General features: G+C 41.0%; 2 protein-coding genes across 4 annotated transcripts; one reads left to right on the top strand and one right to left on the bottom strand.

The window, feature by feature from the left end:
* The first annotated feature begins 21,882 nt into the window (after nucleotides 1–21,882).
* CEP162 (centrosomal protein 162) lies at nucleotides 21,883–62,519 on the top strand. 3 transcript variants are annotated; one of them, XM_083608224.1, is made up of 28 exons: nucleotides 21,883–22,082; nucleotides 23,192–23,280; nucleotides 24,551–24,641; nucleotides 27,568–27,703; nucleotides 30,649–30,798; nucleotides 31,386–31,572; nucleotides 32,366–32,433; nucleotides 33,076–33,158; nucleotides 33,886–33,913; nucleotides 35,788–35,910; nucleotides 36,603–36,788; nucleotides 38,113–38,182; nucleotides 38,929–39,217; nucleotides 40,792–41,050; nucleotides 42,427–42,572; nucleotides 49,961–50,191; nucleotides 50,584–50,721; nucleotides 51,793–51,905; nucleotides 53,278–53,383; nucleotides 53,922–54,048; nucleotides 54,951–55,114; nucleotides 55,844–55,948; nucleotides 57,372–57,605; nucleotides 58,422–59,080; nucleotides 60,465–60,606; nucleotides 60,947–61,045; nucleotides 61,701–61,835; nucleotides 62,136–62,519. In XM_083608224.1, exons 3-28 carry the CDS (start codon nucleotides 24,582–24,584, stop codon nucleotides 62,379–62,381), a joined length of 4,284 nt encoding a protein of 1,427 aa, XP_083464350.1. In that variant the 5' UTR covers nucleotides 21,883–22,082; nucleotides 23,192–23,280; nucleotides 24,551–24,581; the 3' UTR covers nucleotides 62,382–62,519. The 3 variants fall into 3 exon arrangements, with proteins under 3 accessions (XP_083464350.1, XP_083464352.1, XP_083464351.1); XM_083608226.1 differs by having other exon boundaries at nucleotides 21,935–22,082; nucleotides 49,964–50,191; XM_083608225.1 differs by having other exon boundaries at nucleotides 22,067–22,668.
* Nucleotides 62,520–65,476: 2,957 nt separating this feature from the next.
* MRAP2 (melanocortin 2 receptor accessory protein 2) lies at nucleotides 65,477–70,130 on the bottom strand. The gene is given in 5 exon segments (XM_083608259.1): nucleotides 65,477–66,490; nucleotides 66,493–66,848; nucleotides 68,033–68,132; nucleotides 69,766–69,902; nucleotides 70,036–70,130. Coding segments are annotated over 5 exon segments (687 nt in total). The 5' UTR covers nucleotides 70,095–70,130; the 3' UTR covers nucleotides 65,477–66,455.
* Nucleotides 70,131–72,089: the final 1,959 nt, after the last annotated feature.

The following is a 72,089-nucleotide window of genomic DNA, read 5'->3' as shown; positions in this document are numbered from 1 at the left end:
AGATTTGGAGATACTGCAAATATTCAGAAACTAAATATTCATGATACACATGCGCACGCACAACTATGTATCACATGTGGAAATGTGGAAGAATTCAACTTCAGGCTGGAAGGAATGAGAAACTGAAAATGCCAGATTCATCCATCCTTAGCCACCACTCACTAGCCACATACAATATCAGGTGAGCACGCACACATCCTCTGCAGAGAAATCAGGGGAACAGAAGTAAAGCATGGTACAAAATACTTCAGTTTGATGCTGTGTGTGTGTGTGTGTGTGTGTGTGTGTGTGTGTGTGTTCTTCCGATAGCACCATAGCTTTGGTGGAAGATATATCACACCTGTGCGCAAACAGGAAAAAATATTCACCTACTGACTAAAAGGTGGATCACAGCAAAAGTCTTAAAAAACCCATGTAAAGCAAATCTGAAGATGTCACTGCCTTATATTTTCCAGCAGTTACTCTAAAGAGACTCTTGAGCCCTGGTCTTAAGGAAATGATCTGGACAGCTGTGCTTTAAATATGTGTCATTTCATAAGCTGCTATTTGCAACAGGACTGTACCATCACTAAGAAAATTACCTTTTAGTGAGGTTCACCTCTAAATAGATGTAGCTGGATGTTCTTCTCTGCATTTGCTAATAGTATTAAGGTGCTGTGTCCATGCTGCCTTAGCCACTCTAGGAAGCAATAATAATAATAATAATAATAATAATAATTTATTATTTATACCCCGCCCATCTGGCTGGGCCTCCCCAGCCACTCTGGGCGGCTTCCATAAAAACCAAAAATACAATAAAATATCACACGTTAAAAACTTCCCTGAACAGGGCTGCCTTAAGATGTCTTCTGAATGTCACGTAGTTGTTTATCGCTTTGACATCTGCTGGAAGGGCATTCCACAGGGCGGGCGCCACTACCGAGAAGGCCCTCTGCCTGGTTCCCTGTAGCTTTGCTTCTCGCAATGAGGGAACCGCAACTCAGCACGCACCAATTTCTGCCCAGCACTGGATAATAGGTTTGCCGTAGTAGATGGTTCTGAGAAGTATGACTTACACTCTTCTTTAAAAATCTCACATGCCTCTTGTTGGAATCTGAAGGACACACTCAGTCAAATGTGGCCCATGAACCTTTAAAATCTTTGAAAGGGACAGCATGGAAAGTATCAGGCCCTTGGTTCTAAATATTTGAAAGTGTTATGCACCCGTTTCCACAAAACACACCCTTCACATCTACTGAAAGGCTCATATAAAACTAAAGATGCGTGCAACTTTGAAGGTAACAAGGTCTGTAGCCAACATAAGAGACCCAATAAATTGGCAGCATCAGTGTTAGCAAGTATTTTAAAAACACTGAGGACACTTGGGGTGCATTGGTACTAAAACAACCACTATTGCAAAAGATGGCATTGCCTCTGGACTCAGTGACTCTAAGATTTGTTATGCCCTGCCCATTAACATACTGGGGAAGAGGAAGAACCTATGGTACTCTGGGTTTCTTTGAGCTGAAATTTCAGGACTTTCGTTCACAATGCAGCCATGAATTGTTGTTGATGTTTGTTTGTTTGTTTTGCAATTGAGAGAAAATGGTGGTCTCGTCTTTCAGCATAGGTGTAATATGTAGCAGGACAGATTTAAGGCAAATTGGTAGGCCTTATTATGCCAAGGACACAAACTGATAAGTGGCAAAGAAGAATTCTCAATAGAAATGGCATGAGGTAATAGTATGTATGATAACGGGCACCAGTCCCCAGTTGGTGTGAAGGGTGTGGCTGCTTATGCAGTGGTGGGAAAGGGCATGGTTGCTTCCAAAGGAACTTGCTGTATTTGCATTCACAGCATGTGGTGGCAAGGAGCCCTGTGTGCTAGCTTCTGCAAGCTATGGGTGGCTGGATTCCCAATTTTTGAAACTCTGTGATATATGTGTATGTGTTCAGGATTGGAGTGAATTCAGGCATCTCCCCACTCGCGTATATTCACATATATTACCATCCCTGAACAAAAGCATTTTCTTGATACTTTTGAGCTATTTTCACATATCCCATTGTGAGCAGAAGTGAAGAAGGTTGAACTTTCTACAATGAAGTGTCTAAGTATTTGTACTTCCTGATTTGTATCCATAGAGAATAAGGTTTATGCTTAAACCCTTTAACTACTTACAGCAGCCAGCAAGAGGATAGATTTTCAAGTCCTTTCATGTGAGAGAAGGGGAGGGGGAGCTTAGAAGTGCCAATATTTTTCTTCGGCATCAAAACCTCTGTGCATTTTTTACCCCTTTAGATCATGAAGTATGTGGTAAAGGAACTACATCCTGAACTTGCCCAGGCACTGGAAATCAAAACAGATATTTTATATTCCATAAATGCATCATTTCTGAAAAGTAATCTCTTTGTGCCTGTCTTGATTTGGAGAATGAACTTGAATGACCTAAAATTGGTCTGTGATTTCCACCACCCGCCTTCCACATCTTCCTCCCCACAAGAAGACACAGTTTTCTCTGTGAAATACATTATAAATCAGCTAGAAGAAAACATTCTGTGTGTCTTCTCCTTCCTCCTCCTCCATCACTACCACAGCCAGACTATCCTCTATTTTCAAAGTTCAGATGATGATTGGTTATAACAGAGAGACAATGGAGTCATAAAGGCACAATGAATAATGGTTTTCAGAATGAAGTGTATGCCCAGACGTAAGCTCCCATTTCCAGATGGCTGACAAAAAAAGTGGGGTGCAGACTTGATTTCAAATAAACGTGAGCATGTTTTTTGTGCAGCTTAGAAAATGAAGGATAGGACTACTTTAGAGCCATTATTTTAAGCAGAGTAACTTGTGCTGAGCTTACAGATCTGGTATGAATAAGATTTTTGTCTTACTCAAATAAAAATCATATGTGATTCCAGGCAATGGCCTGGACCATTTGCTAATACTAATTGTTGTTGGTTAAAAGTAGAGTAGAAGATTGTTAAAGCCTTCCCCGGCAGTAACTTGATCTGTGGAAATGTACTTTGCAGGAACTGTGATGCTTTTTGCAGCTGTCAGGCATTTAAGACAGCCATGCTCACGTGACTCTACATCTCCTGTTTAGTAGTTCAGTAATAGCTTATAAGAATGGCACCCTTTTGCTAGTTAAATGATTGCACATTCAACCTCTTTCATTCTTATCTTCCCACCCCTGCTCTGCCCTGTGCAGTGAAATCAACAGAAATCTCACATCTGCCAACATTTTACTTCAGAAAAATAGATAACTAGATGATGTGGCTCTTTGAAAATAAGGATATGAGATTAACAAAGTATTTTATAATGCAGCTAGCATATTAGGAAACTTCTGAATCAGAAGTCGGAAAAAGTTTGTTATTGCGTTATAACCAAGCTTACCAGCAGCACATTGAAAACATGGCCCTAGCTCAATGAGAAAACCAAATCATATCAGACTCTTCCAGCTGACCTACTAGTGATGAAACTAGCATATTGAAATATGCCAGCAATTCCTTTGTTCATTGATAGTTTGAATGCCATTCAGGCTCAATCTATCCTATACCTGGCAATACAGAGTTGTATGCAAGCATGCCATCGTCTGTCCAAACCTTTACCTTTACCTAAGTCTAGAGTCTCTTCATAATCTTTCAGTACAATAACAATATAGCCAGTTTAGTCCTTTTGAGTCCCACTGAAATCCGTCTGAGAGTTAGACTATGTGAGTCTGTTTGCTCAGTAGCAGTACGTGTGGCGAGGCAGAGCTTCTCTCCCAAAATCAGTGTCACTGCTGTTTACATGGAAGGGGCATGGTAGGGCAAGGTACAGTAAGGTCAAGACTGCATGAATGCACTGGAAGAAACACCATTTTGAATATGGTGCTTCTGTTGGTGTACCAGACGTACAAAGGCATTGATTTCTGTTCTGACCTGTGTTTGTCACATGCAGCACTGTTTCCATTCCACTGCAGATTGGCCTCCAACCAAAAGTATGTTGTTTGTCTCAAAACCCACAGTAGCAGAATTTTAATTAATTAGTCATGCTATCAGTAATATTTCAGGTAAATCTCTCTAACCAGTCTGTGATTAAATTGGAGATGGAGCTAACTAAATGGGTAGTTGATTAGTGGTGTTTATATAGGGATAGGAAGTAAAACAAGTACATATATAAACCTCTTTAAATGCAACACCATTAAAGGAAATGGAGCATCTTTCAAACAATCATAATATGTCTAAGCAATTATCAAACTAAGTATTATTGCATAGTCAACATATTCTTTATTATAGTATGCTTTCAAAAATTATTACTTTTGGCTTTCAGTCCCTTATCTCCTGGTCTATTTGTCCCACGCCTATACCCAGCTACTGCATGTAAAAGAAGGGAAAAAAGCATACAAAAAGTATTATTATTATTTTGAATCCAGAAGAACAACAAAAGCAGGCACTACTACATTAATATGGTGTACGTGGCATGGATTGTGCATACAATAATTCACTGCTGGAAACAGTGAACCATAACAGAACCTTTGTGCCAATATTGGTGGCAGCTGGTTGGATATGAAAACACTGGGGCTGCACCCTCCACATCTTGAGGGGGTGGAGGGTGCCCTGCGTGAATACTATTGAAGGGATTGATTGTACCACCTAGCTTTATACTAGTACAGATCTACTAATTTATATAGTTATTGATAGGAGCTAGCAAAGCAAAGTTGAAGAAGAAGAAGAAATAAGCTTCTAGCTTCCATTTGGTAGATCAAATATTGTTTGAATTGCATATTCAAACCATTTTATCCATAATTTACATGCTGTTTGATGGTGGCGGGGGGGGGTTATTTTCCTGTTATTTGCATCAACTCACATCTGCTTTTAACCATTCCCATACAATTGTCTTACAGCATGCCTCTTCCTTACATGATCTGACTGTTGTGGAAAACAGTTTATTTACAGATGAGGACACTGCTCAGTAAATCCTGACTCAAATAAATTACATTAAGCAATACTTTCTATAGCTAGCAGCACGTTGAGCTAAACTACTTTGGGTAAGTGCCTAATGCAAATTTGAAATGGCCTTCTATTACCTGAAGCATACCTCAAGATGGAAATATTTAAACAAGGAAAGGTCTTGCCATATACCTTCAAGAAAGTAACAAAGGCTACTAGCCAGTGGGGATAGTGGAGGGAAGCCCTCTCCACCCATCCAGGTGCCCCACCCTACAACTCTGCTATCAGCTGTTTCAGTCATATTAACCTACTCCTGAAATTGGGTGCCCAGTGATGCCTTTTTGTAAAACTTTTTGTTGGATGAAGTATCTCTTAATTCACCCATGGAACAGAGCACACACACTTATTCAAAAAAAAAGTGTGATGTGTGCCTACGAAGAAAATGAAGTCTATGGGAGGCTCTACGAAAATGAAGTCTATGGGTGTTTCTTACATTCCTTCACATTGCAGAGGCAATGCCGCATTGCAGTGGTCTGGTAGGTGTTTTGCTTTTGCATTCTTGTATTCTCTCTCTCTCATTCTCTCTCTGTGTTGCTATGCCACTTGGCCCAGTTCAGATGTAAAAATCATAGTCCAAGGAATCGTGATTTGGGAAACCAAGAAGAATTATGTCCCAAGACTATCATGCCCATGGTCCTGGGGTCCCACCATGCTCAGAAGAAGATTTGGATGAGGTTGAAGTTCAGGCCACTTCCCTGAGGGGAGAATCTTCTCCTGTGCCTTCTTGGCCAAAGTATGGGGCCCTACCACCATCTGTGGACTCAAAGGAGCTCCTTCATCTCCTAGACCTCACAGAAGCTGAAAGATACAGAATCAGGCAAGGGCCCTTTAAGAACACAGCTGCCACCTTGAAGGAAGTGGGGTCTAATATAAAACAGGCCTTGTCTGCCTTTATAAGACTGCAGATGCTTCAGCTCTCTGTTGATGGAGCATTGTTGCATGAAGGGCCACTGGGAACTGTCCAGGGTCCTGATTACTGACTTGACTAGAATATTCGTTCTACATCTGACTTGGCATTGCCTTACTGAATTGATTGGACTTGGCCCTGTCCAGCTTGTTTTGCCAGAAGGAACTCAGTCTGTTTGTGCCCACTTCTCCTGCTACATTTTAAGTAGCCTACCTTGGGCATTACCTTCCGGAAATTTGTGTCTTAAGCCCCGATCTATGAGGGTCATTTACACACACACACACGGGCACACACACATGTGCAGGGAGCTATTTTAATATCCTCAGTGAGCAGCCATTTTTCCATGCTATGTCAAAAGCTGTCTTTGCAACCTGTGTTGTTGCTCAAAATGAGTTTTCCGTGTGTCTGTGGCTCTTCTTCCCCCATATTTCCCTGGATTGTGGCCATCTAGAATACACTTGCTAGGGAGACTTAAAAGAGGCAAATTCACACTCATTTGTCCTTTTATGCAGAATGGAAAAGGTTTTCCTCAGTGACACCCTGTGCCCTATAAGAACCAAAACAGTACGGTGGTACCTCAGGTTAAGTACTTAATTTGTTCTGGAGGCCCGTTCTTAACCTGAAACTGTTCTTAACCTGAAGCACCACTTTAACTAATGGGGCCTCCTGCTGCCGCCACACCGCCGGAGCCCAATTTCTGTTCTTATCCTGAAGCAAAGTTCTTAACCTGAAGCACTATTTCTGGGTTAGCGGAGTGTGTAACTTGAAGTATATGTAACCTGAAGCGTATGTAACCCGAGGTACCACTGTACTGAGATTCTTTCAGGTGCCATATTTATAATGTGAGGAAAGCAGGACTCCTATATAACATTTCCACAATTGGCTAACACTTACCATGTGGGTATTCACCCACAACAGGGTTGCCACACATCCTGGTCTTACAACCAAAGCAGGCATACATATATCAAAAACACTTTTCACCACACATCCTCTTCCTGCACCTCAAAGCAGTCAAACACAAAGAGAAGAGACCTGCCAAGTTTCTGCAGTCTCTTCTTTATAACCCTAAAGAAATGTGACGTGCATTCTGAAAGATTATCTAGGAGTCCATGCATGACCCTTGTGTGTGAGATTACCATTCTGCTGGAACTTGAGAGGGCTCTGGTTATGAGGTAAATTTGACAGCAGAAATTTCCCTTCATAGTGAGAGAATGCTAAAGATGAGCTGATTAGTCTAGAATGCAGGTGCGAGGTCCTGAGATTAAGAAGGAAAGAGGATTATGCTCCCCTTCATATCTAGAATCATATTTCTCAAAATGAATTACTTTCAAAAGCTCATTAAGCACCAACCCTGGGCCAAAGCAAATTATGTGGAATGATCACCCCCGAGAAATGCTCCTGGCACCATTATTAACAGCTTTTAGGTGCCAAGCTAAGACCTTTTAACTCACTTAGGCCTTTGGTAACTAAGCTGGTCTCTGTGGTGGTTACTCTTAGTGGACTGGGTAGGACTTGTCCTTGTTGTTATGCTATTGTATGAGTATTTTAGATGTTTTTATTATACATTGTATTAAAATTTTATGGGTTTCATTGTTTTTATCTGTTGCACATTATCTTGTTAAGTCACCTTTAGATTTTGTTTTTGTAAAAATCAACACATGGGAGAGGAAGAAGAAGAAGACGAAGAAGAATAATTGAAATGACTGGATGAGCTGTGCTTTTACTAAGGGCATGCTAAAAGACAGCTAATGGAATTCTTCCATCATCCTTTTAGGATGTGTGTGTTTAAGGATATGCTGTAACCATATGAGCCAGTGCCACATTCCCTTCCGGGACATACGAACAGCATTAACTTGGTTCTATCTTCAAAATTCCAACACCCCATAGAAGTTAGTTGCTGACACCCCTAAGTAAATCAATAAGGCTGAGACTTGAAGTTTTATCCGTGAAATGTGTTGGCTCTGTGAACTTCTTCCCTCCAGGATTATGTCAAACTCCCAATTACTTATCTTAGTACTCCTGCAGGCCCCCATCTTTGCAGCACACGCTACGGAAAACTCATGTTTCAGAGGGCATTGCATTCCCTATAAAAGCCATTCTAATCTGGCATTTCCACACATTACTACTCAGTCACAGCTCATACTGATTTCAGCCAACAGGCTCATAATCTTCACGGTATGTTACCGTCCCATTCTCCCACCCATCCATTTCCATTCTATCTTATCCTCAGCATGTGCAGATATTACCTCATCCACCCTAGTGCTGGCTCAAGAGATTAACCCCAAAGTGATATGATAAATGCCTCATTCAACAACAACAACAACACAATCCCCTGACACTGATTTCTGAGGGGTTTTTTAAGCCTCACTGAAGAGTGTGACATTGCTACCAGATCCTGGTTTACTTCCCCCCACCCCCATTCCCAGAGGCTAGAGCCAAATAAGATTTCGTAAATCATACAGACTCATCTCTTGCCTAGGATTTGGATGTGGAGATTTATCCTACACTTTGATAACAATGCTGCAAGGACACAAAGGTAAGTATGTCTTCCCAGAAATCCACTGGATATGTGATGCTGTTGTTTTCAGAAAAGCTTTCCTGTGTGGAATTCCATATGGCTAACTTTTAAATCAGACCAGTATCCTCTACATCAGCCTTTCTCAACCTGTGGGTCCCCAGATGTTGTTGAACTACAACTCCCATCACCCCTAGCTAGCAAGGCCAGAGCTCAGGGATGATGGGAGTTGTAGTCCAACAACATCTGGGGACCCACAGGTTGGGAACCGCTGCTCTACATGAACAGCATTAGCATACCGGCGATCTGGATGCTGGGTTGGTATGCCAGTACTGCATTTAAAAGGAGCAGCCCCTCAATTTTAAGAAGACTGCAAATACCCTCAAAGTATGGATATATTACCTACAGAAGAAGGTCTTCCAACAAAGGCCAGGTAGTTGAGGATACTCCAGTTCTGGATGGTCACATGATCTGCTCCAACTCTATAGCCAGTGTGGTGTAGTGGTTAAGAGCGGAAGTCTCGTAATCTGGGGAACCAGGTTCGCGTCTCTGCTCCTCCACATGCAGCTGCTGGGTGACCTTGGGCCAGTCACACTTCTTTGAAGTCTCTCAGCCCCACTCACCTCACAGAGTGTTTGTTGTGGGGAAGGGAAAGGAGAATGTTAGCCGCTTTAAGACTCCTGAAGGGGAGTGAAAGGCGGGATATCAAATCCAAACTCCTCCTCTTCTTCTTATAAATGTTACTGCCATCTGTCTGTCTTGAGAGACAATGAAGGAGTGCACCTTTGTGGGTGAAGTCAAACTGTTGGAAGGTTGCATTGCCTGCTGTGGCTGCAGAGACCCATACAGGAGAGACATGTTTTGTTGCAGTTGGGCAAATGAAGGCATCCAGTTGTGCTGTGGCAGATGTACCAAAGTGTTTCTTCTCTCTGTGCCCCTCCCGCTCTGTGAAGATTATGTACATATTCCCAGTGTCACATTTAAGAAGAGGAAACAAAATCTTCAGAAACTTACTGATATCCATACTGGTTCCCATGTATTAAGAATGTAAGAAGAGGCTGCTGGGTCAGGCCACTGACCCATCTAGTCCAACATCCTGTTCTCACAGTGGCCAAGCAGATGCCTGAAGGAAACCCACAAGCAGGACCCAAGCACAAGAGCCCTCTCCTCTCACATAGCTTCAAGCAACTGGCATTATTGCCTCCATCTATACAGGCAGAAAGGGACGCGGGTGGCGCTGTGGGTTAAACCACAGAGCCTAGGACTTGTCAATCAGAAGGTCAGCGGTTCGAATACCTACGACGGGGTGAGCTCCCGTTGCTCGGTCCCTGCTCCTGCCAACCTAGCAGTTCGAAAGCACGTCAAACTGCAAGTAGATAAATAGGTACTGCTCCGGCGGGAAGGTAAACGGCATTTCCGTGCACTGCTCTGGTTCGCCAGAAGCGGCTTAGTCATGCTGGCCACATGACCCGGAAGCTGTACGCCAGCCCCCTCGGTCAATAAAGCAAGATGAGCGCCACAACCCCAGAGTCGGCCACAACTGGACCTAATGGTCAGGGGTCCCTTTACCTTTATACAGGCAGAACACAGGCATGGAGTAGCCATTGGTAGCCTTATTATGTATGAATTTGTCTAATCCTCTTTCAAAGCCATCCAAGCTGGTGGATATCACTGCCTCCTGTGAGAACAAGTTCTATAGTGCAACTACACTCTGCGTGTATTAAAAATTCTTATTTTTCTTCAGGTTGACACAAATCCAGTTTTGTCCAGTAACCTGGACCAAAAAAAAAAAACCCTAGTCAATAGCCTTGTTCGTTCCCATTTGTAGCAAATAATAAGTATAAGTTGTGTCTTCACTACTTCAGCACCTTCAAAAATAAATAAATAATGTCATTGCTGCTGCCTTTTATTTTAATGTCAGTTTCAAGTAGTTACGCCCCACTAGCAATCACAGGTAGGGAGAGTGCTATTGCGCTTCTTGCAGACTTCCCATCAGCATCTGATCAGTGTGAGAACAGGATGGGTCTTTGGTCTGATCCAGCAGGGGAAAGGTCTCAGCACTGTGGCAGAGCACCATTTTTGCATGGAGGAAGACTCTCAGTTCCAATCTCTGGCATCTGCAGATAAGAAAGGGAATGTTCCTTGACCGAAATCCTAGAAAGCTGCTGGTCATCAGTGTAGACGATACTGAGCTTGGTGGACTCAGCGTAAGGGCAGCTTCCTGTGTTATTTTTTTCTACTTGACTAGCTGTTTCCTGAGAGACCCAGTAAAAACAGTGACTTGAAAAGGATTATTTCTGTATCAAAGTAGATACTTGTCTGCTCCATAACTGCATGGATGAGATACAAAACGCCACACCCTCCATGCCATTTTTTGGGAAGCCTTTGCATGAACACATAAGCTGAAAGCTTGCCTGTTTATTTCAGCCCTTTAAAGTGGGTTTCTCTAACTTGCATTTTTCACTTTATGCATGTTTGTGTGTAGAGATGGACTGATCTGTTAATTTTGGTTTCTCTGTTTGTTGCATGAGTGTACAGTTTTTATTGAAATGTATGTGTTTTTCTTGTTTTGTGCCATAGTTTTTTTGTTTTGGGGTGGGGTTTTTCCCTTCTTTGCTTTTATGTAATGCTTTTTATGTTTTAAAGCTTCCTCAGTTGCTTAGAATCTGTTTATGAAATAATTATATATATAATGTATAATAATTATATATATATAATGGATCATGATCTGTCCTCTGTAATGAAATAGGAGCTGCTCCCCCCCCCCATATTCCAGTTGTCTTGCTGCACGCGTACTTTTAAATCACAGGTTGTACAAATGTTTAATTTAAAAAAGAAAAGCGGAAAAATACCCAACCATTAATTCATCAGATGAGTAAGCATGAAAGAACCAGCAACAGTCAGCATCTGTGGAGGCCAAAGTCCCCAAAAGAAGGCAACAAAAACTACCACAGGACATTTGTCACCAGGAAAGGGTTCTTCGTCACTGGTCAAAAGGAGCAAAAGGCAAACAGGTTCTGGTTTATATGCAGCCGTCCTTTGTTTGTTTTCATTAAACACCCTTACTGATCTTAACCATCTGTATTTGTTAAACTTGTTTCGTTCCTCCGTACTTTGGAGTACAAACAATACCATATGTGTGCTCCTTCACTGCTGGCATTTTGGCTCATCACACTGACATGTGTCTGAAAGGCTACATTTGCAGTTGTTGTCCCAGAAGTGGATGTGATCCACTGTGAAATTTGAAATATTCAAGGTATCTCTTTATTTACTTTTTTGCATGAGAAAACATAAAAGGTGCCTAAATGGGTAATATTAATCTCTACTAAAACTTGAGTAGTGACACGCATTTGAATATCCCACAACTGGAGATCTTCAGGAAGAATATGTATTTGTGTGGCTCACCAATGGGATAAATGGATTCTGTTTTTTGTCCATTTTAGAAATACTGTCCTTTTTAGAAATACTGTGCAGAAACAATGTGGTGAACACTGAGGAGAGAACATGTATGTGCTGCGAAATATGTACATGCAAAATATGAAAAGGGACATTCAATGTTATTTTAATACTGAGTTATTGCCAGACATCAACACACGTTTTTTTCTCAGCGCAGGCTAGGTGGGAGCTCATAAGGGGTCTCTGGTCAATCAGAAACTCACAGCTAAAAACTTTATATGAAACTCACAGCCAAGAAGCTGAGATGTCCCTTGTATGGAAGAAGGGTGTGTTTGCATTAAAAATGGCTAAGGTTCTGGGGACTCAATCCATGCACAGATGCTACTGCACAAAAATGTCTTGCTTTCTCTATGCTTTTGCCAAAAGCCAAACCAAACCCATATTCAAAGACATGTGCAGAGTTCCACCTGAACCGAATTTCTCAGTAACAGAGGGACTGGCCAATATGCCCAGTGGTCCACTAAAAGTTCCTCACCGTGGAAAGGGTGAACTGACCTCAGCAGTGCCACCTACAATGATGATGTACTACTGCCATTTTCTTCTGCTGTAGTCACTGTTCTTGTGTGGCATGACCAAGGGCGGCTGTATGCAATTTGGCTTCTTTGCATCCAATTCAATAGGGTTGGATTGTGGCCTTAAACAGATTTTAATCTGATTTAATTGACATTCCTCCTTTCACTCAGGAAAATGTAGTTTGGGAGAGAGCTAACACTATGCCTAGTGATCCCTTTCACAGGAATACAGGAAATTGTGCCAGTTAAAACTGTTTTACAGTCAAAGAATGAAAAGTATTTGAGAGTCTATTGGAATTCTAAACTCAGTATTATAATGGACAACCCTTTTCCCCTTTTGTTATGTTTTCCCCCATTTTCTTTTTATTCCCCAGCTAACTTTGTAGGGCATAGTAGAATATTATACCTTTGTTAACTATTGACTGTTCAGATGTTTGTGTGCTTTATTTTTTGATTTGTACATTTAAGATTTAAAAAACTGTTTTATATTTATACTGCAAGCATGCCCTAAATGTACCAAAAGAAAAATACCTGGTTCTAAGCTAGAGTAGCAGACTAGGTCTGGGTCACTTCCTTTTAGCCTAACCTACAGGGTTGTTCTGAGGATAAATATGAGGGAGAACACGCACGCCATCTTGATTTCCTTGGCGGGGAAGGGACATATAAAAGTAATTTTAAAAAATAAAATGAATGAATGTTGCTAACCCTCACATCTGAGGGCCTTTCTTAGCAGCGCAAAGAAAACTTTGTGTAAATAAGAATCAGGCCTGTAAGTGTTTTAAAACCACATCACACGTTGGGGGCAGAAGCAGCGTTGGCTTTTCATTGTAAATTATGCCTGCTATTGTAATCTATCTATCTGGATCAAACATTCTTTGGCATTGCTTTCCAAAGATCCGGTTTCAGCGACTTTGTCGGCATTAAGTGAAATCAAACATGGCTTGTGAACAGAGGTTTAGTGATGAATAAATCATCCCAGAGAGCTGGAGAGAGAAACAAATCCTCAAACATGCCAGTGTTACGGTCCTTGCCTTTATTTCTCCTGCAGCTTTCCCCGTTAAATTTCATTTGCAGTGTTGGGGTGACATGTGTTTTGCCTTATTCAGCCATTTGGAATACAGGTGTACTGCTGTGTTTTTTGATGGAGTGTTGCTATTCTGGAGTGCTCTGTCCAAAACACAATCCCACACATGCAATCCAAACCACCAAGGATGAGTCAGACATCATGTCATTGCCACGATAATTATTGTACACGTTTTCATGCAAAGCTGCAGAGCATTTTTCATTAGTCAACAGTCTCAGCGCCAAAAGCTACACCCCTAAAGCTTCGAGGCTATGTTTTCCTTAAGCTTGAGGAATTTGCGATTTACAAAGGCATATATTGTGCAACCTATACCTCAGCCAAATCAAATAGCAAAGTGCAGAAAAACCCCTACAAACCATTTTTTAAAAAAAACCATCCTGAATTATAATGCATGTTTTTTAAAAAAGTACAAAAATGTGTATGTTTTTGTATATATCTCAAGGAAATGCATTTGCTCAACAAGTTTTAGAAGCCTGATCAATTGATCATTTGTTCCGGGAGGGGAATTAGGGATTTATTCACTGTGTTTACAATAACAATTTTCCATTTTAATTGTTTGTTTGGACTTGCTCCTAAAAATTAGGACTTGCTCCTTGTAAAAATGCAAAACAAGCACCCCTGCCCCTGTTTAAGAGGCAAAATGGATACTGAGCATAATAGTTCGAGAGAGAATTCTGGTTTTAAAAAAAAATTTGGATAAAAAAGAGAATTGGAATGAACTCTGTGTTCAGCATATTTCCATAACATTTGCTGTGTTGTGACTGTTTTGTTTAAAAAATCTTTTTTTGAAATGCCAGGGAACTAGAAAAACCATTTGGTATCATTTACAACAGACATGAAATCAGGAAAACTAGAATCCCAACAACGTACTTTCCTGGGAAATAAATGACTGTGTGCTTTCCATTATCTGGAGGGGACAGAGAGTGTTGGTGAGAATCAAGCATAGGAGTGGTGCAGATCCTGGCCTACCTGTCAGTCAGCTGACATTACTCATGAATCCAACAGTGTCACCTAAGTTGACTACATTGTTGCAAAATATCTTCTACCAGCTTCCACTGGTAGCTTGGCTGCAACCCAAACTGAACAGGGATAGGGTGGCTTTGGTTGTCTATATTCTGGTTAGACTACTGCAATGTGCTGTACATGTGGCTACCTTTCAGGGGCGCTGACTTGCCCTCCCCATTAAGGGGGTGCAACCATGTGATGCATCACGTGTCACGTGACAGCCGCCCAGTGTGTGCTGGGAAGAGGCAGAATGCACGGAAGGGACATTCCTCGTGCTTGCTCACTGCAGCCCCTGCCTGCTCCAAGGCTCCCGGACTGCCAGGCAGAGGCTGGGATGAGTGAAGGTGAAGATCACCCTCGCTCTTTGCAGCTCCCGCCAAGCTCTTGGGCTCCCAGGGCTGCCTGGTGTAGGCTGTGGCTGCAGTGCGTGAAGGGTGCCTGGCTTCAGTGGGGGGTGGCAGCCCCCTCAATATGGGGTTGGTGCAGCCTCTTGTGCCCCATCAGGGCCGTCTTTACCCGGGGGAGCAAGGGGTGCAGGGCACCCGGGCGCTGAATTTGGGGGGGGGGGTGCCAGGTGCCTGCCACAGAAGCCGCCTAAGCATATTGGATTGAGCTGCTATGCGGCAGCGGGTCAGCGACACCTTTGACACGACTGATCTTGCACCGCCTGCCTGCTGCCGCTGCTCACCAAAGCCGGGAGGAGGGGGAGTGACAGGAAAGAGGGAGAGACAGACAGAAAGAAAGAGAATGCGCCTATCTAGCGACAGGAGTGTGCACAGGCTCTGGAAGAAGAACTCATATATGCGCACTCGCAAGGCCCTCCCAGCTCCTTTAGAAATGAGGTTGCTCCCACAATGAAAGGCTGCCTGAGATGGCTCTCCCACGCATGCGCACAATGCCCGCCGGTCTCATCTTTCAGACACCTCTCTACAACCGTAAGCGCATGCATGGAGTCTTTACACCGACGCCCAATGTGTTCTTTGTCTTCTTTAGAAAAGCTGGTTTAAAACAAAACACATAAAAAACCCCTCCTTTTAGAGCCACGCAGGCATGAGCGCTATTTATCAAATGATAATAGTGACATAAGGCATAATAAAAGTTAATTTGGGGGCTAAACTAAGTTTGGGGGTGCTGGGCGGATCTTTGCACCCCGGCGCCGCATATGCTAAAGATGGCCCTGTGCCCCATATATGCGGTATGCCTGCTACCTTTGAAGACAGTTCAGAAACTATGGCTAGTGAACACCATAGCAGCTAGACTCGCACAAGAAAGTGTTGTCCTGGCTGTCAGTTTGTTACAGAACCCGATTCAAAGTGCCATTTTTAACCTTTAAAACCTTTTATGGCTGAGGACCTGTACACTATAAGAGACTGCCTTTTGCCATATGAATCTGTCCAGACCCTAAGATCATCATCTGAGGCTCTTCTCTGTGTGCCACCTCCAAAGAAGGTCTCGAATGCGATGATGAGAGAACAAGCCTTTTCTGTAGCATCTCCCTTCTATGGTATTCTATCCCCTGGGATGCCCACCTGGTGCCAACTTTGTCAGGCAAAGATATTTTTGTTTCCCCAGGGGATTTGGGCAGAATGTTTGCATTGTGACTATGTATTTAACATGCTTATTTATTTTTAATTGTTTTGTCTACAATGACCAGCAGAAGTTTCCAGGGGTTCTCTCCCAGTTTCACACACAATTCTCTCCCAGCCCTCTCTGGAAATGCCAGGGTTTCAACCTGTGACTTTCTGCATTCAGATCAAATGTTCTGCCACTGAGCAACAACCCTATGGATATTCTGAGGTAAGAAATATCCAATATGTTCTATATAGAACAATGATATTCTTTAGTAATGAAAATTCTCTTAAACTAAAGGTTAACTCTCAAACATGAGAAGGCAATAATACTGATCCAGCATAGATTTAATCTAAAATGAATAAATTTACAGTTTGCAATCTGAGGTGATTTACACATAATCTTGAGTCTTAAGTTCTGATCCCAAAACAAATGCAATTGCTATGGGATTCTTTTGTTTTGAAGACTTCTTGCTGAAGCACTCTTTTTTTTTGGGGGGGGGAGACTGATGAAGATCCCCTCCCTAGGATTCTCAGAAGAAACACCCATTCATGTACTGTTTATTATACTTTAAAAGTTAAAAAAAAAAAGTGAATGTGAAGAATTCTTTTTTTTTTATTCAGGCTGAAGAGTGACCTCAAGATGTGGGAAAGTTGTCTATTGCTTATGTTATTTTTACACCCACTTTTGAGTGCTTTGAGGCTACATTTCCCCTGAGTTATGACAGATATTGCCACCCACCTCAGTTCTTCCTGCCTCTGCCCTAACAGAACCTCTTTGTTGTTTTATCTAATCAAATTCAGAGCTTCTACTATAGTTGGCTCTCTAGGCTGTTCAAAGTGGTTATATTTCTGATTTCCCAGGCTTCAGAAGGACTAAAAATAACCAAAGAAGAATCCGAAATGGAAGGCTGAAATCTCTGCCAGCATTTTGAAGTGACCTACTTAGAATTCAGAAACAATTGCCTACAACAGACAAGGCCCAAAGCTTAGTTTCTGTATTGACATATTGGATAAGACCATGGTAGGGAGTTGCACTGGACCATAGGAAACGATCTTGTACTGAATCAGATCATTGGCCAATCCAGCTCAGTCTACCCTAACTGGCAGAGCTATCCAGCATTTCAAACAGGATACACTTCCAGCTTTACCTGGAGACAGGGAGAGGAGGGAATCTACTCACTTTGCATTTAAAGGCGAAACTAGTTAATTCACAGTTTCTGAAACAATATGAGAACTGAAACAAACTTCTCTGAATTTTGTATACAGTTCTTCAACCAGCCAATTTTTACCAAAATACATATATTAGGGAGAGATGTGCGTAAAATTAATATATTAGTGAAAATAACATTTAAGAAATGCATTATATTAGGGATGGTGGTTGGAAAAATATATACTTCAGTCACAGCTGCATACAATTCACAAATTGCTGCAGAAATATGGAGAACTCAAGATTATAAAAATTAGAAACTGAGATCAGAAATTGACATATCTGTCTGTGCCTACTTGGAGATGTAAAAAACAAAACAAAAACCCAAGCCTTTGATGTTCTGCAGTGTGTGTGTGTGAGAGAGAGAGAGAGAGAAAGAGAGAGAAGAGAGAGAGAGAGAGAGAGAGAGAGAGAGAGAGAGAGAGAATGAAGCTATACCATGCTTCTGTAGAGCAGTGCAATCAGCTGGAAACTGTCCTGAAACAGATGGATTGGGTTTTATGGGCTGGGATCTGAAGTGTTCTGCACATGCCATAGGGCTTCAGCTCCCTTTGCATTCCTTAAGTTTCACAAGGTAGGGGTGCCCCATGAGGTATGGGGCAGCTACTGTCAGAAGGAAATCTCACCAGTTACATTCTTTGGGCTTTAACATTTCAGTGGCACCCCCTTGCCTTCTGCTGTTTGTCATTGTTGTGGCGGCCCCTGCAATGCCCTCTCAGCTTGGTGCCCAGGGAAGGCGAACTGGTCATGCTCCCCTAACTCCACCTCTGATCTCACCCGTTCCTATCACATGCCTATGGAAGCATTTTCCACTTGCACATGAGGGTGTCTGGATTCCAGCACAAGAGACTATTGTATAATTTACTGCGCATAGACTGAAACCCTTTTTGAAGCATATTTGGAAGCAATCATTAATAATAATAATAAATATTGTTTAGCAGCTACAACTAAGCTTTGCTCAAAAATAAATATAAACAGATGGTCTCGCTCATAGCCTTACAATCTGAATATCAGATCGATTTATTTTTGGTCCCGTATTTTTTTTAATGCAGTCACAGTTTTCCAGAAATCATAAATGGTCAAAGCCACACATCATTTGTAATTTTGGAATGATGAGCAAATGGTGTTGAAATCTTTTTTCCGAACTCAAGAACCTTACTCCACTCCAGACATCTCAGTCACATACTATTGTATGCGAGTGCTTATGGCTATTCTCTGGCTGCTTTCCTTATACTGTAGTTTCAAAACACAAGCTTGGAAATATAACCAGAAGCAGCCATTACACCAGGCAGACACTGGCCCTGATAGGACTTATTCTGGGTGAAGCAGTCTACTACTTTTATTGCTTGCTTCATATATTGAGGAGGGGAGAATCAATTCACACAAACATATCCCGGGGAGTGCCATGAGAGCCAGTGTTATGATGTGTGAATAACATCTATTGAATTTACAGGTTATTTTTCATTTTTCTAAAAATGAACGCCTCCCAGGAAGCTAATGGTAATTCTGAGTGCTATGTGGCTTGTACATGTGCGGTAAGCCCTTTTGTTATTTTTGGTTGCAGATGCTGTGTGTTATTTTTATTGCATAGTCATGTAAGGAAGTAGCAGCAGTGGCCACAAACAGAGAGCACAGTTTAAGGAAAATTCTCCATTCACTGCTGTTTGTTTGCTTTTCATCTCGTATGAAACTTCTAACCTTTTATTTTTTAAATAAAAAACAACACATGGCTTTGAAAATGGCCTAAGATTTATTATCATAATATCTGATTTCACATATTTTCAAGTTCAGTCCTGAAATACTATCTAATCAGATGCCTCAGGCAAGCTCAGCAGCTTCCCCCAATTTCTCTTTTTTAAAGCTTCATCACCACTTGGGCATATTTCTGTTTTGGAAATAAAACATACAACGTGCGTGTTTACACACACAAGGACACACACTACATTACTGCTGCAGTGTTCTATCATAAAACATATTGTTTAACAAATTCTGAAGAAAATACCCAAGAGTGATCTCACTTTGGGGTACTTTCCCTCTCTTTTTCTAAAAAAAAAATATTATTATTATTATGGTCATTTCTCATACAGAATGGTCGTTAATTGACATAAGCACATAGAAAATGCAGTAAGAATAATGAATGCAAAAAGTAGAAAAATAAAATTAGAATACAGAGGAGAGGTGGAAACTGGGAGACAACTGAGACTTCAATGCCGCATGCAATTATCACATATAAGAAGAAAAGGGTGAGTCAAATTAGTTCTCAATAAAGCCTCTCCACATATTTATCTGGTTTTTTTGCAACATTAGCTACAGATACCTGAATCTATGGCATGTATAGCAAGGTTTGGAATAATTCTTTATTGGGATGAGCAAATAGAAAGACCTCTGTTTTCTATACTTGGAAGTGCAGCCTGCTGTGAACTGAACAACAAAGCCCAAGTCTTGAATTTTCACTCCTGCTGCCTTAGGCAATTGTAGCCTTAGACTTCAAGTAACCTAGCCACAAATTTGTCAGAGGACCACCAGCCCAGTCTCTACTGAACAAAGCAGAGACAGATGCGGCCATGTTGAGCAGTGACACTGAAAATCCATTCCAAAACAACACATTGTTTTACAGTTCTGAAATGTTGCCAACTCTACTTTTTTCATGATGTTGCCAATGTAACACACTTATTTAAGATTACTTCAGTTTTGGTAAACCACTCTAGCATCTTGGCTTCACCATAGAGTGTCTTAGATTGTAAAGCAGAGAAGAGGCCATGCTGCTGTTGTTGGACTCCAACTCCCATCAGCTCCGGTCAGTGCAGCCATTGATTAGGGAGGATGGGAGTTGGAGTTCAATAATATCTGGAGGGCCACAGGTTCCCCACTTGTTGTAAAGTGTGTGCAGCTGTACACAAGAGGCCTGGGCTGTGATCCTGAACACTACTGGCAAACAAGTCCTATTGAACATAAGAGGACTTACTTCCCTGTATGAGTACATAGGATAGTGTGGTTTCTGGCTATCCCCACTTGCTGCTTTGCTGCTTGAGGAAAACATCTCTGTATCTTCCTCTGACTTTTACTTTCTTTCCATTAACAGTTTGCCTCCAGTTTCAGAGTGTGATTGCTAGAAAGCAAATCTATCTTCATGCAGAGCAGTGTAGAGGTGAGTGAACATGCAAACAGGGGGCAGGATCATGATGACAGGCCCCGCTCTAATCTACACACATTCAGTTTGTTATCTATTGATGTACACACAACCTCTCTCATGGACTTCAACACTGAAATGCTGTACACATACGCCATCTCACACTGAAATGCTCCACACAGAAACTTTCCATGCACACACCTCACACTGAAGACCCCCCCCCCGTATCTTCCCCCCACTGAACACCCCACACCCTGCCCCACATGGAAATCTAATGAAAAGTGTGGGTGCATGAATAGCAAGTTATAAGCAACCAGTTTGAGAGTTGCACAACATGCATGTTGATTACAAGATGGATTTGTTATGGCATTGTCCTTAGTTTCCCAGCTTTGTGAAGATTGAGCCAACACTAGATAGCATTAACTCTGTACTCTGATGTTAAACTGGAAGGTCTTTTTAATCATAAGATTTTATCATAAGATTTACACCAAAGCCTATGCACACTTCCTTAAAAGGAAGCCCCACTTAGTTCAAAGGAAAATTGCTCCCAAATTTAATCCTGGATCTGGCATTTCAGAAACAGGCTGCCACCATATTGTCTGTTACAATCACCACAACTATTTTTATTTAGCCTTCCAGTACTTCCTTTGCAGCGGTGTGATTTTCACTGAACCCCCTCTGGAAGCCTGAGGGGGATGCATTCCTGGTATGTGTCGTGGGGGGAGCCTTTCGCCCTCCAGATGTTGCTGAGCTGCATCTCCCAACATCCTTGGCCACTGGCTATGTTTGCTAGGCACGATCATCTTCAATGCTAAACGCTTCTATGATAGCAAAAGCAAAAACAGAAAATGTGACACAAGGAGAGTCAATGATGCCTGCAGAATGCTTTTACGGTGCTGATGTTATCGACACGGCCAGTAGCAAGCTGTCTTAAGAAGTTGAACGCGAACCAAACTCTCAAAGTTTCCTTTTGCTCACCTACGTCCATCTCCAGCCGCCGCCCCACACCCAGTTCTCCCCGTGCATTTTTCTCCTTCCCTCCGTTAGGCGGCTCCTGGCTTCCCTAAGCGCTGCATTGGCGATGCTTCCATTCAGCCCCCAGCCCCCGTCCCTCCGAAGCGCTGTGTTTCTTTCCTGGATTATTGCTCGATTTAAGACACAGGGCCGGTTCCTGGCTTCAGGCGACGACTTCCTTTTCCCCTCTCCCCAGAGCAGAAGAGCTACCCATAGAAATCAATGCAGAAATTCCGATTTGTTACCATGATGGCTGCGTCTGAGCACCAGCGCGCCCTGCCTCGAGAAGGCGGCAGCAGAAATCAAGCCTTACTACATGGGTGTGCAAAACGGTATTTATTTATTTAGGTTTTAAACATTTAAAATGCAGCGGTTTGCTCTGCCCTCCTTTATCCTTTCCAGCAAGTGGGATCACGCGCTGAGATAAAACGGGTTCGGAGCTGTTGTTTTTAATTCGCGCGCGGGCTGCGAGAGGCCAGGAACCGTTTGTACCACGTGACGGCGAGAGGCCGGTCTCTTTCCCTTCCCCCCCTTGTAGATTTCCCTCCCCAATCGGCGCTGCCTCACGTGACCATCACGTAGCCCGTAACCCTACGGTGGCCCGGCGAGTTCCGCTCGTTTCCTAGGAAACGGCGGCTGACGCCTGGTGCGGATGGGGCCGAGTCGCTCCGCGGACCCTCGTCGTCCCATGAAGAGTTCCGCCTCGGCAGGTGAAGTCCTGCGAGGGGATATAGAAGCGAGCCGTCGCCTTCTCGGGGTGGTGGGGGGGGGGGAGAGAAAGAAACGGGCCACCTATGACGAGGCCTCTCAGCCCTGCCGGAGCGGGGGGGGGGGGGCTGGTCCCTGAGAACTTGAAGAGGGAATAAGCAGATGCAAAAAGGCTAGAGCTGTCAACAGGTGTGGCAGATGCGAGGAGCCTTTGTCTCCCTGTGAATCAGGTGTAAAGCCCCCCCTCCCCCCGCCGCATTTCCTACTTCTAAGCGCCCTCCCTCGCTTGCCAGCGTTGGAAACAGAATGCTGGGCACTTAAAATTGCCCTCTTCCTCATCAAGCAACGCAAATCCATATGGCTCATACCTGAAGCTGCTCATATCCACCTGTATCTATATGCAAGTCTGCATATACAGACTTGGGCCACGCAGTTGAAACTGATCTCTCTGATTTTCAGTACGGCTAATTACGTTTAGTAGGACAGGTGGGCTCAGGCTGGCAGCTCGGGAAATCCATAAGGTGGCAGTCCTATGCATGCTTTCCTGGGAGTAAGCACCATTGCACTCAAAGGGCTGAGTTAAAACAGGTATAAGATTATAATGTAAGCTTTCCTTAGACACTTTGTTAAATTTCTTTGATGATAAATGCAGATAAATTGAGGCACTACAGATGAAGGAATAGGATTTTTAGTTTTTACAAAAGGCCGAAATATTTTCTTTCTTTTTTCTTTCTGTACTTAGTTGTAAAGCAATACAATATTATTTCTTGTGCCTTTTTTTTATTTAAAAAAAGCAGATTAGATTATGTGTCATGAGAGGTGGCATTTGTAATCTTCTTACCGTGTTTTCTGAGACTTTTTCCATGTGCTTACATAACAATACCTTATTTAATTGAATTCTCTGCAGTCATCCCTGATGTTTTATATTGTAGTGCCATGTAGGTTTCAGAAGAACAACAAGCAAGATGTGGAAAATATGCTTTGTGATAAACTTCCCAAATTGGGATTTGTTTTTGATATTTTGTGTCGGCACTCGACACATCTAGAGAGCTTTAAAATGTCCTATTAGAGACCAATCAAGACACTTCTCATTTACTTTTTATATATATAGTATATATTCCTGGAACATGAATTACTTGAAGAAGGTTTAAAGGCCTGTTGTTCACCCTTATTGGCTCAGGAAGGGATTTTCTTTGAGAGGTGAGTTTGCTTGTATTCATAGTGACAATTGCTTTATTTACATTTTGGGAAGTGTTTCTATTGTTTAGTTATCTGAACAAAAATATTTGAGATCTTTGACTAGAACATAGCTAAGGAGATATCCAAGTTGCACAACATAGCAAAACATGGTACATCTAACTATTTCAATCTCAGGATCATTTCTCTTGTGTTAGTTGAATGGAGTGGGTGGCTTATAGGAAATAATTGTTTTGTTTGCTTGTTGTTTATTTATATGGAGCCATAAGCATTCAATGTGTTTTATAGAGTAATGTAACAAAAGATGGGTTTTGACTTTCAAGATAAGAATTCATTTTAATAGAATTACATACCCTCCAACATTTCTCCTATGAAAATAGGGACGTCCCATTCCATAATGATAATTTTACTAGATAGATAATTTATTACGGTTGGAGACCAGCTTATAAAACACACTTGGGAGTACAATCCCAGAAGGAAAACAAACATTTTAAACAATGTACAACAATAAATTTAAAATTTATAAATGCAGTAAGTGTATAGTATAGACACTTAAAACTTTAAGATAAGCTACCGCAGAGAGATAACAATAATTTTACTATTTATACCACACACATCTTACTGGGTTGCCCCAGCCACTCTGGGCAGCTTCCAACATATATAAAAACGTAATAAAACATTAAGCATTTTTTAAAAAAACTTCCCTATACAGGATTGCCTTCTGATGGCTCAGGGAGGGGGGGTGTCAGATAATTCCATACCCTCCACCATTTCTCCAGTGAAAATAGAGACATCCTAAGAAAAAGCGGGACATTCCAGGATCAAATCAAAATCTGGGACGGCTTCTCTAAGTCAGGGATGTCCCTGGAAAATAGGGACACTTGGAGGATCTGGAATTAACTCATGGAAGACATGGCTTTCAGTCTCTCTTGTGAGAAATGACAAAATTCCAGCAAGCTTACTATCTTCTACGGATAGAACCTTATGTAAGAAGAGCTTTCATTTTAAGACTCTGGTATTTACATAAGAGTGCAGAAGTACGTGACTTTCGGAGCATGACTTTAAAGAGCATTAGAGTTCTGTTGGGTCAGACCAAGGGCCTGTCTACTCCAGCATGAATGGTTTGTTAAAGGTTGTCAAACAAGTATGCTAAGAGCAGATTGGAAGGTTGTACATTAAAAATTCAAATACTTGGCGGCAATAATTTAATTTGTGCTTTATTCTGTTTTTGTTGTTCATGCCGTTTCTTTTATTATCTACTTGGTAATTTCAGGGATTTGCGAGTTTAAACGCAGTTGCTGATTATGGCTCACCGGTTTTCAAAAGAAGACCTAGATGAACAGTTTGAACAGTTTTTGAAAGAGGTATTGTTATACTTTTTTTTCTTTACTGTATTCTTTCAGAGACATACCTGCAGTTTGGCTAAACTTATTAACATCTATGATTGGCTTACAAGAGATGAATTCCGATTTATGGAATTAACTTTTGGAAGACAGAGCTTTCATTTTCTTTTGTGAGAAATGGCAAAATATACATCTCTCTTTAGCTTGTTCCTAATTTTTACAGAGCTTGGTGTAAACAAACAGATCATGTTCTTTATTAGTGCGTTTGACTGTTAAGTATTTCCTGTAAATGAAAGGTTCTGTAGCTAGTCACTGTTAGATCTGTGACAGTGGGTGATCCATCAGTGAGACTCTTGGTTATCATTCTTTATTGGATACCGTAGCAGGGATCCTGTTGCTTCCTTTCTAATGAGAGGAGAAGCAACTACAGTGTGCACATCATAACCATTGCCATATATATGTTAGGGTGATGTAAGTTCAGCAGTTAATGCACATAGCAGCCAGCCATTCTGCACATTCACCAGGCCTCATTGAGAATGTGCACATAATCTGTCCAGTGTTTTGCACTCTGGATTCAACAATGGAATTGATTCAACTAACTGGTCCTGCTAGTGAAAGCCTTATAAAGGACTTCCGCTAGTGTAATGGAACTTCCCCCCACCCTTCCCTGCCCAGCACCCAGATCAGCTCTACAGAGAACTCCAGAACAGTGCACAGCAGGAGGAGAGGAGAGATTGTTTCATCAGACAAGCAGAAATGCTTCCACAGTTGGAATGTTTGTAACAGCATGATGTTGAACTCCTCCTTCTATACGTAGGGCAGTAGTCAATGCTAGTCCTACTCAGAGTAGACCTATTGAAGTTAATGGACATGACTGACTTAAGTTCATTAATTTTTAGTGGGTCTGCTCTAAGTAGGACTTGGTTGACTACAACAGGCCTTGGACACTGTGCATATCTCAGCTGCATTTTGTACATTCTCTGGAATCTTGAGGAATGTGTTTATCTGTATTTTAGTACTGCCCCCCATGCTGCTATTAAGCATAGTCCTATATGGCATGTCTACAAGCACGTTGTGTGTGTGTGTGTGTGTGTGTGTGTGTGTGTAAGTGTAACTACACACTTGTAACCCACACATTGTGTGGACACTCAGAGTTGTATCCAACTCACGATAGACCCACTGAAATAAACAAAGTTAAGTTAGTCACGTCCATTAATTTCAGTGTGTCTACCCTATTACTTAGTTGGATACAACTCTCATCTTTTGTAAAATGCTTCATGGTGCGTGCCATTAATGAGGCAACCTGATTTAATTACACTGTATGCTACTTTTTCAATGCTACTATCATGCTACATTTGGCTTTCCAATAAGAACCATTGTTATTTAGATCCAAATCTCACCGCTAACTCTATCTAACTGCTTTATATAGTCCATGATTTCGCACGGACATACAGAGGTGTTTTTTTTTTTTTTGTCTGTCAAACCGGGGCTTGGACAGTACAGCTAAAAAGGCCTGGATAATTCCTTTCTTTTTTCAGTCTTTCTCATTATGGGTCATGTTCATGCAATTTATATATCAGGGACCTGTAATGCCATTTTTTTCTGTAAGTGTTTTCTTTCCCAGCTGTTACTCTACTGTTTTTGAAGTTGACAAGATGGCTAGACATAGAAGGTTTCCAGATCTCTGTTGAAACATCTGGGGACATTTCAGTTTCTTCAGTTACAATGCTCTGAGGAGTGTCGGCATCATCCTAGTTCCACTTGCTGAGCAGAGGATGCAGTTAGTCGCAAAAGAAATAGCAAGTGATAACAGAACTTGCATCAAGCACCTGTCAGTAGCTCCCAGTGCAGTTGTTTTGTGGCTTCAGTGTTGCATTTGAACTTGTGCTCTGCCTTAAAAACAGAACTTAACTTTGACTTTGTTATTTATATGCTATGCATTAAAATTATATTAAAAACATAAATCTGTTTTCTCTGGATAGTTCAATAGCTTGGAAAAGTAGAAATAAATGCTGTTATTTTGTCTTTACCACTTACTTAAGGGCTGCTTCGTATGCTATGTTTCAATACTTGAAATGTCTAGAAAAAGTCTATACTATGTACATTACTGTGGGTTGATTCAGATGTAAGACCAAATAATGGCTTATGTTTAGACTTTTTTAAAAAAAACCTTTAAAATCTATTTAATTAAAATCATTTCTAAACTTCTTGATACTTAAAAAATATTCTAAGCAGCTCACAAGCAGTACAGATCAACATAAAAGCAGTGAAATAATCTCATAATAAATAAAAGATAAAACGGAAGTCCTGTAGTTCAGTGTTCAATCTTATGGATCAGGAAAAGCCTGCACAAACAGATACATCTTTACAAGACTTCTGAAGCAAATAATTAATGTTGTGTCATATACAGCAGAAGAAAAGACATTCCAAAGTGTAGGGAAAACCTTGGAAAATGACGATTTTTTGGTCACCACCCTATGATATTCTGTAGTGTGCAGTGCTAAGTGATCTTAGAAGTCTACAAGCAATCCTTTGGGTAATTGTTGTGTTCTGCACATGGTTGTACAGAAAGTCCTTGGCATATGTCTGCAGGTTCTGCTACAAGTACATAAGCGTCTTTCTTTCCCTTCCCAGAATGACAGTGATGAGAAATACTGGGGAGTAGTCAGAGATTAATTTGTCTGCTAAAACAGAAGAAGAGAGGCTAGAAACCACACAAATATCACACTTTGCCATATAATATCAGTACTCTGGTCCTCCGGTAAATTACTATGGAATTGATCATCAATATTAGTTAAGACCCATTGAATTGCTGCCATATGCTCAACTCTCTTTGAGATCAGTGGGTCTTTAAAAAGCTTAACTTTGAACCGGTCTCATGTCCTATTTTATGGAGACCCAAGAAAATAAACCGTAACAGCTCAAGTAATTCTTGCTTCTGATTCAGTCCCTTTCAGATGATTCACTTGGAAATGAGCCAAAGAAAAAATCCAGCATCCATGACTCTGTTGGGCAGGCCACAAATAAAGAACCGAAGAAGAATCCTGTGCCGTGGTGGATATCCGAGGATGATTCCGATAACGGTAGTGAATTCTATTTGGATTCTGTGTAATGTTTTTACTACTTGTGACCACAAGATGGCAATCAAGGCCTTTTGTGTTCATAGTTTTTATGATTATTTTTTTACAAATAGAATTATTGAGGTTCCTGTGTTAGATAAAGTAATTTTCAGTTTTAAAGATGCTGTTCTTAAAATACAGACTACTCAAGCAAGCCGTTGTGGAACCTGTGTGTCAAAGTAGGTGAGCGATGCAGCCTCTGCAGGCAAAAACATTTTCTCTGAATACTGTTTGATTTTACTTATGCAAAGTTCTTGTACAAACATCTTGTTTTAAGAAAATGACTGTTCTGCATATTGAGCGCTTCTTTCCAGGTCACATACTGGTTCCAGAAGCACAAATTAGGTAGGCTCATATTTAGTTGTGAATGAGTTTCTCTCTTATCCCTAGTCAAGTGCAGTAGTGCCTAAGGAGTGAATTCACATTCTTTTGGGCCTCATATTTGGTGAAGGATTTGCAAGGTTACCTGAGGACAAAAGTGTTGCATGGAGAGTGCAGTCAGGAATGTATGGCAGCTGATTGAGATAGTGTACTTTGATTCCTTTAGTCTTCAGCCAAGGTTGCATTGGCCAGCGGTCGCTGTTTCCAGTCATGGACTTCTATACTTGGCATGCTAAGACACTGATGCTGTCTCAAAGGTGCTTGCCCCTGCCATTTATTAAATCCTTTTTTGGACTTAACTTGCTTGTTTGCTTTTTGGTAACCTCCCCCCTCAAAAAAAAGAAAATTGACATGATGTCTTCCTTGGCTTTCTACATATGTTGTTTTTCTCTCATTTCCCAAGTTGCTAAGACAAACAGATTTATCAAACAAGAAAATGAGAAGAAACTCATTGGGGCAAAAGATGAAATGATTGAAGATAGTGAAAACAAATCACCACTTTCAAATAACCAGTCTGGTACTAGATTTAGTTACCCCTTTTTAGAGATCAGCTTTGCAATAGTTGTGCTATATTGCAAGTCAAAATCAATTATTTCTGAGAAATAATGGTTTTCCTTTGTTTGATACCAGTTCTGATCAAACAAATATTGGCTTTAATTATGTGTGCTATCGCCAACAGTATTTGGTGAACGCAACTTTGACTTGGGTAAAAAACCTCGTGCTTACATACAAAAGTATGTAAATATGGTATGAATTAATTGTGTAATCGTGAGCTATGTGTAGAGATGATGCATGGTGCAGTGCTCAGCCAGGAATTAGAATTGGACAAATTCAATCTGAATATTAGACCAGTTATTATAATCACACCCTTTATTCATTTTTACTGTTAAGTTTCATTGCAAACAGTGCTTGAGCAAACCAGTTTTGTTTTGTTTTTTACACTGAGCATTCTGACTCCATGAACATGTGCAATATTTCTTGTAAAGCATTAAATAAATAGTTTGGTGTATACTTCAAGGAAGCGTAATTTAGCCAAAGAACTGTGTGGTGTTGTTTTAGAGGAGTTGTCTAATCGTGGTGCACTTCTAGCTGCAGTGTGAAAATAGCTAGATATTGAGTCATTTTTTTCAGCTTGGTAACAAAATTTACCCTTCTTTTTTTGGTCCCTAACCAATTACCTGTACACTTGTGACTGTTTGTGTGTAGTTAAAGTAGTTGCTCCTAAACCCTTTTCAAGTGCATCCCACAGCAAGGCACTGGCTAAGTACAAAACACTGGAAAAATCCCTTAAGGCAAAGAAAAGTGTGTGTTCTAACAAAGAAGAAATCTCTGCTAACAACAACCATGACCATACTAAGGGTAACAAGCCTAAACTAGTTTTTCAGTATGATTTTTAAAATTATTATTTAAAAGAACTATTCACACATATAGCCTTTTCGTTAAAAAGTGCCACAGAATGTAGTCTGTTCTTTTTTCCAGCTTTAATTTGTTGTCTGTTTTTAACTTTTTTATATGGCTTTTATTGCATGTTTTATATATTATTGATGTAAACTGCTTTGATGTTTTTCTTTTTATAGTACAGCAGAATATAAATATTTTTTATTAATCAATATACCACTGAATGGGCTTCATTAAGTAAGCAGGGCTCTGTTTCCTGGCCTATGTTTGAATCTATTCATTTTGCAATTTATGAAATATCCTAGGTTTTTTTTATAAAAAATCTTTCAATGATTTATTAATAGAACTTCCAACCTAGTTATCAGCTATAATGTAGGAGCCAGTGGTGCAGGAGTTAACGTGAGTGAATGTCTATTATTTTTATAAATAATCTAGAAAATGAAGTTGCCAGGATATCGCGCTTTGTGAAATAGAGTTGTGAAAGCAAAGATCCATACTTGGAATCGAGAGAGCCCTGTGCACTGGCTTCCATGTGGGCCTTGGGGATGTACTGATTATCTCTTCCAGTTGCAGCCCTCAAGAAGCTTTTAGACAGTCCGTAAACTATACGGACCAATGAAGGGATTTTTGACACCTTAGTAGTGCAGTGCACTTTTATTTCTCCTCCAAAATAAAGATTGCTTTCTCCCACATGGACCTCCCCAAATCTTGAGATCCTCTTCAGAGACGCTGCTTACTAGGGAGGGGACTTTTCAGTAGTTGAGCTGCAGCTATGTGACCACCTCCCTGATGAGACTCGCCTGGCACTTTGTTTTTTATTATTTTGGTGCCTGATAACACCTTTTTGATTTTTTTCAGGCCTGAAAAAATGTGAGATTTTTCACAATTGTAAACCATTGTTTACATGTTGTGCATTGTTTGGCCTTACAGTGAAACCGGTTTTATCTCTATCCCTGCTGACATGTTGTTTTTAAAGCTATGATTTGTTTTTTATGGTATCTATTTTATGTTTGCAAGGCATCCAAAGATCAGTCTTGTGGGGCAACCTATATAAATTCCAAAAATAAAACTGTGTTCCAGCATGGATTTTTATGTCAGACTTTTCTTCCCCCTCCTCCTTTTGTTTTAAGGAATACGCAGCACAAGTAGTAGTTTTCTGAAGTCGCGAAGGCTTTCTCATGCTATCATGGAAGTAGACGAAGATCATGCGGGAAGCATTCAGCTCCAGCAACCTAGTGGGGTTTCGGTTTCTTTAAGCAAAGATAGCCTGGAAACTAACGGTAAAATTGCTTCAGACCTCAAACTTCCCTCTCCCCCAGCCCTACTCAGCTTTATTTGGCAGATTAAATAACAGTTAAATTATATGTTGAATATGAACTGACCCCCTTAAAATAATATGATACTTATTTTTACACTGGCACTAAAACTTGGGAGATGCTGCAAGCAAGTGATGTTGTATAGTGCTGTTTAGGCCTTTAGTGTTCTCTGAACTGCTCTCATTACAAATTACTTCAGTCCCTCAGTCTGTTCCAGCCATAGGAGCTGCACACATGCAGCTCTCCTACTCAGAACATCTTCTCTACTGGTTTCCATGAGGTTATACACAACTATACCAGAGTTTTGTGAGCACTCAGTGCCAGTTTCATAAACACTCAATAAATGTATAATGCTCATGAAACTCTGGTATTTTTAGAACAGGCTTGTTTAAGATCAAGTCATACATTTTTGGGCATTATCTCTGCATTTTCTTGATTTCTCACTTAAGGCAGTGCCTGGACACTAGACAATTTCCCCCTGCAATTACCTTCTTACGAAAATTGATATTAATTTACTGTACTTATTTATATTCTGGTGCTTTTAAATTTAGATTCTGTTGTGGCTTCAGGGCCTCATGAGATCTTTTTGGGAGCCGGATTGGATACTTTAGAAGAACAAGAGGAAAAGGAGAAGTTCTTTGCTGATCTTGAGAAAGGAGCATCATCTACGATAGACTATTCTAGATTGAATAAGGAGCTGGATTCCAATGATTCTGAAGGATTAAGAGCATTTCTACGGTAAAGTTAAAATAAAAATCAATAGTTCTAGTAATATTCAGAACTCTAAACATTCCTGTGATATTTTCAGTAATAATTTCTTAAGCAGGGCATAATAATATCCAGTTTTTCTAATGATGAAACCTCAATTCTCTGCTTTGAACTGTGCAAATTAAATCTTCATCTTATGGCTCACTGTATTCAGGATTCTGATTGAATTTGTGGCTAACCTGTAGACCTCCATCTGTTGCTGGACTCCAACTCCCATCTGCCCCAGTCAATGTGGCCAGTAGTTGGGGTTGATGGGAGTTGTAGTACAACAAACATCTGAAGGACCACAGGTTCCTCATCCCTGTTTTAAAAAGTGACTTAACTGTGAGTGTGCTCCTTGCCCTCTCTTATGACTTCCCCCCTGCAGATTGTGCACAAAGCAGATTGGCCACAGTGTGGCTTGTCATGTCATGTGGACCCAGATAATGGGTTTTTTGTTTCAAACAAGCAGTAAGTCAATAATAAGACTAATAATTATACTATAGCCTGTTTGTGCTGCACATGGAAGTAGGAGGGCTGGGAAGCACATTTGCTATTAAGCCAATGTTTAACACAGACCATGGCTTAGTGTCGAGAGTTCTGTACTACTTGCAAAGTTGTCTATTTTGCATAGTTTAGATTTTTTTTAATTTTTAGAACGATATGTTGTTAACTACCAGAACAGCAGAGCAGTCTGAACTATGAGCATGAAAACAAATTTGTTCTGTCTAATACTGCTGAGTGAGAAACGTTTTTCTAGAAGTAATACTGTCATATTTTGCAGAAATCACTCTGAAGCCAAACAGGTAGAAGAAGGCAATGAAGATGAACCAAGGAACCATGAAAAATCTGGTAACTGTACTTCTGTGTTTTATTATCATTTGCTTTAAAGACAGCATTTTATGGATAATAATTTGACTTATGAAGTGGCCTAGGGGATAAATTCCAAGGTCTGGCCAGAAGGACCTGGAAAGTCTCCCTCAGGCTTGATGTCTTCCAACCCAAGATAAAAGTTTTAGTCTGATCAAAGAAGGTTGTTCTTACGATCTAGCAGTACATGTGGGAAATATTACAGAACTGGTGGATGCTGAAGAACATTTTTCAATGCTTATTGCAGAATATCAGTTTTTTTGCAGAGAACAGTGTGCATTTTGGAAGGGACTCCATTCCAAATGAGCAAGGGTTTAAGTATTGGGTTTTTTCATGCCATCTAGGTTCTTTCTGCTAGAAGGAGGGTCGAGAGATTATCCCTACCCTCAGAACATTTGTCTAATACTTGAATTTGTGCAGTTCACAGTCTGCTGAAGGAGGGGGCTGAGCTGTTTACTCATGAATAAATCTGCTAATAAAAGGGTTCCAGTCTGTTTCTTGTATCCATCTCTTCCTGGCCATTTGATCTGATCTGAGGAAGAGCTATATAGAGATGTAGAGAGATGGCTGGTCCTATTTTCTTACAAAGAATTAACCGTATGCCTTGTGTCACACACATTCCAGGTGATTATAGTGAAGATTTTGAAGAAGGTTCAGAATCTAATGAAGAGAATAAAGCTGAGCAGGTTCTTGTGACAGAAGCTAAAGTAAGCATTTTGGAAAAGCAGAACCATTTCATGTTTTCAACATTACTTGTAAGTCAGCCCTGTGATTTTAGTGTCGCTTATACCCAATGAAGAACTTACCAGACATCTACAGTGCAATCCTATTCAGACACACTAAAGGCCGATTAGGTTCTTTGGTAGTAGGGTAGCAGATGATGATAACGATGATGATGCATCCAGTCCAGACGTAATGGATGCTATTTAGTTGATAGGCTTGCTATTTAGGGTAGGGGTGGACTCTGTAATATTTAATATCTGGCCATTCAATCCCATTTGTAACTCTCAGGGTGGCTTTACAATCCAGAAATAAAACAAAGGACAATAATACATGTGACAAAGATCAATGTAATCTGAAAACTGCAGCAGACTTGCGGGGGGGGGGGGCTGGATCAGTAGCAGTACCGATGCAGAAAAAGATTAGGAGATAAAAGGCATGTTACCAAAAAGACATTAACAGTGCCCAGGCATCACTCTCAGTCACAAAATAGAATAGAAAAAGGTTTGTGAATTGCAGGATATGGATGTGATAGGAAGAGAGATGGAAATCCATTTGTATATATGTGCCTTATTATTTTGATAAAGGCAGGATGAATGTCCCTGCACTGTAGTTGTATAGCAGTGATATGCTCACCATCTAAAGCATTCAAGATTATCAAAATATGTATATTTCACATCATGCATATTCATATGTATTCTCTTAACTTTTTAGGAAGAAAAGACTGGCATGCTGGCTGAAGGTACAAAAAATTTACAAGATGTGGAAACATGTTAAAAATACGGCACAGGGCTTGAATGTTTGATTGGCTTTGCTGTACCCAGTTTTGGGTGAAAAGAGTCAGAAATTATCCATAATTTTTAAATGGACCTCAGTGCTAGCTCCAATTGTGCTGGCGACATTTGCTTTAGAGATGCTTTGCAGATATCTGTAGAAGTAAATGGTATTCCTTTTATTCCAAATTGATGCCTACTATTGACTTCCTTTTGGAATCAGAGGATTAGCTCTAGAACTGAATATCTCCTTCCATTTGTAAAAGGGACTGAGATCCAGTAGGAGAAGGGAGAAGTCAAATGTTCACCAGTCTCCCTCTCCCATTATTCTAGAGGCTCTTCCAAATCTCTGGAGGACCTTTTAAGGGAGTATAGGGTTCTACCGCTTAGAGTTTTTATTACAGTCATTTATTGTTAGATAAAATAAACACATGGGCAAGGAGGAATAAACAAAAATCCTCTCCTCCCTTAATGTAGTAACAGTGGAGTCATCAGTATTTATCGCTATTAATCCCCATTTTTATCTGGGAGGACTTGAGCAAGGTCTGGAATCAAATTATTAGTAACTGAAACCAGCACAGAGCGTTGTTCCTGAGTTTTGAGAATCATTTTGAGAAGTAGTTCAGATGTGTAAATTATGTTTATGCTGGATAATCTAAACCAGCCTTCTGCAATGTGATGCCTCCTGTACTATTTATTGGACATTAGCTCCTGTCAGCTCCAGCTAGTATGGTCAATCGTGATCCAGAATAACAGGAGGGTACCAAGTTGGCTTTAACAATAATTTTATAAGCCAAACAATCCCAGTAAAATAATTAATATGTATTGGTATTAAGTTCAATATATTTATATTTTATTGCAGTTCATGGTCAGGTAAACTTCCTTGCAGTGCTATCTTTCTGACCTGTCTTACTATGAGAAATGTGGCACCCAACTGCATACCTTTTTACACAGAAGCAATTCCCACCGAGTTCATTGGGACTTTCTTCCCAAAAAGGGTGCCTAATTGCACCTTTAGCTATGAAATTTATACCATGCTTTGGGGAAAACAAGCTAAATCTGGGCAGGGCTTGAAGCTATTGAAGAGCCATAGTTGGAGTTTGTACTTCAAAAATCCTTTATAGTGAATTGTTTACTGTAAAAAATTGTGTTATCCATTTCCCCCTTCCACCCTGTTTATCATGAATGCCTTCTCCACTTTTGAAACATCTTCTGGCCTGGGGCCCTAGCCTCACTTATTAATCAAGCAAAGCGATCGAAGCCCCCCCCCCCCCCCGTGCACCATGTGGGAGGGGACGGAGGTCTCCTTCCACCTAGCCTGGCTGCCAAGCCTCCACTGGCAGGGGAGCCCCACCAGCACCCCAATGCACCCACCCAAATAGCAGGTGGGCAGAAGCTACCATTGGTAGCAGCCCTCCGAAATCCACCAAAATGAGGTGTTTCAGGGATAAGGATGGAGGAGATATGCTGGGTCTTGAGCCAGCCCTGCTGCCACCACAGGATAGCAACAGGCCTAGTCTTGGGGGTGGCACAACAAAGAGGCTCCCCCACTCATCTTTTGCCTGGGCTAGCACAAGGGACAGAGCTGTGGATGCGGCCAAGCCACTCTGGCAAGCCCTGTTGCTCCCAGCCAGAAGTTTGGGTTGCCGCCTTATATATCTTATCCATGTGCTTTTTAGAAGCTGCTAGGGACATCTGAGATTGCTGGGGTGGCTACTTTAAAAAGTTGTACTGAAATGGCAGAAGAGCAAAGGTTAGAGTCTGTAACCCTCATATTGTCTGGTATGGGAGATACAATTGTGTTGCACGTCAGTGTTCTCTAACTTATCTGTTTTCTCTTTAGTTGTCCTTCTCGATTCCCAAGACTCGACCCTGGAGATGCAAAAGATTGGTGAGCGGCAGGATGCAGCTGTGACAGAACACCCTCTACCTCAAGAAACCGCTGCCGATGAAATGAATGGAACAGGTAAACCCTCTTTATTATTGACTACTTCTTTCCACATCTGTTTGCCATGCTGAAAACAGAAGTAAGGCAAGAGCAGTCTGTCTTGGTCAGTTCTAGCTCTCTCTGCTTCACAATTACCCTTTGATCATGTAAACATTTAGAGCCTTATTCAGCCAAAGCTAAGCTCTTTGAAGTCATATTGATTTCAACAGGAAAGAATCAAGCATTTCAAATTGAAGAGACTTAGAAGTGCATAACTATAACTATGTCTTCATTGCTTAATGTTTTCTCAAGGTAAAAGATTATGTAGGCAATTCCTAAGTTTTGAAAATCTAGTTCTGAATTGAAGAAGAGAAATGCTTTGTTTTTTTCTTACTAGTTACTGAGATTTAATGGCTAAGGATTGTAATCTATATTTTTGTCACTGGTGGCAACCAATATTTAATTATTGTGAACTTCAGCCTAGTACTGCAATCCTGAACTTGCTTCCTTGGAAGTCGGTCCTACTGAACTCTTGGAAGTGTGCATAGGATTGTAGCCTAATGCTGCAATCCCTTATCCATTACTAGGGAGTAAGCCTCACTGAACTCAGTAAGACATGTTTCTAAGTGGACACGATTCTACTGTTAGTATCTTAGGTAATTGTTGCTATTGCTTTATTGACATTTCAGCTCACTTCATTTTGATTGACTTTTTCACCTGACCCTCCTCAGGTATTTCTGGTGCACAAACGAATAGTGATATTGAAGCTTTGCATCAGGCCTACTGCCATATTGAGCAGTCTTTAGGAGATTCTGATGAGCAAAGAATTCATGGTGGTAAAATAGAAGAGAACTTGGCTAAAGATGTTTCACCGAACACAGAAGGATGTCCCAAAAATACCTCCACTACTGATTCTGGTAAATATTGAAAATTCCCAATACAACTTTATTTTGGCATATGCACATAAATGATTCCTGATTTATTATTGCTTCCAGCACAAGCTTATACCAACACTCGTGGCTTGGGGATGGAGTCCTTGAATTCTCTTGGAATCATGTTATTTTACCTCTCCTCTCAAGACACTATTTTCCCATCTCCAGCATTCAATCCTTATGTTTAGTAGGCTGCAGTTGCACTAGCACCAAACCACAGTTTAGTTAAAAGATTGGCTGCACACTGTTGCAAAGGCAAGCATAATTGTTAATGCAGTCTGTCTTCTAGTGTACACATGGCTTCAAGAGCACTTTCTGAGCCAGGCTGAGGGCAAAGTCCTTTTTTTAAAAAATCTCCCTTTTAATTCCATGATGACTCATCCTGCTGTCTGCTGCATCAGAACCTGCACTTGCCTAGATGTTTATGAGGTCTTCCTCAGCTTTGAGGATAGTGTTTTGGTTTCCACGGAGATCCTTCATGGCTCATTCTTTTGTTCACAATAGCTTCTCTCCCTTTATTTATTGATAATATTTATCACCTGCCCTTCAACATAAGGTCCCAGAGCAGGTTGTCGCAAGATAATATACAGTTATAAAAACAAGTAAATCCATTACAGTCATAAAAGCACATAAAAATGTTCCAAATGGAACAAATTCAGCAAAAGAAGTGCGCAACATAAAACAATATCTTAATGGTCTCAAAGGCCAAGATAAAGAGGAGCATCTTCCACATACAGTCTTCATAAGTGACTATTAGCCCCATTGACCCTCAACAGCTTGCTGTGGAAACTGCCACCCAGTGAATTATTATTCATCTGTGTCTTTGCTACCTGCTGAGATACTAGCACAGCATGAAAGTAAATTTTGAAGCACTGACGATTTAGTTGCTCATTTTTAGAGTGGTAGGTCCTTAATCAGATACCGTTTGAGTGTGTTCATTTAGTAATGTGAAAGTTGACCCAGGAGTCACACAAACTGTTCACTCACTAAAAAAGATTGCATATACAGGAGACCTGACCAAAATGTAAGACAATTACTAAACACATACATAAAAGTGAAGATTAATTGGTTTGTAAATAGTCTGGGGAGGTTATGAATTATATCTCAAAAGGATTGCTGCCGTTACAAAAGGAATGTTATGCCATAGACAGGAGAGATCACACTACATATAACAGGAGACTACCTATAGCCAAAGACATAGTGGATGTGCACATGCATGTACATGAACACAGAATCAGTGGGTGAGTTTCATTTGAAAGTATTTCATTACTGTTTGTTGATCTAGAATGTTGTCATTTCATCCACTTAGATCTCCCCACCATAGAAGAACTGATGAAACCTATCAGAGCAGATTCAGATTTTACCAGGGACCCTGCAAGGTATTCATTCTAGAAAATACACAGTTTATGGCAATTAATGTCCTTACTTTCTGTCTTGTTCTTTGCCCCCTCCCCCTTCTTCAACCTCTGTCCAAATGATTTGGGAGTTCGCCTTAGCTTGCAGTTTGTGCTTTGCAGTTGAGACAGATCAGTCCTTAAAACCTAATCCTGAGATTAAGTCCCCTACTGCCAGTGCTCACTTAATACAGTTATTGGCTTAACTTTGAAGCTGGCATGCTGTTGTGCACCTGAAATAGATTCTAATGGTCCAGTCCTGCAGAATGCTAAACTAAGAGAACAGGTGCTGTGACTGGGCACAGTTTCCAGCATAAGTGAACAGCTCTTCTCTTTGCGCCAGCTGTAGGAGCCAACCCTAGTCTTTTCTAACATAGAAAGCTGTTTTATGTTAAGTCAGGCCATTGGTCCATCTACCTCAGTATTGTCTACATTCATTGGCTGCGTCTGTCAAGTGTTTCAGGCAGGGACATTCCCAGCCCTACCTGCAAATGCTGTTAAAGAAAACTGGGAATATTAAGCTGTGTCTTTTCCACTCAACATCATATAAGGTGCTGCTTTTTAGCTCCTGCAGCACCCACGGTTTCTTCCATGACTGCTTAAAGCCCGTCCTGCAGGATCAGGCCATATGTCTTAATGTATCCCATTAATAGGCATGTAACAATAATGTGTAAACTAAAACCTAATGCATATAATCTTTGGATTGTGCTTTCTTCACTCTTTTTCTGTAGCCCTGTGAAAGCAACACACAACAGCACTGATGAATTAATGAGCCATTTAATACTGGAAGAGCAGCAGAATGATACTGCTCAGGAAAAGCAAAACATTGGCTGTTCATTGGAGCAGCATAGTGGACAAGAGAATGTTTTTGTTCAAGCTGTCGCAAAGGAAGATAGTGAACTGATTCCTCATCAAAGGACTGGCAAGGACAAACGGATTGATAAATTTAAACATGATGTGTTGAGGCAAAATAGTCTCCCAAGTTCTTCAGTATTGCATCAAGACAAAAAGACTAACCAGGTAAACGGCATCTCAGTGTCTTAAAGAGATTTATGCAAGTATAAAGATCAGCTATGCACATATCATATTTGTTTGTTTGTTTGTTTAATAAGCAGATTGTACATAATATTCACTAGTTAGGCCCTTGGGTGCTACAAGGATTAATTGATTGATTATTTCTTCCTTAATATTTTTATCTCACTTACCTTCACCAAACACCAAATATGGTTAACTAAATTAGCCTCCCTAGAAAGAAGTCCAAGACACTGGGCTCAGCCAATATTATCTGTTGTTGAATCCCTACTATTGTTCCCCATTGTTTTCCTCTAACCCAGGGGTAGGTAACTTAAGGCCCGTGGGCCGGATGCAGCCCAGTCACCTTCTCAATCTGGCCCGCGGACGGCCCGGGAATCAGTGTGTTTTTACATGAGTAGAAAGTGTGCTTTTATTTAAAAAGCATCTCTGGGTTATTTGTCGGGCATAGGAATTCGTTCATATTTTTTTTTCAAAATATAGTCCGGCCCACCACATGGTCTGAGGGACAGTGGACCTGCCCACGGCTGAAAAAGGTTGCTGACCCCTGCTCTAACTTTTTCGCTGTTGCAGTTTCCTCCTTGACCTCTTCCTAGCTCACCTGTCTTGACACTCTTGGCTAATCTTCTCTGATTATGCAGCTTTGAAGACAGAAGGTGCCTTGTCTTCTGTGTCTGAAGCAGCTGAGGGCTAGGCAGCTGAATATCAAAGAAGTCTTAGTAGGCCTTTGTAATATTATCAACAATTGTGAACAATTCCTGTTAAATCAGACTTCTTTCCATCCCACTCTTACCCATGTTTACTCGGGTAAGCGAGATTAATTTCAGTGGGACTTACTTCCAGGCAAATTGTTTTAAGAATGCAGCCTTCACTTCTCTTAGTTTGCCCATCAGTAGCGGTGAAGCAGAGCCACTCTTCTGACAGCTGTGTCGCTGCACTACCTGGATAGAGCAGGGCAATGGAAGGTCAAGGCTGCTTAGGTGCACCAGCAGTAGTGCTGGATTGGCCAACAGAGCTCTGACCCCAGCCCCATCCAGGTAAGCTGCAGTGATGGCAGTGCCAGGAAGGCTGCTTCACCCTGCCACAGAAGCTGGTACCTCTGCATGGGCACACAAATTTGTTTCCTGGTTATTCTCATTTTCCAGACTTTGGGAGCTAAGAGGAAACTTTACACATGAGCTGAATAGCACAACACATTGAAATGTAATCTGGTATATATCATTGGTGTGGAACATCTATTCCCTTGAGTCTCATTAGACCTGCCAGCCTCAGAGGTTTGCTCACCAGGTTGTTTTGGGCACACTATGCCCTACTTTGCCTGGCCTGATGACCAGGGAAAGTTCTAACTAGCTAACAGGAAGTGTGCTCCCAATTCTTCCTTTGCATTCTGGCTTGAATTCAAGCAGATTCTTTCCTTTGAAGTTCGGTCACCTGATACCTGATGATTGACAGGTGAGCACTCTGTATAAAACTTCTTGTGTTAAGCTCATTGTAAACACTTGACTTGATTTTGCATTCAAAGCCAAGCTGGTTGATTTAATAATATATAATGTTGTCTCCAGACCCGTCTGTCCCACACTTGGACTAAAGAAGGTCTAAATTCGGTGATGAACAAACAAGTAACATTCAGAAATACCAAAAATACAGCTGCTGTACATAGAAAGAAATCTCTAAGTGGACCCCATAGCTCTGTTAGGAGTTCTGGATATGGAAGATCCAGTTCTCCATTAAAGCACTTTTCCACAATTAATGAGAAGAAGACATTAAAGGAAAACGTCAAAAAGCCAGTTTTAAAAACAAAATCTCCTCCAAGACAAAAAGGTAATGGATTTTTAGTGTGTCTTTAATGCAGATGTGTTTGATTTAATGTAGGGAAAATGTCAAGTGTAGGATTCCTCAAGGTTAAATATTACTGCATACTGCTTCTTGCAAGATGATAATACTATTTAAAAACGTGGAACTTTTAGATACATTCAAACATTGGTTTTAACCTAAAAAAATTTGTTGGTAGATTTACCAGTGCTCAACACAGCAACGTGATTGCACAAGGCATTTCAACTTCTTTAAAGCAAGGTGTAGTTAGTTAACTGCACTTCCAGTTTGTCAACTATATTCAGCAAACTGTTTGAGACTGCAGAGTATCTTTGACCTCGAGTTCCCGAGGCAAAGTCACTGTGGCCTGAGACTATTTGTAAGGCAGCAGATAAAGAGTTGGCCATGAAGGAGTCCCAAAGGGAAAAGATCACCCTGTGCATGCTCTTTTCCCTCAGCTTCTCATTACAAAGAGCTCCTGTGCATCTTCTCTAAACTGCTTTTTGAGGATGGGATAGATTATCAAGTTTGATGATTCAGGGAAGCAAGTCAGAATTCAAAACAAAAAATTGAGGACCTATTTGTTAGTGTCCTTCAGTTTGGTAAACACGGTGCTCTGTTTAGGATACTCTGAAAAATATAGAACTTTCTCCTAATTTGTTTACAATCCAAATCTAGATGAGGAGGAGGAGGAGTTGACAAAGTGAAGGGAGGCTGAGGCTGGGATAACAAGTTGTAAATGCATTCCTGTGCATACTTACCATGTGGTTAATCTGTATAGGATTTGGCTGCACAACATTAAGTGAAAGAATTTGTGCAAAGGATGTGTTTTAGAGAAGGATTTGATGTCAGAATTTTAGATACAATAAGTAGCAGTGGGATTTGTTTAGAGACCTTTGAGTGCCTTGTTTTAACATGCATGTTCCCTACAGGATTGATCCTTGTTTAAAGTGGATCCCCCCCCCCCCGAGAATTGTAAAGAGAAGATTATATGTCATTTTAAATACTTAGGGGGTAATGGGATATATAAAGAAGAATAGTGAACTGTGGAAAGTGGTTTGGAAGTATGGCAGCAGTATTTGGTTTTGTAATTTTAAAGCAGGAAGACAACAGCAGTGGGCAACATTTAATGTCACATGAGTGACCTCCACCTCCTCTAGAAGTTCCCTCAACACAGCAAAGAGGAGGAAAGTAAGGGGAAGTTATTTTATGGAAGCAGAAGTCTGTTCTACTAGTGAACAGGCATCATGGATTTTCGCCCAGTAGTAGTATTCGCTTTTCCACTTGTACATTGCATGATCTGTTCAAAGAAATGTTATGTCTCCATATAAATAGCTAGGGCTATTAAGATTACAGCGCCCACTATATTTTTTTTCTCATCAAAGAAACATTTTCTGGAACTATGACAATACAGACAGCAAACAATCCAGTTTCTACAAAGAGAAATTACTGTGCTACACCTGGACAATCATCTGCAAGCAGTCTTCAACAGCCAGCTAAAGAAAGTGACTCTTGCTTACAGACACACAATGTAAGTCATTACTCCTAAATTGAAATTTTTTAAGGGGACTTGCAAGGGAATAACAGTACTGCAGCAGATATAAACTTTTTGTAGAGTCGTAGGAATCCCTGCTGTCCTGGAGTGTCTCAGTATCACCCAGGTTGTCTACCCTCACAAATGTGAGAAGAGAATACATATGTAATTTGATGCACTCTATCTGTTCTGATCTGTGGCCTGATTTACACTGCACTTATAATGTAACTCCAAATCATTGCACAAAAAGTGTGTGCAGCATTAGAGATCCCGTTCAGGTTACAAAAGTGTGTTGCCTTCTCTTTGAATTTAATAGAGTAAGTGTCCACTGGAGGCAGGACAGCTGTCATTAAAAACTGCATAAGGTTGGATGCAGAGGTCCATAAATGAGAGTGTAGGAAGAGGCAACTTCTATCCCTGCTCATTCATGTAAGCCTTCATTGAATCATAGCCTCTGGCTGGTGGAGCCAGTGTGGTGTAGTGGTTAAGAGCGGTAGACTTGTAATCTGGTGAACCGGGCTCGCGTCTCCGCTCCTCCACATGCAGCTGCTGGGTGACCTTGGGCCAGTCACACTTCTCTGGTTTTTTTTTAAAAAAAATATTTAATGAAATTTTACAGACAAAAGAGAATTACAGAATAAAAAAAGAAAAAGAAAAAAGATACAAAAATGCAAAGAAAAATACAAAATACATGAAGAAATAAAAAACAATTTAAAAACAAATCAGTCTTTTCGTGTCTTATATTTCAATTACTTGTTTCCTGACCTCCTCACACCTCCCTTTTTTGTATTCCAATTCACATAGTTAATTCAGCAAATCCTTTCCCTCTTTGTATTTATCTTAATTGTATATCTTAACATATCATAACTTTATACTTTCATCTAATTATCAGTCCATTTTTACATATTCTTTTTAACCTTATTGCTAAAGCCACTTCATTTCAATCCAACATCATTTTAGCATTCATTAATTTTACAATGTTTCTGCAAATAGTCTTTAAACTTCTTCCAATCTTCTTCCACCAACTCTTCTCCCTGGTCTCGGATTCTGCCAGTCATTTCCGCCAATTCCATATAGTCTATCACTTTCATCTGCCATTCTTCCAAGGTGGGTAGATCTTGTGTCTTCCAATACTTTGCGATGAGAATTCTTGCTGCTGTTGTTGCATACATAAAGAAAGTTCTGTCCTTCTTTGGCACCAATTGGCCGACCATGCCCAGGAGAAAGGCCTCTGGTTTCTTCAGGAAGGTATATTTAAATACCTTTTTCATTTCATTATAGATCATCTCCCAGAAAGCCTTAATCCTTGGGCACGTCCACCAAAGGTGAAAGAATGTACCTTCATTTTCTTTACATTTCCAACACTTCTTATCAGGCAAATGATATATTTTTGCAAGCTTGACTGGTGTCATGTACCACCTGTATATCATTTTCATAATATTCTCTCTTAAGGCATTACATGCCGTAAATTTCATACCGCTGTTCCCAGTCAGCAAACATAATGTTATGTCCAATATCTTGTGCCCATTTAATAATTGCAGATTTAACCATTTCATCCTGCGTGTTCCATTTTAACAGCAAGTTATACATTCTTGAAAGTATCTTAGTTTTGGGATCTAACAGTTCTGTTTCCAATTTTGATTTTTCCACCTGGAAGCCAATTTTTTTGTCCAAATTATAGGCCTCTCTTATTTGATAATAATGAAGCCAGTCTCGCACTTTATCTTTTAATTTCTCAAAACTCTGCAATTTCAATTTCTCTCCTTCTTGTTCCAATATTTCCCAATATTTCGGCCATTTGGCCTCCATATTGAGCTTTTTCTGAGCCTTCGCTTCCATTGGTGACAACCACCTTGGGGTTTTATTTTCCAATAAGTCTTTGTATCTTATCCAGACATTGAACAATGCTTTCCTGACAATATGGTTTTTAAATGCATTGTGTGCTTTAACCTTGTCGTACCACAAATATGCATGCCACCCAAAAACATTATTAAAACCTTCCAAATCCAAAATGTCTGTGTTCTCAAGAAGCAGCCAGTCTTTCAACCAGCAGAATGCTGCTGATTCATAGTAAAGTTTAAGGTCTGGCAGGGCAAATCCGCCTCTTTCCTTTGCATCAGTTAATATTTTAAATTTTATTCTGGGCTTCTTGCCCTGCCAGACAAATCTAGAAATGTCTCTCTGCCACTTCTTGAAACAGTCCATCTTGTCCAAAATTTGCAATGATTGAAACAAAAATAACATTTTTGGCAATACATTCATCTTTATAGCTGCAATTCGACCCAACAAGGAAAGCTTCAAATTTGACCATATTTCTAAATCTTTTTTCACTTCTGTCCAACATTTCTCATAGTTATCTTTAAATAAATTTAAGTTCTTAGCAGTCATATTAACCCCCAGATATTTTACTTTCTTAACTAATGTTAAACCTGTCTCCTTCTGAAACCTCTTTCTCAATCGGTGTTAAATTTTTTTCAAGAACTTTAGTTTTTGACTTGTTCAGCTTAAATCCTGCCACATGACCAAATTCTTGAATCAGTTCTAATACTATTTTCGTACTAGATTCTGGCTCCTGTAACGTCAAAACTAGGTCATCTGCAAAAGCTTTCAATTTGTATTGTTTGGCTCCGACCTGGATACCATTAATCAGACGGTCCCTTCTAATCGTATTTAGCAAAACCTCCAGGACCGAAATAAAAAGCAATGGGGAAAATGGGCAGCCTTGTCGTGTACCTTTCTCTATCTTAAATTCCTCTGTCATCACATTATTGACTATTAGCTTAGCCTTTTGTTCTGAGTAAATTGCACTTATACCATTTTCAAACCCTTGACCCACCCCCATCCCCTGGAGATTTTTCTTCATAAAATTCCAATAAATATTATCAAAGGCTTTCTCCGCATCTATGAAAATTAAAACTGCTTTAGTATTAATATTCACTTGCAACTTCTCCAAAATGTTGATTATGTTCCTCGTGTTGTCAGACAAGTGCCTACCTGGGAGAATGCCAGCTTGGTCCTTATGTATCTCTTCCACTAATACTTTTTTTAATCTATTAGCCAAAATATCAGCAAATATTTTGTAATCCACATTGAGCAGGGATATGGGGCGGTAGTTCTTAAGTTGTGTCTTTTCCGACTCAGTTTTCGGTATAAGTGTAATATAAGCTTCCTTCCACGACTCTGGCGCTTTTTTCCCCTCCAAAATTTCGTTACAAACCTCCTTTAGTGGCTGAATTAACCAATCCTTCAAAGATCTATAATATTTTGAGGTTAAACCATCCGGCCCTGGAGATTTACCCAACTGCATATTCTGAATGGCACCTTCTACCTCCTGTTCTGTAATTTTATAGTTCAGCATTATCTTGTTTTCCTGAGAGATTTTTTGTAATCCATTTGTTTTTAAAAATTGGTCTATATCAAACTCTTTCTGTGGCCCTTGTGTATATAACTGTTTAAAATACCTCTGGAAGCATTTTCTAATCTCCACTGGATTCTGAATGTTCTTTCCTTCCACTTCCAAATTAGTGATAATATTGAGCTTTTGTCTTTTTTTCATTTGCCAAGCTAACAATTTTCCACATTTATTAGCCGATTCAAATGTCTTTTGTCTCATTTGTTTAATTTTCCATTCAATTTCCTGGTTCATCATCTTCATATATTGCACTTGATATAACTTTATATCTCTCAGAATCTCTTGTGACTTTGGTTTCGCTCTTAGTTTCTTCTCACCCTCTTTTATTTTTTCCAAAATTTTATCTTTTTTTCATTTTGGGCTCTCTTCTTTATTGTATTCTGTTGGATCAGAAACCCCCTCATAACTGCTTTACTTGCATCCCAGATTATTCTTTTTTCAATACTAGTATTCAAATTTATCTCAAAATAGTCTCTCAAGGTTTTTTGGGCCTTCTTAACAACCCCTTGATCTCTAAATAAGGTGTCATTCATCCTCCATCTGAAGGAACCGATTGGTGTTAGTTTCATCTCCATTTTCACAGCATTATGGTCGGAGCAAGTTTTTGGGCAAATTTCCACTTTTCGAGTCTTAGGTGCCAGTCCTCTAGTTATCCATATTTGGTCAATTCTAGTCCATGTCATTTTGGCTTCAGAGAAGAATGTTCCCTCTCTTCCTAAGGGGTTCTTAATTCTCCAAATATCGATCAAGTCCATATTGTCAGTCAGTTCAAAAAAGGTTTTTGGTAGTCTGCCATCTTTAGTTACAATCTGTCTCTGTGACTTGTCCATATTTGTAGATACCACTCCATTCATATCTCCCATCATAATAATGTTGTAATCCGTGTAGTCTAACAATGTCTCATGCAATTTCTTAAAAAAATCAGATTTCCCCTCATTTGGTGCATAAACTCCTACTATTAAAAATTTTTCTCCTTGTGATTGAATTTCGATTGCCACAAATCTTCCTTGATCATCTTTAAAAACAAATTTCGGTGATAGGCTCTCTTTGGCATAGATTACAACTCCTCTCTTTTTGACCTTATCCGATGAAATAAGCTCTTGACCCAATCTTTTATTAATCAATACTTTCCTGTGTAGCCTTATCATGTGTGTTTCCTGTAAACAAATTAAGTCCAACTGTTCCTTTTTCAATAAATGAAAAACTTTCCTCCTCTTCTCCGGGGAGTTAAATCCATGAATGTTCCAACTTAGCAATTGTAGAGACATTGTGTAATTATTCTACTTTCCTCCAACTGCTCCCAGTAATTCCTCTTGTTCTGACGGTGGTATCACTTTTGCTGGTTTGTCCAATCCCAAAGATGGTGGTGCTATGTCTAATACTCCTGGTTTTAAGGCTCTTAACTCTTCTAAAGCTTCTTTCTGCAGGTCTTCTTCGTGGTCTCTCAGAAATTTTCCCTTGTCTTCCACTGATCTTATTTTAATTTTTTTCCCTTTAAATGTAAAGGATAGGCCCTGGGGGAATTCCCACCTAAAAACAATTCTGTTTCTTCTCAGCAGGGCCACCAAGTCTCCGTAGTTAGTTCTAAAATATTTCGGAATATCCTTAAAAATCTCCACTCTTCAATCGTTTATTTCCAAGCTTTTCTGGTAGTGCAGAGTCAGTATTTTATCTCTCTCTTCTTTCGTTCGGAGGGTGACCAAACAGTCTCTCACCCTGTTCTTTCTCCCTCCTCTTCCAAGTCTGAAAGCACTCACTATCTTGAAGTCTTGATTAGCATCCAGATTCCAAAATTTTGCAAATTCCTGCTCAAGGTAGTCACATAGGTTATCTTTTTCAAATTCCGGTACCGCCCTGATCCTCAAATTAGTCTGTTTCTCCCTCAGTTCAATCATAGACAGAAGCGACTGATGGTCCCCGAGCTGTTTGCGCATCGGTTTTATTTCTTCCTCTACTGCCGCTGCTTTTTCTTTTGCTTCCTCAGCTGTCTTTCGATTAGAGGCAGATTCTTGCAACAATTTTTCAATAGATTCTGTATTGGAATTCACCTTCTGTCCCAAGCTATTAATGCTAACAGTATTCTGGTCAATTTTAGTTGTTTGTTCAGTAACTTGTTTACTTAGGCTTTCCAATTTTTCATAAATTTTGCTTAGTACCGAAGTGAATCCCTCTTCTGAGGCCATTCCTTTTAACCCAGCTTGTGCAGTATCTTCCCCCTGTGTCACAGGAGGGCCAGGAACAGATGGTCTACGCTGCTGGGATGCTGCACTAGGCTGCTGCACTCTAACCTTGCCGGATCTTGTTGTTTTTTCATTCATCACCCTTTGTCTATGAGTCAAGGTCAATCCCACGGTAAAAGCTTGCAATGGAAATTCCCCAGAGTTAAAAGTTAAGAGTGGAAAAATCCCCCAGCTGGGTGTATAGTTCCAATGTTCCTCTAGGGGGACACTGTAGCAGTCATTAATGTTACAATAAAATGTCTTTTCCAACTTTCCAAAGTCCCCCTCGGCAAAGCAGGCAACAGTTTCAAATCCAGAGAAGACCTTTAACAAATATCTCCTTTGCAGAGTTAACCATTAAAAAGTTACATTGTCCATAAGTAGTGCGACTCTCAGTGCAACAATTCTAACGATCCTTGCAGTCCGTTCCCAGGAATTAGGTGGTGGTCTCTATTCCCTTTTCCTTTCTTTTGCAGGCAAAAAAGTCACTTTCCCCTCCTCCCCCCCCCTCCTGCAACCTGGGGAGGGAGTTCTTTTACTTTGATGTTCAGATTTGGAACTTTGAAGCACCGCTCTCCAGGTATTAGCTCAGAGAGTCTTTGCTTTGATCTGTATACAGAAAGGAAGGCGGACTTCCTGTTTACACCTTCCCGCTTCAGTGCCGAATCAATCCCTTTTTTCTCCTTTTAGTCCCAGATCTTAAGCTTCACCTACTCACGGGTAGTTGTTTAGCAGCCGAATTGTCACAGGAAAAAGGTCAGCGCTCTCCGGCAACAGCTGTGCGGCTTCACCCCACAGAAAGAGCAATTGACTCTCAGCACCGCGCCAAGCTCCCGTTGCGGGGTTCCTTCGCAAATCCGGGGGGCGCTAAAGGTGCCCGCCGAGTCCCACGTTCACAGGCTTCTCCTGCCTGTGATTTTCGAAAGGGTCTCCGCTTCGCCGTAGCGGACACACCCGATTTCCGCGGAGCTTCTCCCTCCAGACTAGAAGGAGACCGCCATTGCCGTTGGCGCCGCCTCCGGAAGCCCCACACTTCTCTGAAGTCTCTCAGCCCCACTCACCTCACAGAGTGTTTGTTGTGGGGGTGGAAGGGAAAGGAGAATGTTAGCCGCTTTGAGACTCCTTTGGGTAGTGATAAAGCGGGATATCAAATCCAAACTCTTCTTCTTCTTCTTCTGCATAAGGCAGACATAGGCAAACTCGGCCCTCCAGATGTTTTGGGACTACAATTCCCATCATCCCTAGCTAACAGGACCAGGGGTCAGGGATGATGGGGTTTGTAGTCCCAAAAACATCTGGAGGGCCGAGTTTGCCTATGCCTGGCATAAGGAGACCTTTTGATTTTCCATTTGTGGAAATACTAAATTAGACCCAACCCATAGTAAATGAAATTGATTTCACTTCATCTCCAATGGTTCTCCATCTATTAATTTGATAACATCCATATCTATGCTACAGCACAGGGTGCTCCCAAACAACTGACTACATTTTTAATGCATGAAGTTTTTTCTGCAGTGCCAAAGCTACCTCACACTTGAAACGAGTTGACCTTGAAGCTGACATCTTGTTTCATGGAAAACTCACTTGCATTGTTGTTGTTTTCCTCTCTCAATTTAAAATGCTAAATGGTTCTCATAAAATTCAGTCTTTGAAAATTTTGAAACTTGCAATTTGTACTACAGAAGTGAAAGAAAATGATCCATAAATCTTGGTTGTGTGATGAGCTGTCAGAATAGTATACTTTTTCCCCACAGCAGGTTGCCTCATATTCTCCATCCCAAAATAGTGGGAGGGAGCTTTATTTACTGCAAAGAGTTCAGGAAGCAGAGGAAAAATTGGCCGAAGCCCATGATTTGATTCAGAATCTAAAAGCCGCATCTTTGCAAAAGGAGAAGGAAATGGAGACTAAGATCCTAGAAATGAAAATGCAACAAGATAAAGACCTTTTTCAGCTAAACCAAGAAAATTACATTCTTCAAACACAGGTACTATACCTAGTTATATCCTTTCCCTGTTCAATTTTAAAAAAAAACACTTTTAATACAGTTCACTAAAAACAGCATTTACTATATATTTCATTTTAGTTCTGATAAAATCAAATTGGGAATCATGGCAAGCCATGGATAAAATGTTGTCTCTCATAGCTAGCTAAAACACCTTGCAGGAAGTGACCTTTTGCGTTTAGAAAGCTATTTCAGCTGGTAGCCAAGCAAGCTGCTCCCCACCCCCTTAATATGTTTTGCTATATTGCAAGGAGACAGGCATAAGATACAAATAAGAGAACAGTCTGTTAAATGTACAGGAATCTGTTAATAAGGGCTTTTTCTTCCTAGTGATTTTATGAAGTATACGTTATTCATAGTTCATGTTTTCTCAGCTAAATAACAGAGAAGACCCGAACAAAGGAACAAAGTTGTCAAACGCTTTGGAAAGAATTCCTGATGATGGAGAAATGCTGAAAGAAATCCAAAAAGAAGTCCAAAATCAGGAGACTCTCCTTCAAGGGTATCAACAGGTAGATATACTTAATACTGTGGCTTCACTGAGTAAAACTTACAAAGTATTTACACAGTCAGTTTTTAAAGCTGTATCCAGGTTGAGAACTATGGTGCATTATATTAAAATAAAAGGAGAGGTGGGGAGCTTGATAGTGAATTGACCAGATTGTTGAAGGTCAAAGGCAATGGCCCTCACACCACTTATGGAAGTGCGTGGAACAGGTCTCGGTGTTTCGATTTCTGGGAATGGAGTTGAGAGATGACCTAACCTGGGGAGAAAACAGCAAAGACCTGATGAAGAGAGCACAGCAGAGGTTATATTTTCTGAGAATCCTCCAGAAAAACAATCTCTCAAAGGACCTGTTGATGGCATTTTATCATTGTACTGTGGAGAGTGTATTAACTTATGGTCTGTGTGTGTGGTTTGGGAGCTGCACGGCCAGGGAAAAAACAATGCTATCCAGGGTTGTAAAGACTGCAGAGAGAATAATTGGGTGCACTCTTCCCACCTTAGATCAAATCTATGCTGTCAGGTGCCATAAGAAATCTGCAGAGATAGCACAGGATAGTACACACCCTGGAAATTATCTCTTTCAGCTTCTGCCTTCTGGAAGAAGGTATAGGGTTATAAAGACCAGGACTAGCCTCTTGAGAAACAGTTTCTATGCAAATGCAATTCTGGTTCTAAATGTAGCATAAGGAGTCTCTTTAGTATATTGTATTTTAAAATGGGGTTTCAGAGTTTTTAGGGGTTTTTGAATATTTTATGTAGATTTCCAATTTCATTGTTCTGTATGGGACAATGACAATAAAGATATCGTATATGAAAAGACATTGGTATCTGAAATTGGTAGATAAAAGACTGATAATGAAGGTAGAGCAGCTGGACAATTGCTGGGACATGCATGAAAATGTTAGTCCATTCATAAGCAAGGGACAATGTACATTGATTAATTCAATGAGGTACTTATTTATATGGAGCAGGAAGAAAAGGCGACCCTTCTGGAATTTGTAAAGAGTAATTTCTAAGAAGTGTCTTTCACATGAATACATAACTAAGTGAATTAATCCTTGATATTTCAATGAAGGAAAATGAAAGATTATATAAGCAAGTGAAAGAGCTGCAGCTAAATAACAAGAAAAATGAAGAAAACATGTTTAAAGAGAACCAGCGTTTGATGGCTGAGTTGGTGTCTTTACGGTGAGCCCCAATGAACACTATAGGTCTCTTTTCCAAGTAAACGTACATAGGATTGAAATGCATGTCCAATTTTTTGTGTGGAAGGGAGTTAAACTTAATTCTTCCATTGAAGTCAGCTTAATCAGGCTTAGGATCACAGATATCATTTATTTATTTTAGAAAATTATATACCATTTGACTGTAGCAGCAGTCATGTATCAAAGCTGGCAAAGAGTTTGGGTGTCTTCTTTTCAGTGTCCCTTCCATTTCTTTAACTTTTCAAGAAGTAGTATAACAATGATTGTTTGTTTTATTAAATTTAGTCGCTTGTCATCTAAAGAGTCTTCAAGGAACTTACAGTGAAAAATATATATACATGAATACATTATACCAAAGAAAAGGGGTATCATACAACACATTAACATTCCATTCGACAAAAGGGGGAGAGGACCCTCACTAACACTTATAGAAAAAGTAGTTACTGTGTGTTAAATAGGTTGAAGAAAATCATATGAATTGCACTTTTTCAGTGACAGAATACACCTACCAGTAAATAAGACCAAGGGTATAATCCTCTACCCCCATCTTTCTCACCCATGTTTCAGTAATGCATGCCATTGGGCACTCTCATCCATGAATGAGCACTGTCTTATTCTGTACAGACCTGGCATTTAGCAATAGCACCACCAAGCTGTTGGGCACAGTGGAAGAGCATCCAACAGTATTCTGGAGCTGTGGGGAGGCAGATATAGGCATCAGATGTGAGCATCTTTTGTTCCATTGCCACCACTAAGCTGTGCCTATTTTTTCCTTCTGTCACCAAGTTGCATGGTCCCCTGTGCCCTGGCTCTGTGCAACTCCCTGCAAATACATGCTGCATGCAGATTACCTTTTCACATCAACCCCTAATGCATCATAGCAGTCAACAATACAGTGCCCATCCAACCAATTCACCATCACATAAAGAGAGAATACCCATGCAGCAGGGAAGGAAGGGGGAAGGGGAGGCGGAAGACACAATAAATCACAAGAGAGAGGGGGAGAGAAAGTCTCAGGTGGCCTATCCCAAAGCTCACTTGGGGTACTTTAACATTCACCCACCCCTACTTCTTACCTATGGGTCTTGACTCCCACTAGATTCACAGCCTCTCACTCTGAAAATAGACATTCACCAATATTTCTCACCAGAGAGAATAAAACAGTCTTCCAACAATCAGCACCAAACTATACCTTGACGTGACATGTGAATCAGGCCAGCATGAGTTAACAAGGACTGGATATTTTAAAAATTACTCTGATTTAATTGCAGGAATAGTGTTTAGATAGAACTACTTCAACAAACCATGAGCTGTATAAAATTAATAATCCTCTCTTTTTTTCAAAATTAAACTAGAGAGCAACAGGATAAAAATAACCTTTTGTCATGTGGAGTGCAGAATGCTGAATCAGCTGGGAATCAGAGTTTCACTGACCTGATTTTAGAACTTCGGGCTGCCAAGGCAAGTACTTATGCTTTTTCTTTAGACTAGTTTGCTGAAATAGTCACCACTTAAAACATTATACATTTTGCCAACAAGTTGCTATTACTCTTATTTATTTTTATATCAAATAATGAAACAAATGGGCCATTTACGATAAATTGCTGTGGCCAAGCTGCATGGAGACCTCTAAACAAGACACTATAATTTGCATTATATTGACTCTGCTGGCACAAGGGGAAATAACAAATCTGCTCCCCTCTGCTGTGCAGGTCAGGCTCTTTTTTCCCATGCTGTGGCCCCAGCACAGCAGATCCATGCCTGGAAATCTCTCACTTTATCCAGGCATCAGTTCAGTTCACTTCAATGGTCAGAAGAGGTGTTATCCTCATGGCTGAATTGATTTTCGAATGCTGTGTTACTTTTATTGTTGTTAGCCGCTCTGAGCCCGGCTTTGGCTGGGGAGGGCGGGATATAAATAATAAAAAATTATTATTATTATTATTATGGCATGTTTTCTGTATCTCTCTTTTGTTTTCCTGGGGTGTGGGGCATGAAGACTATAGAAAGCAATTTGCTCGAAGAGAGAAAGCGTCTAAAGCAAGACAAGCAAGCCCTTGAAGTAGATTTGGTGCAAGTGAAGAAGGAACGAGATTTAGCAAGAGCCCAAATCACTTCCACTTCAGGTAAAGCACTGCTTTTGAACAGGTTAATCCTCCGTTTAACAATAAGATCTTTTACTTCACTGAATATAAAATCTGTGTTTCCATTAATACTGTATTAAGCTTTTGTGATACTGTGTCTTGCATTAACACACCAGGGAAGAGTGGGGTAATCAAGAGAGATGGCGGGGGCAGTAGCTGGATTATATGTACACTGGCAGCTACCCCTCCAGAAACACGTGAGCAGGGTACTGCACAACACTTGCTTCTGTGAGTTGTCTACCAGGGGGTGGGCCTCTGTGATGGGAATCTCACAAATGAAACCATTTACAAGCATAGGAAGCTGCCTAATGCAAGGTCCTCCTCAAAGTGTTGGGTCTTCTCCATCACCTGATCTTGCTCCTTTCTGGAGATGCTAGAGATTGTACCTAGGGCCCTTTGCATGCAAAGGAAACTGCTCACATATGAGTTGGGGACAGGCAACAAGAGCAGTTCCGAGAGAGAAAGTGTGCATCAAAGACTGGGGGCAGTGGGAGAAATTTCCCTAAATTCCTTTTGATGGCAACGTGGGATGGAATTATTGGAGGGGGGGTGTTGGTTCCAGGCCACTGGTTCTTTGCATATCAGTAGTAGTCTGGTCTTCCTATGTGTATTATTAGAATGGAAAGGAAGGAATAGCAGCTCTCGAAAAAGCTCTCTGCCACCACAACAAATCGTCAGACTTTAAAACAATGATTTATAGCTTTTCTTTACAAGCATCATTTTCACCACAAAGAGGAAATCTAAATATCTTACGGCTTTTGTAGAAAGCTTTAAGATATTTAAAATTAATTTGCCTCTATTTTTTCCCCAATGCCCAAAATAAGCTTAGTCTTGAGTCAGATATGCTTTGTCACACTTTTTTAATTGGAACATTTTCTTCCTAGCTGAAAAATCATATGAGATGAAGATTGTTGAAGAATCATACAAAGACGAAATTGGTCGCTTGCAGAAAAGACTCCAGTGGTATGCAGAAAATCAGGAACTCTTAGACAGAGATGCAGCTCGCCTTCGAGGAGCTAAAGAAGAAATTGATAAACTGCAGCATGAGGTGATTGCATTGTCAGACTTCCCTCCAGTACCGTTCAAGGCAGTAGCAAGGCAAAGACCGTCTGAGACCAGCCAGCAAAATCTTACTTTTTCACATAGACATAAGAGAAAAGGCTAGGGTACCATGCAGTCTGAACTTCAGGAATTTTACTTTGGGAATTGTTGCTGCAATTCCCTTTTGGCCAGAGCTGAGTAGTCACACTTGGGCTGAATCCCATCTAATGTCCTTCAGGTTTCCAGCTGTCAGGGGCTCAAGCAGTTCTGCTTACACATTTATGATTATAGATTTATCTGTCATAAAGTTCCCAAAGGCATGACTTTCAGTCACAGGCTGCCAAGCAAGCTTCCCCGTCTCAGCCTATGGTCTCCCTTTCTTTGGTTTCACGGTAGGTCAGGGTTTGTCTGAATCTAGGCTGTAATTCAGTTTCCACTCCAGAATATGTAGTTAGAACATTCTGCGCATGAGGTTTGGCACTAACTAAACTGGGATAAAACGACCCATTCATTTACCATGCTGGTACTGATTTTCCCCTGCTGCTTAAATTACAAGTTTTGTAAATAAGATTGAGGGGATCATTTCCTATGCACCGTGGTTACCAATTTCTGTGTTTATCGTTCTTGTTCGTACACATGCAAGTCTTTAACGGTTTTAAAGAAGAGGCCGTGCTAATGATAAAATGAATGGATTGCTTACATCACTCTTCTGTGTGCCTTTCTGTGTACTGTGTAGGTGGATCAGCTTAGAAGTGAAGCTGGGAATCAGTCTGCACAACAAAAGAAACGGTTGAAGGACAGAGCGGCAGATGCCAAACGAATACAAGACCTTGAGCGGCAGGCACGTAGTACAACAATTCCCCTTAACAGTCAAGGGAGCAAGGGAGGAAGGATAGTCTCTGCTGGTAATTTAGTGTGGTGAGCCATACTCTGGCCTCTATTCTTACGAATCCAGTTTCGAGATGTATGGTAGCATCAGAGACGTGTTTAGGCACTTGTAGGGCTGATCTTAATTTGTTTAGATTGTACCAGTTCTAATGGTGCACAACTAGCAAAGAGTGATCTCGGTGTGACATCTGTCAACCCACTGTTTGCCAGAGTTGATTCGGTTGCTAAAATTAGGTAAATGGGAGTGCTATAGGACAGAGATGGGGACACTGTGGCCTTTCAAATGTTTGTGGACTCCGGCTGCCTTTGCTTGGCCTTGGCCAGCATGACTAGTGGTCAAGAATGGAGTTGTTGTCCCAGCCACATCTGGAGGGCTACCGCTTTCCTCATTTATGCTTTAGGAGAGAAGAATAATGGCAAATCATCGACACAACGAAACACTGCTTCCCATATATCTTAACTATATATTGCATTGTTTCAAATAGCATTATATCCAAAGGTAGGGCACCAAATTCCAGGTAGGTGAGGAGCATCGAGTGTCAGAGAAGAAACTGCAATCCAGACTTCAGATATGGGATAAGTAATAGGTAATGAAGTTTTTACTACATGTGTTTATGAAAAAAAATAAAGATTTTTATTAATTATGTGGTCTATAGATATTGATGTCAGAGATAATTTTGTGGTTTTAATAGTTGATTCATGTAATTTGGTGATGCCTTTTAAAGCTATTACTTCCTTATACTTTCATTTCCTGTATGTATATGTTTATGGCATATGGGAAAGAATCATACAACTAGGTTCAGATCCTCAAGAGAACTTTGGGTATTATCATCCTAGGATCGTATACAGTAACAGGCAGTGATTCTCCAGGGTCTCTGCCAAGGGTCTTTTTCCTCACCTGCTACCTAATTTATTTTAAGTGGTAATGCCCAGGATTGATGCTGTTATCATCTGCATGCAAATCTCTATGAGTGAGCTATGGTCCCTTCTCTGTTCTCAGTCGACACCAGTGTTCATCTTTCTAGCATCTAGCAAACCATTTTTGCAAGAGAGGAGTATTATGATAAGGCACTGGGTCTGCTGTTCAGTTTTTTTATAAAAAGAAAAAGTTGTAAAAGCCTCTCTGTGTGCCCAAACTCTTAGGCACAACTTGCTGTGTGACTTTTTTGGGATCCCAGCCGTGTCTCATTAATGATAGAATTTTAAATTTGGAAGCACTATTTCTAAACATTTGCAGTGCAAAGTGCGTAGACAGGATTACATCCATGATCTTAATTACTGTCAGTATATTCTCTGTCATTGGGAAAATGCAGCTCATGTGATTTCAGCCTAGTTAAAACACAGTAACTAATAGTTGTTGTCCTAATTTTTGAAAGGTTAAAGAAATGGAAGGCATACTGAAACGAAGGCACCCAAATTCTTTGCCAGCTTTGATATATGCTGCTGCCACGGCCACTGCTTCTGAAGGGGAAGGCAATCCATCAGCAAAAACGAATACAGTGGATTTTCTTGAGAGAAGAGTTAAGAAGCTGGAAGCTGAACTTGAGGGTAAAGATGATGAAGCGAAGAAAAGTCTCCGTGCCATGGAGCAGCAGTTTCAAAAGATAAAGGTGATTTAGACTCCACTATGCTTTTAAACAGCTGTATTGTTTTGATGTGGTTGCGTAGTTTTTGTTTCTCCCAACAAGTAGTTTGAGCTGCTCCTAGGCGCTCCCAAGTGTTGACTGAATCCTACAGTAATGAACCAAGGAGTGGGAATTAGATCATAGTTACCTTTTATATATTCTTTAAAAACTCTTTCTATTCTAGCACCAGAAATTTCAATACCTTTTAATATTATAGACATGCTCCAATGCAGGCATATTCATGGACAATAAGTATGCTCATTCCTGTGCAGATTCAGTTGCATAGTCATAACAAAAGATGCCTACAGCAAGTTTGCTTAGGCTCAGAGGAGCATCCCAGTGGGGATGTGGGTCTAGGTGCCTATCTGCTTCCATATTAGCAATGTGTGTGGAAGGCTGCTTACATATGCAGAACTTCCTGAATTAGGGTGCTCCTTTATCTGAGCCTTTTAGGGTGCGGAATTAGGGTGCTCCTTTTATCCTCTCCTTAAGCTGCACGGGGGGGTTAAGGGTGAGGGAGTCAAAAAACCTGCCTCTTCCCTTTGCACCCATGGAAGCATCCCATGAGCAGAGCTGCATTCACAGTTAGTCTCAATACAGCCCAGTGCGAAAGGACCCTGCAGATTATCTGGTCCAAACCCCTGCAATGCAGGAATATACACCTGTTCCATATGGGGATCGAACCTGCAACCTTGGCGTTATCAACACTATGCTCTAACCAACTGGGCTATCCCAGCTGTGTGTATGATGCAAATCTAATTTACCTAGGAAGCTTCACTTCATGGAGTCTTGTCTTTGCAGATTCAGTATGAGAAGAGGATTGGGGAGCTTGAGCAGCTGCTGGAATATAAGCTGCTGAACGAGCCGCAGAAGCTTCCGGACAAGGCCGCCACCCTTGCAGCTCATGAAAGAGAACTTTGTAGTGTAAATGAAGCCCACCAGATCACAGTGCAAAACCTTCAGACTGAAATAAACTCTCTCAGAAACCAGTTAGCTCAGCTAGAGCTGCAGAAGAAAGCAAAAGATGATGCGGACCTCCAGTCGCTAGAATACCAGGTGGAGCAGGCTCACTCTAAAGCGAAGCTGGTAAGACTAAATCAGGAAATGATTGCCAAAAACAGAGAGATACAGGACCTCACAAAAACTGTAGAAAGGCTTCAGAAAGAGAGGAGGATTATGCTCTCAGCTGGCAAAGCAGATGCTAAAGAGAAGCCTTCAGGAATCCTGAAAAAGGATATTGTCAAACCTAGTCAGCTGAACCCCAGAAATGAAGAGTTCTTCCCCGGCACTCTCGATGAGAAAATATATCAGCCCCATGCTTTTGCTGATTGTCACATTTCAGAAGTCCTGCAAGAAAACAGCCGTCTGAAAGATGATGTAGAAAAGTTGACTCTAGAACTAAGCCAGGAAAGGATAAAAGCTCAAGCAGCCATGGCAAATTCTGAAAGTCTTGTAAGAAGGTAATTCACGTAACACTGAGCAGTTTTTAAAATGCGATGTTCAAGGTCACTCCTTGGGCTTGGGGCAGGAGTGGGGAACCTGGCAGCATCCAGATGTTTTTGACTACAACTCATGTCTTCTATAGCCATTAATGGGACTGATGGAGTTGGAATCCACCAGCATCTGTATGGCTACAGGTTTCCTACTCCTGCTTGTAGGTACACTGTTCTAATAACCCCACCACCAACTCTGGGCACAGAAAAACCATACCCTGCCATTTCTATAAATTGTGTAAATTAAGCCAACATAGAGATTTTTTTGTAGTGTATTGTGCTTCCAACATGGGAAGAGTCAATGAGTTATGCATAGCTTTGTTCACTGAACAATGGAAACCTTATCATGCTGGAAAACAGTGACTTCCTCTCCCCGCCATCCCTATTTTAATTGTAATGCAGCTGCAAAAGGCTGCCATTCCACTTGGGGCAGTGGTGGCTTGGAGCAGCAGGAGGAGAAAGAATGTGTTTTAACACCTTTGTGACATGTACATTTTTATTTATGTATTCCGTCTTCATGGGAGCTCAGCCTAGCTGTAAATCTGGACGTGTAAATGTCACCCCAAATAATTTCACTGATACTCCAGTGTACAAGAGGAGCTTTAAAAATCAAGCCCCCACATAGCTATTTTCTAGGGAAAAAACCACACACACAAGCACACACCCTACATTTAATGTGATATGTGTTGAATATAATGTGCGGTTTGGTTCTAAGGCAGCTGTCCCTATCAGCGACTAAGGGCCAAGCTAGGCATGACCTTCTTCACATCTTTAACCTTGTGCTTGTATTTTCAAAATGTAGTAGGCGCAGGAGGATATGCGCTGTATTGGGGCCATGACAAGAGGAGCTTTAAACTCCTTTCTCCAACTGCATACCTGATTCTCTTTCCCCTGACGCCTGCTATTTGCAATTGGATAAAATCTTCAGTTGGCACCATTTTCTCCCATGGTTAGCACTGGGTGGTGGGGATGGCATTTCCAGTTGGGACCATGGTTGGGGGACAAAGGCTTCAAGCCCCTTTCCCATGTCACAGTACCTATCCAGTTGGGAAGACCACATGCCAAATATTTGTGTTTTTAAAGGGCATGCAGACCAAGGTTAATGCCAGGTTCATTTGGGGGCAACCCCAACATTTCTTTAGCATTCTTATCCCTCGCCCTCCTTTTGTACATGAGCCAAGATATATTGTACAGGAAGGATTCTAGGCAGAAAAGGATACTGCTTCAGGAACATCACAGGCATAAATGCACATACAAATCTAAAATGTGTTGTTTTTCATGAAAATGCTATGTTACTTTCTGATGTTTTCAACAAACTTCTACATACTATTTTATTCTGCAACATTTACAGGGCAAAGGAAGATTTGGAAGAATACATTACAGCACTTAAAGCATCACATCAAAAGGAGCTGGAGAAGATTCTTTGTCAGTATGCTATGGAGCATTCAACTTCCAAGGCAGCCAAGTTAAATAGCAAAATTTCAGCACAGGAGGTGAGGAAGACCAGTCATCTGTCTCACTGCTTCAAAAAACTGCCAGCGTTTCCTGTTTCTCAGTGTTTTGTACTGTAATCTTGCCTCTGAAATATACTATGGTTATAGTTTCGTATTCATTTAAGGTGAAGTTCACAATTGTCCTCCATTCCAGTGTCTTTTTGTGTTCCTAGTCATAGCTGATCTTACATGCTTAGTCAGAGTTAAATTCAAGTGATCTTAATAAAGCTTTACTCAACAAAAGTTCAAGTTGTTAAACCAAAGCTCCACTTACCTACTTGTAATAGGATTCAAGAGATACTTCGTTGAAAATTTCTAATAATTGAGAATCTTTCCATAGGTCTTTATTAAACATCTTCAGCAACAAGTTCGTGAGTTGCAAAGAGATCAAGAAGCACTTGCGGTTTCACAAAAGCGAGAGGAAATTCTTCAAAAAGAGGTAATTCAGAGTATTAGAAATTTGATTCTTTAAAATGACAGTTTGAGCAGGAACAACAATGTGGTGCCCAGACTCTGCCCTCTTCCCCCTTTCTGCAGTTTATGTATTGGCTTTGCTGCTTCGTTCATTGAGACTTTAAGCCAGAGTTTTCCATTGCATTTTAAATGGGAAACGGGGGTGTAGTCTTGTACTGCAGACTGAGATATATATACTTGGTTTTCGAACAGCCTAGTTCTCAAACGTTTTGGCTCCCGAACAATAGAAACCCGTAAGTGGCTGTTCCAGTTTTTGAGTGTTCTTTTGGAAGCCGAACATCCAGCAGGGCTTCCGCAGCTTCCGATTGGCTGCAGGAGCTCTCTCTAGCAAGTGTACTTGGGATTCTAGCCTTGCCGCTAAGCTAGTGCAATCCATATGACTTCTATCCTCTTTATTAAAATATCCCTAATATTTATTATATAAACAAGTGCACTGATTAGATTCCAGTGTGCTGCATCCCATACTGAATCAATGGGGATGGTGTGCTTACTGAATTCCTTTTGGGGAAACTCCTATCCCCATAAATGTTTTGAGTGGGTGTAGGAGCATCTGTTGCTGCTAATGCGGTTGAGCATACACAGAAAAACAAAACAGGTAATTTCATGTTCTCAAATTTTAGATGGCAAAACTGTTAGAAGAACTTGGAGAGGCTAGAGAGAGCCAAACCCCAGAGATGAAACGATTTGTGTGTCTAGAAAGGAAGATCAAACACTTGGAGGCCAGATATGAACAAAGAGAACAAGAACTTCAGCAGGTAAATAAAACAGGGAATTCTTCTCTTTAAAAAGTCAATGTTTCAAATGTTTGAGTGCAAATGCCCTTCAAAATGCTTAATGTAACAAGTACTTAAATTATGGAATCTCAAGCCACATCTAAAGTCTGATAGACCTGCAACCTGATTTAGTCAGTATTTAGATGTTGATTTGTAGAGCCCCTTCCAAAGAATTTTTAAAACAAGTATAAATGAAAGGTTTTCTAAATGCTCTGATAATGAAACAGTCAGGTTTAGAAATTATGCTGCCATCTCTCATCAATGAACCTGCTTACTACCCAGGTAATACAGCAAACACAGCATATTGCGGAAGTTGAACAAATCCAGGAAACTGAGAAATGGCGGAAGCTGGCACTGTTGAAGAACCAAGAGCTTGAGAAATTTCGCATTGAACTGGATTCGATTTTGGATGTTCTACGGCAGCTGCAGAAACAGGGTGTTTTCATTCCACCAGGTGGCCCAAGCATGCCGGAAAATGACTGGAAGACTAGAAAGCTCCTCATTGAATCAGTGAAACAGCTTCAATAGAGAGAGAAGATGAAGCCTTGCCACAAAAGGTGATTAGTTTTTAACTTTATAGTTGTGCCCAGGTTTTTCCTGTATACATTTATCCTGATCCTTGCTGACTTGTTTTTATTCTGTATATTAAATAATACTACTTGCAAATTTGAAGTGCTGAACTTTTTTTCCCCTTCACAAAAAAAAATCTCCGCACTTTATTGGATGCGTTAGAAGATTTGTCTACCAAAGTAAACTATGCTCCTCTTCCTACTCCTTGGGTTATAAGACCAGACCAAAAGCAATTGATGACCAAGCAGCAATATCCATAAGCAGTGTACGATGTCAACTTTCCTTTGGGGTGCAGGGGTGTCAGCAAACTTCCATTTTCATTTCTCCTCCTAAACCTGTATAAAGAAAGGAGCTTCTTTCCACTCTGGAAGAAACTACTTCAGCAAAGATTTAAAGTATAGATTTCTATCTCTTGAAAAGGTATGAATAAAGGCTCTTGAAAGGTAAGGTGTAAATATAATTATATATCTCTGCTAAAAAAAACCCAGGTAATACAATTTTCCAGGTGCTTTTCTAAGAATCAAATTAGGGAAATGCACATCATTCCAAATGATATTTTATGTTTTATTGCTGCACCTGCCCTGCTAGTGCAGTCTATATATAATTTTATACAGTATTTATAAAATGAATGCTCTAATACCACATAAATTGTGACTGTAGCATTGACAAGGTGACATAGGTGCATCAATGAAATGGCAGCAGATTTCAGTCTCTTACAGCTGTTGCAACATGACAAAATAAAGGCATACAGGTGGTTTTTAGGCATTAGAGGCAACTGTTAAACCGTTAATAGGTTAACAGCTTTTTAATTCCTTGGAAGGGACAGAATGAACATTTGCAAATGGCATCCATTCTCATCCTTTTCCATGTCAGTTAATGCTGGAAAAATGCTAGTTTAGATATCCTAGGATGGAAAGATTTCATTGGCAAAGCCGCCAATCATAATTGGCGATCTTGAGCAAAAACAGGACCATTGGCCATTAAGGCCACTTTCAGACATCAAAGCCAGCTAAAAATTAGTCAGCTACATGAAAAGCACTGGGCCTCAAGTCAGTGTGAAAGTCGCACCATCTGCCCTAGAGTCTGTTTCCTCTGAAACAAAGGGGCTGATTTGTTTCTACTCTGCTTTGAGATTCCCCAAAGTGAGAACACTAATGGTATCCTTTCCCATAAATGATGTGCCACTCTATTTGGCCATGGAAATACTATCCACTCTAGTATTGATACAGTGACACCAAAATGCTACAATATTTAGTCATGTAAATTATTAATTTACATGCACCAGCACCAGGCCATTTAATGACACTCCTGATGCCTGATCCATCACAATTAGCGATGCCTAAGATTTTCGCTATCCATAGACTGGTGGAGCCCTAACTTTGCAAGGGATCAAATAGTATGCATTGTTTAAAAAGGCCTTTGTGTTATCAACATGGTGCCACATTACTTCACATGATCTCCACCTTCCCTAGAGATTAAATGAAGTCATAGAAAGTGAGGGAAGGGGGCAGAGCAGGCGCAACTACTTTAACCTCCAGATGAGGTCCATCTTTTAAAAAAACCAGTGTGTCCCTACACAGTCTAGATACCTGTTCTCCCACCTTCTATTTTTTTAAAAAGAAATAACACCTAGCAAAGTAATATACAAAACCATCATTTCTGGGTATAAACCTGCCATTACAGACATGGTGTTGTATTCCAGCTTCTTGTTCTTTTAATACAAAGGTTAATAAAATGTAAAGGACCCTTGGACAGTTAAGTCCAGTCAAAGGCGACTATGGGGTTGTGGCACTCATCTCGCTTTCAGGCCAAGGAAGCCGGCATTTGTCCACAGACAGCTTTCTGGGTCATGTGGCCAGCATGACTAAACCACGTCTGGCACAATGGAACACCATGAAGGAAACCAGACTGCACGGAAACGCCATTTACCTTCCCGCCACAGTGGTACCTATTTGTCTACTTGCACTGGCGTGCTTTCAAACTGCTAGGTTGGCAGGAGCTAGGACACAGCAACAGGAGCTCGCCCTGTTGCGGGGATTCGAACCACTGACCTTCTGTGTGGCAAGCCCAAGAGGCTCAGTGGTTTAGACCACAGCGCCACCCGCTCCCTTATGCAACTACTACTCCCTAATGCAACTGCTTTAGTAGCAGATATATATGTATATATGTATATATATGTATCCTCCTTGGACTCATTCAGACTTAACACTAGAAGCAAGCTTTTGAGATGTAGAAAGCTGCTCATTGAGTGAAGGATGTTCAATACAAAAATGGGCAAATTTGAATTTCAAATTATTTAAACAAACCAATAGGAGCATTTAAGGAGATACTATGTTAATTTGCTTTGCTGGAACAGTTATGTTATATAAATCCTCAGAAAAGGCAGTAACAAACAAACAAACAAACAAAAAACCACAGGAATGGTCAACAAGATTCCATCCCACCATCAGAGAACCCTTGTAAAATAAAGAAAATATAAACCAAAAAGGGACTTACATTACCACAGCTGGAAACGTTTCCCAGGCACGCTGTATGCCGATGTGATGGTATTTGCAGAGTGGTCAGGGCATTTGGTGTCAACAGTAAGGACTCGTAATGGTTAGAGTCCTTATGATGCTGTCAGCTAGATGTCACCATCTTCCTTCTGATGGAGGCACATTCCTTTTTCATAATGGCTAGGTGTGGTATCTTCTTTAGTAGATCAGAGTCTTCATGAGCAAGCCAAAGCCCCCTCCCCCACATCCCAGGGAGGTGGGGCCATTGCCACATCTGCAGCCCTGCAGTGGCAGAAGGTGGGGCAGGCATATCAATTTGGTCCAGTGACAGCAATGGGGCCATTTGGGGGATTTCTGCTGGTTGATGTCAACAAGGATCCCATCAGTGGCCCATCCAACTGCCTACAGGCAAAAGGGGAAGCACTGCTGCCGCAGAAAACTGACACTGGCTTCAATCCATGGCTCGGTTTGTAAGTTTGTTTCCATAGTGCTATGTGCAATGCAATTCAGAAGCTGACTTAAGACTAGATATTGCATGGCACAATAAAGGTATGGCAGTTCACAGAAGGTCGCAGGCTTTATTTTTTAATATAAAAATCAACAACCCAGTTTATTTCAAACAATAGTACTGGAGAAATAATGTATATCAAGAAGTTACACTCCTGGATCAAGCATAAAGAAAAGCAAAACAAAACATGCTATTCACACGGAAACCAATTAAGAGCATCTCCGTTTACTTTTTCAATAGGAAAAACACAACCATGGGAACATAAGAGAATAGAAGGTACTTGTCTGAGCATGATGTATACCTACAGGGCTTTTTGTATACATGCAAGAAGCATGCTAGACAATTGGTCCCAGTAAGTATATGTGGTATACATATGACTGAACGCACAAGAATAGTTCTTGCACATTATGAGGATTATAAAGCACACATACAGCATAGATACCCACTCATTTCTGCAACACAGCATATGGCATAAGGCTTTCGCCACAGAATGTCCAACTACTTCTAAATTACATAGAACTATGTCTCACTGTAAAGCCTTTGACCTCAGTGCAGAGTTCGCTACTAGTGCTTAAGTCCTTTGATCTCAACAGGACTTAGATAAATTGTGGCAATCCCATTTATTTCAACACTTAGGTACAATTGACTTCCTCTGAATTGAGTTTTTGGAGGGTTGTGTTTTTAGCTTGCTTAAATGCAAGGCTTAAGAGTTTTGTGACTTTCAAACACACTCAGGGGCTTCACATGTACACAATCCAACAACTCTCACATCCCATCATATTCCAGCACGCATAACTTCCTTATTAAACAGCTGTGCTGTACTTCTAGAAATAAAATGGGGGGAAAACGATAATCAGTGTAGAAAGCTCTGGCTTCATCAAACACTTAAAAAGACCACATAGAATTATCCCATGCTGGTTACCAGAGCGTATTCAACTGTAGTCCTATACTCACCAATGAAAGATAGGATAGAAAGGAAAGGAGAAATGTGTTCTATTTTAATGTAAGAAATACCTTGCTCAATATTCTTCAGTCAATAATCTGGTAGGAGGCTGGACTCAGTGTTTGCTCTCTAAAATGATAGGCGGCTCTGAAATCAGCAGGTCGTCTTCACCCAGGGAAGAATTCTGGTCAGTGTTCACAAAGTTGGGGATGTTGAATTTTGCATGGCTATTCAGCTCCTCTTCCAGTCCCTCGCTGCTTTGAATTACTTCCTGAAAATGGATGTTACTGTCCATAACTGGCACTCTCTGGCATTGCTTTGCCCTGTCCATGTTCTCATACTCATTGATGTAGCAGTGAAAAAGCAGCCTGGATTCCTCAGCAGCCTGCTGAGAAATCATCCTATCAGAATCGAGAGGCCTTCCAAAGTCTGCCACAAAGTTGTTCATGCAGAGCCTTTTCTCAGAAGAGTCCGCAGTGCTAGGAAGCAAGGGGAGAGGAGAGGTGGGTGAAAAATTGGGCACCATTTTGTTTAGGAACACAGTATAAAAGATCAGGTGCCAAAAAACTCCCTGGAAACAGACTGGGCTGAGACAGGATGGCAAAAGAAATGTCCTCCCCATTCTCTTGAGTCAATGGCTTGCCCTTATCCTACAATAATCAGCTGATTACATGCCTATCTGAACCAACCCTAAGTGCTGCAAATTTTGTAGAGTTCATTGGAAGGACTGTCCTCCCTGCCCCACGACAAACCATACATTTCTGATTAACAATAAAGCCAAACGCCTGTGAAAACACAAACTTAACATAGCAACTGAATGGAAATACTTGTCCTCTCCAGATACCCTTCTTAAAAGGAAAAGCTTGACATGCAGTTCTAATTTTGTGTTAAAAAAAAAAAAATCCCCAGGAATTTTGAATGTTTTCCACATAATTATAATTTTCATTTAAAAAATCCAGTTATAAACAAAACCTAAGCCATACAGATTTAAATAAAATCACTAAACTTCTTTTCAGGGGAACACCCTTACACTCAGAGAATGGATAAAATTGTGTTGGAATCCATCTGCCAGAAAAGGTTTGTGATAGATGGGCTCTGCCTCCTGCAAACCAGCTAAACCCTACAGCTGGACATTCTGTATTCCCAACAGTTATGAACTGGGATGGGCAACCTGTGGCTCACCAGATTTCGATGGTTTACACTTCCCATTACTCCCAACCATTGGCAATGCCAGCTGAGGCTGATGGGAATTGGAGTCCAGCGCCATCCAGTGGGCCAGTTCTGTATTCCTCATTTCAAATATTCATTAGGCTATCTGATTTATTTCCAGACATCCTGGTTTGGGGGTGCGGGAGAAAGAAGGCTGATGGGGGCTCTGCCCTTTCCATCTTTCCCCTAGCTTCCAAGCCTTGGCTGATTACCTGCTGTAAACCAGCATCTTGTGTCCTTTTCTTCATTGAAGAAACTGGCATTCTTTCATTGACCAGATCAAGGGGATATCGTCTTTTCAGAACGGACAAGTTACATAGAATTGTACAGTGTCTAAAACATAAGCTGTGTTGGGTCTACTCTATTTATGAGCGAATTCCAAAGAGCTATGGGCAACAGAGGTGCTGCTGCCACCTGGGTCCTGGGCCTTAGACGTCTGTTTGGTGGTACTTACTCTTGGTGTGGTGCTCCCGCCTTGGTCAACAAGGTCAGTACAAAGAACATAAAAATGACGAAGACAACAAGGCCAACCCAAAACCCAATCACAATCGAATCTGTAAGAGAAGCAGAGGAGGGGGGAGATTAATCGGCTGACATGGGTGCAACAGATTTCCATTAATACAAAAATGAAAAATGAACCAGTCCTTGCCCACTCCTTGGCTGATTATGCTTCGTGTACATTTTGTCAAGCCCTGATTTGGTGAGGTTCATCTCTGCACAGAAATGTATTTGTGTGTGCTACTGCCCCCAGCTATATGCACAATCCACATATATCACTGTCTGTGTCAGCTGTTCACAGTGTGGGTCACTTGTGAGCAGGCTGGGGTGCCTAAATGCCCCTCCCTACCTTCCTCTCTAACTTGCAGCAGGTGATCAGTGATGTTAGAACTTGCACTGCCAGTCATGTAAAGAACTCTGGATTGGGGCCAGAGTCTTGTATTGTTAATATACACTGTCAGTGAAATCGGGCAAAGAAAAACTGTGCTGCTTTGCAGGGGCGGAGGAAGGGGGTGCAGTGGGGGTGGGCCGCCCCAGGTGTCACAACTGAGAGAGGTGACAAAATGCCAGTCGGCACTCACTGCGAGGCCTGCAGCACACCCAACCCACACGTCTCTCCTGGGAGTGACACAGTGGCTTGAGTGCCCACAGGCTCTGTGCTGCCCCAAACAGTCCGCCCGTTGCCTCCCCCTCAGCTGTAGGGCAGCTGAGTGGGAGAAGACAGGCAGACTCCTCGAAGGCCCTGTGGAGCGTCCTGCGCTTGCTGGCCCCGCCCCGCAGGTGGCTGGCCCCATCCATGGGTGCAGGGCACGGCCCTGGGCATAGGGCACACGTGCCGCCCCAAGCGCCCAAACGGCTTTCTCCCCTGCTGCTGCTTTGCAAAGATTCCTCTAGCACATGTATAGCATGGGAAACAACCTGCTAGGTCTGTGCGCATACACACAAACACACACATTGTGGCATTTCCTTCCCAATAGTCCAGGGGGTTGAATTTAAAACCAGAAAAGAAGGCGAACTCAAATGACAGCAAGAACACAAAAGTAAGATACTAAAAGCTATTTTTTTTCTTAGCTATGTAATTTTCAAACAATAAAAGGAACGATTACAGCGTGGCAGAGTAAAGCAGCTTATAATTAAGGCTGATTGCAGCTTCTTTATGCTCTGCTCACATTTGACGTTCTGCATACAACTCTGGCAAATTCCATTTGGAAAGAGAAGCCTCCTTTCATAAAGGACTATGTAGTGCTCATCACAACAGTCTTGGCAAAGAACAGCTCAGATCACAGGAACAAATTGAGGCTATGTGATTATTACCAAGGCCATGAAACATAGGATGAGCAGAGACAATCTAAAAAGAAGCTCGCCATCTACCCCTGAGGCATGGAGTGATCCTGAAATGACTGGTGCTCATAAAAGAAAAGAAAATCTTGGCTCAGAAGTCAGGGCTGCCCCCTTCCCTATCTGTAAAGCCCATGCTCTCAAACTACGGGCACAAATATTTAAGAAAATTACAAGGGGTAAGTCAATGGTGCTATCAAATTGACTAAGAGTGTGTGTGTGTGTGTGTGTGTGTGTGTGCGCGCGCGCACGCGCAATTTCAAAAATGCATTTTCTTGACATTCGCGTTGAGAATGAAGAGTTTTGGTAATTGAAACAACCAAGACTTAGAGCTTCCAGATTAAGACTTACACTTATGAGCCTTGAGGCCTTCAAAGGAAACTGGCCCATATTCATAATATTCATATTCCCAAGTATAATCAGAATTCAATAGTAAAGAGTGGTGGGATGTTCTGTTGGAAATAAATCTGGGTCCAGCCATCTCCAACCTGCATCAATACAGAAATGCAAAGACAACAAGCTTTAGCAGAAAAACCCGTCTGAACCAAGTCCCCACCCCAAACCTCTCAGCTTTCTACCCACGACTCCTCATTCCAATCAGCAGCAGTTCTCTTCTCTTACAAATGCCAGCCTTCACCTCCACCTTTTGCAGTCTGTTGATGGATGGCTAAAATCAGCATTGAAGCAGCTGAACACAAGGTGATTCCAGGACTGATGTTAGGCTATATACAGCCTTTCCTCCATGGAGCTCAAGCTGGCATACAAGGGTTCTCTCCCTGACAACATTCCTGTGATGTAGGTGACACTGAGAGACACAAGGTCACACAGTGAGCTTCATGGCTAAGTGGGAATTTGAACTCTGCCCTCCAGGCCCTAGTCCAAAACTCTAACCTTTACGCCACATGGACTCTCTGGGGCTCATAGATTTTATGCTAAAAGTGAGGTACTGTGGACCAGCTGTAGACACATAAAAGGAACATAATGCTGTGCTAACATCCATTCAGAGACAGCTTGCAATTATTACAAGCCCTCATTTTATGTTTGCATAGTTTACAAATGTATGCTTATATGTGTAGCACAATGCCACAATCAGGCGCCTTCAGTGTAGTTTAAAGGACATTAATAGTTGAAGGCTCACAACCATTTCTACTTTAGAGGAAAGAGAACTCTGAAAAATGTGTGCACATATATTAAGACTGTTCGGTGCAGTACAGGCTATTTGGTATTCTCTCGCTATCCAAGCGTACCTGTCACAGAGGGATTTTTGAAAACCCTCTGCAGGCTTAGTGTTTTAAAAATAGCTGGGCTCTTAATTTTGATAGGCAGTTCGTAATAAATTCTGCACCGTTTTGAAAAAAGTGTACACTCTAGTCAGCCTCAGGAGGTAATCTGTTAATTCTAAAACTAACTACTAGCATTGAAAAAAAGAAAATGTGATAGCCATTCATTTCTTTCCGTACTCCAGACAAAAGCATGTGCTTCACATTCAGTTTCTTGCCTATACTTTCATTTTTAAGTATAGCCATTGTCCAACTGACTCTCAGCATCTAATCATCACCTCATGTTTCATAACAAACAACTCTGAGGCATGATGTCGTTTTCCAGTTGTCTGCTCAGTGGGTGCATACAAACATTTATTCACTGCACTAAAAGCATTAGTCAACATACACCCATCTTTAGCATTTACCACATTTATCATGCCAACTTCACAAAGCAGACAAAATGTAGGATTGCTAGCATACCCAATCAATGCACTTCATGGGATCAAACCCAACATTCTGTCCTGTACACCTGAGTGACACAGGCAAACTGGGGCAAGGGGGAGGGAGATAATTTTTTTTAATCATTCACATTTGAACATTTGTCTCCTCCTCCCTGTCCCACCACTTTCCTCTCGTGCTCCCTGCTCTTATTTAAGCTTGTCAGCTTTCAGAAACCAACTGAAGTGCTAACATAGTATTCTTTAATAAGAGATGAATGACTAGCTAACAGGTGCTCCAACTCCGGAAAGATATTGTGGGGGCTTACGTCGTGCACACCAGCATGACATTGCAATGTCGTGACATTGGGCACAGGGCCTGGCGAGATGGCGTCACGTGCAACGTCCAGGCATTGTGCGGCAGCTCAGCTTCCATAGCTTCCTTTGCCTCCTCCTGCTGTTGCCATGGGATGGAGGCAGCTTCCCCTCCACAACAGCAGGAGGAAGAGCCACGTTCCTGGCTCACACAACCACTTCAAATGCCCCCCTCATAACAAGTGTCTGAATTTGACACCCCTTTGAGCTTGAGGTCAAATGTTGCTCCAGTCCCTCCACGCCACCCCTGATACATCAGCCCCGATACTTTGCAGTCACAGCGGTGAAGTGTACAGTGGTACCTCGGGTTAAGTACTTAATTTGTTCTGGAGGTCCGTTCTTAACCTGAAACTGTTCTTAACCTGAAGCACCACTTTAGCTAATGGGGCCTCCTGCTGCTGCCATGCCGCCAGGGCACAATTTCTGTTCTCATCCTGAAGCAAAGCTCTTAACCGAAGGTACTATTTCTGGGTTAGCGGAGTCTGTAACCTGAAGTGATGTAACCTGAAGCATATGTAACCTGAGGTACCACTGTACATCCTTATGAAGCTTTTAACATCCTTAAGAAACTTTTAACAAAGGAACAGATCCATGAGCTGGC

Source organism: Podarcis filfolensis (assembly GCF_964270895.1).
Source record: "Podarcis filfolensis genome assembly, chromosome: 3".
In the NCBI taxonomy this organism is placed as follows: Eukaryota; Metazoa; Chordata; class Lepidosauria; order Squamata; family Lacertidae; genus Podarcis; species Podarcis filfolensis.
Note: the sequence above shows the minus strand (reverse complement) of the source record. Positions and strands in the feature narration are given on the sequence as shown.

Coding starts and splice junctions, on each gene's coding strand:
- CEP162 (XM_083608224.1), top strand. CDS start 24,582: ATGGCTCACCGGTTTTCAAAAGAAGACCTAGATGAACAGTTTGAACAG. Junction 57,606..58,421: donor AGCAGTTTCAAAAGATAAAG/GTGATTTAGACT, acceptor TTGTCTTTGCAG/ATTCAGTATGAGAAGAGGAT. Junction 61,836..62,135: donor GAGAACAAGAACTTCAGCAG/GTAAATAAAACA, acceptor CTTACTACCCAG/GTAATACAGCAAACACAGCA.